The following is a 72,089-nucleotide window of genomic DNA, read 5'->3' as shown; positions in this document are numbered from 1 at the left end:
CTGGCCGCAGCTGGCAATTTAAGGTCTGGACATATTCTTCTGACCATCATCTTGTCCTTAACGCTCCTCACAAGAATACCAAACCCATCAGTCCCATGGAAAGATCTGGGGGGGAAAAAAAAAAAAACACGCCCTGTCCATCATGGCCAAACTGACCAAAAAATGACATTGCCTTCTGCAAAATAATGTTCCCCTACCATTCCTGCTATAAATCCTTAAAGAGGGACTGACTCCGATATATGGCAACAACATCAATATTAATGTGGGAGAAAGTTCCTCTAACACCAGTTCAGCCACAGTGCATCAATATTGATGGTGTTGTGCTCCATCCCTGCCGCCTTGTCAAGCTCCAAAATGGTAATTACTATAGGGCATTGGTTTCAAGCTTGCCACACCTCCGGTAAAACAGTAAATAATCTTATTACCACCCTAAACATAGCTTTTCTACATTGCTATGCATTAACTGCTTAACTGGGTGCAGCATATACTTTTGAGTTATTGTCTAATCTAGATAGAATGTGCATCTGGAAGGTGTTTGTTTTCGGCGGTGCTGTTTTCTTCCATTTTTTCAGTACATAATCAGCTTTCTTGTTATGCAGACTCAAAAAATGTATGGCACTATACAATTCCAATTCCTCAAGTTCCTCAAGTTATGTCCTTCAATTTATTTTATGAGATTTTGTACATCTGTACTTTTTTAAAAATAATCAGGGGGAGAGGCGCATGAGTTCAAGGCATCGTTATATATGTGCATTTGTAAGAGCATGAAGTACATATATTTTTGTTCTGCGAGCTCTGCACATCCATCGAATTGATATTTTATGATATTTTCTCTCAAGATTCTCTCCAGTTGTATAGGGGGCATTTAGCAATTAGATATGGTGGATTCATACGCTTTCTGTGGCTGTTTTGAACAGAAGACTATTTTAGATGAGTTTTGCTCCTTTTCATTATCGTTTCCATACTCCACACTAATGATAACATACTCTTAGCATTGCTATCTTCTCTGCTAGAGCACAAATATGATTATGCCGTAGCAGTTTCTGGGTCACTAAGTTAAATATTTCAGATGGTTTATTTTTAGAGCCGTCTGTTTCCACTTTGTGTGTGTTCCCCTCTTGTGTGTGCTTTGTCTCTCTCTCTCTCTCTCTCTCTCTCTCTCTCTCTCTCTCTCCCTCTCTCTCTCTCTCTCTCCTGCTGCCATGTCTTTAGGCATCATTTGACCCAGTAAGTTGTCTTTACATGGCCCTAAGGCATATCAATGACACATTGTACAGAAGGATGTTTTATCATTGATATTGAGCTGAAGAAAAACCTGTAAGAGCATAAATGTGTCGTTCATGAATTTAGTACTGTAATGCTAATCCTGTGGTCTCGTCTGAAGATGATTACTGGGTATCCTCTAGGAGTCAGTGTTTTTTAAGGCTCTGAACACATTCATCTAAACTTCATCAGCCCTCTGATTCAGGTTTGTGTACAGTTATGTGCCCATGTTGCACTGTCACATTGGAACTTTGCTGGGCTGATAATTGATTGCACAATCCAGCCTGACCGCAGCTGCCCTTTCATTGCGCTGATGGATCTGGTAAATTGGATCACCGCCATACTGTATTGAATTTTGTGGAATGGTTAGGCCAGTGTAATTGTTGCAAAATATTAGATGCCAATGAACTGTAAATACACAGTGAGAAAGTTGTTGAAAGGTTTAGAAAAAATTGGAATCATTCCTGGTGCCCTTCAGGCAAATGTCCCATGATGCATTTCACTCTGCCACATGTTGAATTGATGAACTCAGCTGCTGTAACAAATATAGTCCAGCGTGTCCTCATATCTCTATATATTGACACAGGCATGGGTCTGCTGAGCGTGATCATTGGATTCTTAGGATTATAGGATACACAGTTTTCATTCAGTTGCAAAATTTATTCAGGAGACAGGACATATTTAAGTTGCTTGATATTTTGAAAGCACAGAAAATTACATTGTCTTATATGGCTTTGTACAGTCTGTTACCATAATTATAACTACATGATTAGTTTGCAAATTTGTATAGCCTGAACATATACAAACGTATGTTTCTGCCTTGAAGTGGCCCAAAATGACTCGCAGGCAATGATAAAAAATCCTCACTGAGAGTGTTAAAAAGAAAAACAAGTCCTGTTCCCTCATCATCAGGTTTATTTTTCACCATAGACATGAATCTTTTCTAACTGATGCCATAGAGGTCTATTGTGTTCCTGCCAACCCATAACAGAAGCCCTGTCCAACTTCTCACCTGCATCATTGTTGCCTGTGGATCTCAGTGAAGAGTAATTGGGAACTCAAATTCTGGGACCAGCTTTTCCTTTGTTCCTTTAGTTGGATTCATTGACCCGGATGTGTGAGGTCAGAGCCTTGTTAATTGGCGCGGAGTGTTGCAGCTGCATGATTCTCAGTGTTTTTCCATGTGTACTTTGAGTCTGTGTGTGTATGCAAGCATTTTTCTGTCTAACCATATTCAATGGCCAAGTAATGCCTTTCTTGACAGGACTGTCAATTAAATGCAATCATAATCATTCTTTTTAAACACTACTGACTCATTAAAAAGGTTAGATCTCGATGATACAATTACTGATACATTTATCTATGTATGTAACTATGCATTTATGTATGTATGTGTATATTTACAGTGTGTATGTATAGGCTACATGCAGGTCAGGGTTTCCATCATCCAGTAATTACTGGTTTTTGCCTGGGAAAATTCACAAAAAAACTGATAAATTAAAACTTGCCGGCCAAAATGTCTGGAAATAATGCTTATACAAAACGCCACAAAGACACATTGGACACGTTTGATTTCAATTCGGCAGCAGAGGACTCTGCCACAATGAAAAAAAAGGAGAAAATAAAATGTTACCTGGTACCCTGTAGGCTACATTTGATGTTGGCCTAGCCTTTTTTTTAAACAGGCTACAGATGTTACAGGTTACAGATGTTTCGTAATAACCTAAATCTTTGAGGCTAACACTGAGGTTTTTCATCAATCGCTACTGTTCCTTTTGCTTAATCATTACTGTTCATTAAATAGTCAAACTGACTTGAGGTCGTTGTCATTCTTTCGTCAACCTAGGTGTACATTACATTTGCGTTTGTAGCATAGATTGTTACTGAAATTGTCTGGTAAAATAAATTCTTTCTGGACTCCAGACTGGCAAGAAAAAATCCTAGCAGAAACCCTAATGTGGGTATGTATGTGTGAATGTATGTATGTATGTATATATGTATTCATGTATGCATGTATGTATGTATGTATGTATGTATGTATCTATCTATCTATCTATCTATTGATCTATCTATCTATAGTATATATGTGTATGTAGGTAAGAGTTGTGTATGTCCATCAAAGAGAGAAAGACTGATAGACAGATACACAGACATGCAGATAGATAGATAGATAGATAGATAGATAGATAGATAGATAGATAGATAGATAGATAGACAGACAGATGGACAGATGGACAGACAGACAGACAGATAGATAGATAGATAGATAGATAGATAGATAGATAGATAGATAGATAGATAGACAGATAGATAGATAGATAGATAGATAGATAGATAGATAGATAGATAGATAGATAGATAGATAGATAGATAGATGGATACTGTCAACAATTTTACATGGGTCCAGAGAGACAGGTTACAGGTTAATCACTTTAACACTGAAGAGTTTGATTTATACCATTGTATCATTCCATTTAATGAAAACTCTTGTCAGATCTGAAAGGATGATGGCAAAATATAGAATGTGTTTATGAAGGTCACTCTGAAGGCAAGGAGCTGTTTCAGTCCCCCGGAGAGTATAACACTAACCAGTGGCGCATTCATGTACTCTACGGGTACAACACCAGTTAGACTGCCGTCAGGCTCTGAGCTTCCAGGCTGAGGGGCTCTGCCAGCACTTGTTTATACTTCAGAGACAACAAGCCCCAGTTGTCCCACCATTTGGTTTCCCAGGGCACAAAATGCATTGTTTCTTTGTCACCTTGGATTGTGGTGTGAACATAATGATTTAAAAAGAGAGTCGGAGAAAACACCATGCTTTCTGGCTCTGTTTGTTTCTACATCCAGATATGTTTATAACGTTAAACATGCAAACAAAATCAGTTATTAAGGTAATTTAGAATAAAAAAAAAACAGATTCCAGTAAACTGGACCCTTAAACACCTGCTGTCAAGGAGGACATATGTAAAGTAGAAAAAAGGAATATTGTCAGTTACCTTTTTTTAATTGCATTTGTAGATTGCAGTTGTTGTTGTTTAATTAATATGTCCAAAATTGGTTAACTAACCTTTTTTTTTTAATTATTACTTATCATCAAACAAGAGTGGGGACATCCTGATGTCACAAATTTTCATCTTTATATGAAATAACTGATATGTTTTTGTGTGGCATTTTCTGTCCCCAGAACAAGGTGGTTTAATACTTTACTAGTTCAACAGGATCATGATGGAGTCATAACTTGTGCAATACCTGGGAACAAAGTGTTACAACAAACACTGTTTTTATTTATTTATTTATCTATTTTGGCATCTCACTTTTATAAGAGATAGCCTCTCTTTCTTCCATTCTTTCCTTGTAAGTTTTATGGTGCTCTAATTGTAATAGATCAGAAAGTAATTGGAAATAAGATTTAAATCTGTGAGGTGTCTTGAAAAAGCCAAGTGTGTCTACAACTGAACATCTACAAATGAAAAAACTCAAACAGATTTGTAAGGCACACAAAATAGCAGTAGTAGAATTTAGTACATGCAAAGGCTAAAAAGGGCATTAGTACTTCAATCTACAGGTATTAGTTAAGGCACATGTAGGCAATATGGATGGATGAATTGGAATGGGGGGCAGTGAGAGGCAAGTGCAGTAATATTAAAAGACAGAGCAGACTAGTTAAAAAAGCAAAGGTGATAGTAATGTAATAATGTAGTAATGAAGGTGTAAGTGGTGGAGATGTAGAGGTATGGGGCAGTAGATACAATGGGATGGGATAAGTTTGAGGTAACAAATGAAAGAGTCATTTTTAAAGGACACCCCCCCCCCCTCCCACACACACACGCACACACGCACATACACACACACACACACAAACACACAAAACAACAATTTAAATGACACAGTGTGATATTATAAATTAGAATGGGTGGGTAGACTAATGAATGATTGGATAGATGGAGGGAGAGAGACTTGGAATGGAGAGATGGATGGAAGTAAGTTTTTCTAGTTATGTATGAGTAATTACAATGGTAACAACATTAGTGATCATTTTATCGGTGAATTGCGATTTTCCATCTAAATGATAATGTGGGGAGGAAACGGAAGGATATCGAAAACTAGGTAGCAATAAGCTGTGTGTTAATAATTAAACAAATATGTTATAACAATGCTGTAGTATATAAATGGATGGGGAGCTCCCTGAAAGAGTAAAGCATGCAGAGGGGGGAGGCACAGAGATACAGAAAATATCATATGGGGTAGCTTTGTCGCAATGAGAGGATTTGGTTCAAATCTGTCCGTCAGCAAGCAAGTTACCAGGCTCCGATGTTCAGTTGTACCAGTCCCACACTAGACAACAAATTATCAGAGGTTTGGAAGTTCGGATCCTATTTATCATAAACATAATGCTTTTTGTAGAGTATGACATGGATGTTCGCCAAAACTTGTGACATCCTCACTGCAGTTTGAATCTTTAGTCAATTAACTAGGTCGGATGACTCTCCGTATTTACATATAGCATGTAAACCCACTGAAAATAGTTGCTTTGCCAATAAATCAGTCATGCTTAAGCAACATTAAAACTTATTAAATACGAACACGCTAACAACTGTGTAATGGTTGATTAGGCTGTGGAGAACAGCTGCTACTTGAAACATTATAAGACATTTGCTCTAACCGGGCCGAGAAAAAGTACAAAATATCGTGTTCCGTAGTCAGATCAGTTAGTGCTGTGTTTGACTTATACGCTGGACATTTTCGTGAATTGTGTAGATACACAAGAACATTTCTTCATTTTTCTAACTAATTTGCCGTCGCATCCGGTGGTTTACCAGTCAAGTTTTGTATTAACTGCTGAAACATATGGAGATTCAAGAAGAAAATGAACATCATATAGGATTTGACCACAACATTATTGACAATACCCGCGACCCTAATCAGGATAAGCGGTTTAGATAATGAATGAATGAATGAATGAATTATTGACAATATATTTGTTACTTGCTCCCGAATGAGCTCAGCAGAGTGATTCGTCTGAATCGTTGATTAGTGCATGCAGGGTCTATTCCCAAACTGAAAAGGGAAGGATAAAGAATAAATATGAAGTGACAACAATGACCCACAATTTAACTTTTGTTGACTACGATGGTAGGATGTAAATTGAATAGAATTTATTCTGACTGTGTTTTTCTGCATTCGGTATGATTAAAGCATATATACAAGCCTAGAATAAATGAGGATGAAAGCGAAGACTTTATTGACTGAATTTGGCCTGCCCTGACTATGTTGATTCCTGAATATATGACACAGAATAAGAATTGTTTACATAAAAACTGAAAATGCATCGACACACACACCATCCCGGGTGATTACATGGGATACTTCTGAGGTGATGTCCTTTAAAAGAGAGAATGAAAAGAAAAACACGAGGAGACGGTCCATTAGGACCAGAGGAACATTTGACCACCCTGTGTCTGTCCTCCTGTGTTCTAACCCTTCTCGGAAAAGCACGCATATCGTTGGGGGAGCAGTGACAGACCACACTCAGTACACTCACTGAGCTTGCGCTTGTTACCCACTGATTCCTGCAGTGTGAAAGCAACAGTAAATTGAGAGGCTTCCGTTTCAGCAACGAGTGTGAACTGTGATGTCCTAGCCTGGAGAACAACCAATAATGTGATAAGAAAGGTCATCTAAGAGTTCAGAGTTTTCGGGCTCGATCGCTAAACCAGGAATATGGGAACACTGCGTAAAAGTTTGCACAAAAGAAATATATGCAATAACGAGGATTCTTGAATTTCCCATTATGTTGCTGTTAGGTAGTGGCATGTTTTCCAATATGGAATTCTGAATGATGGAAAAAATGTGACTTTATATTCCTGTCATAGCACATTTTCTCAGCCACGCACACCAAAAATTGATGATTGATTCTTTCTTTGTTCCATTAACCATTTGAGAGATTAATAAAACAGAGAGAATTCTCTCTGACTGGTGTTCAAACAGTATACTCAATTAATTATCTAGAGCTTTAGATGGAGAGATCATTACCTGTCAGTTCGTTTCAATTCAATTCCATTTTCTTTGCCTTGTGCTTTTTGCTGCACCTGATATGCCTTGTGAACGAGTCCAAGGCAACAGTGGCCAGGAAAAATTCCCTTAGACTGAGATTGGAAGAAACCTTGTGAGGAACCAAGACTCAGTGGGGGGGGGGGGGGGGGGGGGGGGAGGGGGGGGGGACCTGTCGTCCTTTGGCTGGCTGGACCAACGAATAGAACATTGCATAAAAACAACAGATGGCAAAAATATCAATGAAAGTTGGTATCCTTAGATACTAAAGACATTAGAAAACAGTTAATATAAAAGAAGTAATCTATCTTGGGTGGTGGGATTAACTGGCAGATTACTACATAAAGAGCAACAGAGCACAAAAAGATCTACGAGATCAGTCCAAGATTGTAGTCTGTCATCCTTCGACAGCATCTGCTGGAGTGCTTATCATCTGCAAGGAAGCCAGCTGTTACACAGGCAAAGCTGGCAGATCAACATTTAGGGTGACATGCAAGTAACAGGTATCATAGCTGTCAGAAATTATGGTTGTTCTCAACTAAGAATGCACAGAGGGGGGGAAGTGGGTCGGCTAGAGATCACGGTCGTACCTGTAAAATGGGTCAGGTCTTTTTGTACATATGGCATTGGAAGTATTTTTAAATTATTTCATAATATCGTCCTTAATAAAACAATGATTTTTTAAAAAGCTTTGTACTCAACTCAGGCGTGTTAATAGAAAGCCTACACCACACAAAGTCCGCTCAGCAAAGTTTTCTTCTTTCGTTGGGTCATCGATGGGTCAGTGGGTCAGCTTGTGAAACATTTAAAACAGAATGCTCTCGACGCCCCGCCCCTACTTATCCACACATTTAATCTCTGCATGCGGATTGTATTCCAGCATCATGACCAATCAAATATCAGTTTCATAAGTGAGGAAATAATTTTGAAGTAAATAACAAGACAACATGTCACACGTAAATGTATTTTTAATATATGTCGTGTCTATTTCTTTACCTGTTAATTAACACCCACAGATTTAAAGGTGAGGTTTGGCAAGCACGTCATTATATTGTAATTCCTCTCTATTTTGCCATCCGGTTTTCCCTTTTCTGTTTGGCTGTTGTTATGTTTTGGTGTGTATTCCCAGTCCATACTTAATGAGTATGTTCATTCTAACAGCTATTTAATTCTGCCATACACAAAATAAACTGCACACACCTGACGGTACAACCACACAATTTGCTACATGTCATTGCTGAATGCAAGCCTTGATTAAAACATACTGAAGTTCTTGTAATGCTGGTAAGTAAGCATTTTATGCATGTAATTATATTGTTCTCATTTGAAATAAATGATTTTTTCAGTGCAAGATTGTTTAAAAATAACCTTATGGCATCAGTCAAGGGCTCAATCTTATACAGTTCTGAGTGAATCTCTTCCGCTGCACATTTTTGTCCCTCTGATCTGTTGTACGGTGGCATATTTTCAAGCACAGTTTAATCAGCGTAATTCGGAGTAAGAGATTGTGTGCTGTGTGTGTGTGTGTGTGTGTGTGTGTGTCTAGCACGTTGTCAGAGTGCAAGCGGTTCCGTATGATCCATTGTTGGCTTTGCAGTGGTCTTGTGCATTAATCCTCTGATTGTCCTCCTTCCTCACCCCATGGCTCACATTTGGCCCACTTCACAGGGCAGCGTTGTTGTCTACTGGGACCCTAACAGTAATACAGCTTTCACCTCAAAACACCCAGCTTTCGTTGCAAACATCGCCAGGCTCCCCTCCCATGTGACATTTGCAGCTAAATGCCAAACAGGGACGGGAATGGTATGTTCGACACTGACCTGTCCATGACCCCCATTGGGCGTGTCAAAGTGAGATGGTTAAAGGGTTGTTGTCTGTTTGCCTGGTGACGTGTTATCTAGTGTGTGTGCATGAGTGCGTGTTTGTGTGTGTGTGTGTGTGTGTGCGTGCGTGCGTGCGTACGTGCATACATGTTTGTGTGTGTGTGTGCGTGTGTATATGGGTGTCTGCGTGCATGTGTGTGTGAGTTTGAGTGGCGTTTTGAGCGTGCCTTAACGCTACATTTTCCTTGCATGCTTTCCATAAATGTTCATTTGTACGCTTTCCATAAATATTAGCGTATTTAGTCATAGTCTACCCCTGCTACACCTCCACGCTATCCGACTGAATGCCAGTAACAGGGCAGGCAGGGTGGACCTGTATGTCTACAGAGAACTGCATTAGTGCATAAGAGTGTCTCGCTGTAACTGCAGGTTGTGTGTGAATGAGAGAGTAGGTGTGTATTTGTGTAGTCTGTGTACTGAATGTGTGGGAGTGTGTATTACGTGCCTGAGTGTCGGTCCCAGGGCTGGCTGCCCTGGCTTGTAGCTCCCAGGGAGATCTGTGACCAACGCTCCTCAAGTTGAGAGTTCATCCTCAGTTCACAGGGAGGTTCAACTGCCGGTCAGCAGGCTTTGCTGCTACCAGGGTACAGTCTCTCTCACTCTCTCTCTCCCTGTCTGTCTGTCTCCCTCCCTCTATTTCCTTCTAGTGTTAAGCAATCAGGCAGCACTAACAGAATGATGTATTAAAAGAAGAGCTGGGTTATTTTTATTGCTCTTGCAAATACAGCGGTCAGGTTGTCACTATTACCCGCATTGGATGTGGAAGGGAAATCGACTACAGTTATGTATACTTAAAATATTTTTTTACGCATAAGCTTGCGTTCAGTTTTGTACTACAATGTTGACAAAGCGCATTATCTTAAAGGGGACGTCGTTTTTACTGGTTATGTCACTTCAATGTATGTATTCATGCTGATGCTATAAACATACAACTGGCAGATTATTCCACCGCCGCGGAAAATGTCTGTGTGATATTTATACGTTTAGACGAATATTCCCTTCCATTGTTCTTCAGATATGGTTCACATTTACAATTTTATTGTGTATGAGAAAAAGATGCCTCCGTTCGTCAGTCCCGAAACTGAAATCACTCTCTCTCTCTCTCTTAAATAAAAAAAAAAAAAAAAAACCCACAATGACCTATTTTGAGGCTCTGTCGTCACTACTGAAAAACCTGAAAAACATATCTGTGCCGTTGAATCACGAGTTATACCACTGCTATTCCACCTTCCTTTCCAGTGGGTAATTAATGATAATGATGATAAACAAATAATAAAATAAATAATAAAAAAGTACACATAAATTCACCCACAATCAACATGACTTTTATGCTGAGAACTAAAAATCTGAGTAGTATATTTGGAATTGAAATTCCAATTTTAGTACTTCCATTTTGTCGGGTTGTAAATTATCCTTTTAAATATTGTGTTTGTATGATATGGAGAACTGAGCCAGACAATGCCATATATTTGTAATCAGTGTGAATCACTGTGAGGAATGCATTTCATTTCTAATATGAGTATGTGTCCTGCATCGTGAGCTGCTACATATTTATTGTGAATATATTTATTTAGTGTTTAATCCACTCATCACAAATTATTTATTTAGCATGGCGCGCAAAGGTCCATATTCACTTTATGGCTGTTTATGTTGCTGTATTTCAATATGTATTTAGATGTATTTTTAAAGTGTACACAATGTTAATTTTATTTATAACGTTTTGAAGCACCTACCTTACACAGCATCATTATTTAGAGAGAAAAAATATTGCTAACATTGAAAGATGCAGCCACACTGTGCCAGACATAACAGATAAAAGTGAGACAGCCAACACTCAGACGACATAATTCATGCATTGATTACAATTTACTGTTCGAGACATGACCGCTACATTTTCATCCATGTGAATTACCCCTGGCCAATGAGACGACTGATTTATGTTTTGTGGTGCTTAATGTAAAAGTTAACAGCACAACTGGTTGTCATGTATTTAAATGGTCTTATTTGAATAAGAGGTTGCAAACTCGGCTCTTTGCTTGGCTGCAATAGCGAACTGCTGAGTTTCATTTTGCATGAGAAATCGAAGTCGTTCTTTATGGCCACAGTCCGACCTTTGTCAACCCTCTGAATTAGCTAGAAGGGTATCAGCTACGCTGGCCCTTTTTTTTTGACTGTCCTATTAGCTGAGTAAAGCAAAGCAAGGGTCACCTTTAAGTAACCTTATCTTGTAATTGGGTTCAAGGTTAAGTGACCTGAGAGCAGGGAGGTCTAGGGTTAAGGTCGGGGTGACAGAGAGAGGGGCAACATTTAATGACAGATGGGGGAAGAAATCAAGGCCCTCACCTCTGCTGTCTGGGTTGTCGACGGCGGGATCTGACGGTGGGGTGGTGAAGGGGCTGTTGCCAAGCAACAAAGATTAAATCCAAGGTCCGCAAAGCTTTTAACCTTAGCACAAATCAATATGGACAGCAACGCGGCTAATATTCATCTCATAGATGGGAAAATGAAGCAAAGGCTGGGCCGGGGCAGGGCAGCTTTGGGCTGACCAGTAGCATCGCCGAGCTCTCTAATTGAAATGTATGCAGAAAAAAGGGACAATGAATGAAAAATAGCCCTGACAGCTTTGCACTCGAGTGGCTCCCTCACATTAGCTGCCCACTGGGAGATGAATGACCAGGAGTGATTTGGGTGCAGCCCGAGCGACCCATAGACCTGTCCATTGCCAAGGGCGAGGAAATTGTCCAGATTAAAGAGCTTGTAAATAATGGGCCATAAACATCTGCTTTATAGGACCATCCATCCATCCATCCATCTATGCCCCCATCTGGAGTCCCGCCTTTTATTTTCCATTCTGCTTCCATATAGATCTGAATACATCTGAAAAGGGATTGAAAAAAAAAATGTACATTTTTGTTTCGCATTTTTACACACCTATCTAAATTAATTTCATAAGAGAAATAAACACATTCTTTATATTTAGTCCCATGTAATAAACTGAAACGTTCCCTGTTACCATTTCTGCTCCAATGCAGAGATGAATTACATTTAGCTTGCTTTTATTGTCACACTTTCGCTTTGAAACGGTTTTGTTTAATCAGTACATGAACAGGGAATCTGGGAGAAATTGTGGAATTGCACTAACAGTTCAGTGTGAAATTAAACGAGTGCTGTAACTGGTAATGATCATCTGTATTTGGAGGGATTTTAGAGAATGCCTCTTAAAGCCTGCTCCTACACCATGTTGGCTGGCCTTCATTAGGACCCCTAATTAGTGATTAGTGCTCATTAATGGTGAGCTCCTGACACCTGGTTTGTGTTTTGTTCACTTGCACTCTTAGCCCTCCTCTGTGATGACACAATCTGGATCAGTGTGAACCAATCAACCCTCACATTCATTGTGAGTCCATTTGTATCCGAGTCATGAGAGGCTAACAAGAAACAATGGCAAAGGACAACTGAAGGGCCGTCAGGATCTCCATGAATGTCTGAAGCAGCGCGATGTCTTATCTCTTAGTAATCGTTTACGTAATTATGATCCTTCTGATTAAGATCTCGGAAATCCCATGAAGTCATGTTTTTGTAGTCACTTACTTTACTGGTTTCCAGTTACAAATATGAGGAAATGTACCAAAACCATATGCCTAAGAATGAAAGTCATAGTCATTTCAAATTCAAATAGGTGTGATTAAGATTTACTATGATAATCTTTCCGATAAGGAATCCTTTACAACAGTTAAAAAGGGAATCATCAGAATTTTATATCAAAAAGTGTAAAACAAAACTGTTTGTCTACAGAGGGCTCTGTTGAAGCAATTCACACTGTCCTTACTCTTAGCTTATCTCAGCTCACACTAACATTTGTCCCTAAATATCACTTATGCATGAGTTTGTTTTTACATCAGTGGAGAAAGTAGGAAAACTCCTTTTGGTCCTTCTGGGCAAAAGCAACTCTACAAATGATCAATTTTTTAAGGAGATCCGTGTGCTTAACTGGTGAGGCACCAGACTCCTGACGCTTTTTGAACCAATGATTATGCTTACCTTGTCAAAAAGTACCTCAGTGCTGTAGAGGGCAGGCTCTTTGATGTTTGTTGCAATGCATGCAAAACGGAAAATTAAAAAGTTGCCAGCTAAGATCTTTAAAAAAAGGTGTATTGATTGTATTGAAATTTGAACTATTGTAATGAATGATTTACTCCCATGCTACAACAGAAATCTGAACAGTTTTGTTATCCGGTTGCATCTTATTGATTGTGTTTTGTTACTTTTCAAAATGGCTGACACGAACTTTTTCAAATCATCAATATTATTTCTGATATTTAAATACAGTTCTTAAACTCATCTCCCCTGCACACGGACCCCAGCTCCTCCATCAAATTTATTAGCTGTCGTCTTTGACCTGAACAGTGACTCTCTTCTTAAACACATTTCAGTGAAGTCAACCAATTTATTGGTCAGGTAAATCACGGCCTGCCAACTTTATGAGGGAGAGAAGGTTGCATTCACAAGGGAAATACAAACAAAGTGATCTGAAATCTCAAATATAAAGACAAACTCTTTGAAAACTGTTTCTCAACCCTTTGAATATTAATTGTCTTACAAGTGTGAGATAAAGCTTTGGTCAAAATATATTCTAAAATTGCTGTGTTTTGTGAATGTGAGTGCTACTGAGGGATACATACGATTATGTAACCTGCATACTGTAAAGGTATTCCAAACATTAAATACTTTTACAAGAATGTGTTCTCCACTGAAATTCATACGTGAGGTGGAAAGCAGCGTGAAATATCCCTCTTGCCTTAGTAATGGGCTACCTCAGTTAAACGGGGCAGCTTGTGGTTGATCTGATTTGTCTAACAAATCGACCAATGGGGCAGCATTTCGATGGCCTCTGAACTCTGAGCTTTCCAGTTGGCTGATTGGGGATGCCACCTTCACTTGACCCCTTGCCCTGTATGGTAATACCATAGTCATGTGAGAGAGCAGGGGCCACACAGGATACACTCAAGGCCAGAGATTTTCCGTGCGGCCATCTCTGCTTCTCCTCCATCTGTATAATCAAATGATACCGTGAAATTCCTCCAGAATCAATGCTTCCGTTACATTATCCACAGGAGTTGTATTCAGCAACGTATTTTCAGTCTGATAAAATGTATGAAAAAAAAAATCCAATCAAAATCAAACAATTCCTGACTATTTTCAGCATCTCGTAGCTGTTTATGGTGGTAGAACTGCAAAAGTGTGACGTGGTCTTATTAGACAGGCCTTAAACAGGCTACCGTGTGGCTGGTGTGGGACCAGCCAGTGAAATCCTCTTCAATTTACAGCTCGTGGGGATTAAGGGGGCTTCCTGTCCTGCGGCTGACCTTAAAAGTCATTCCAGATGTCTTGTAACCCCTGAAGACAAAGGACTCAGGTGACACTTCTTATCCCCACTGCTTTCAGTCCCTCATCTTAAAGAGGGATATGTCAGGGTGTTGTCTTTTCTAAAATGTCATCAATTTGGGTCCATGCAAATGCTTTTGACAGTTTGCATAATATTTTCTTTATCTTTTAAGAGACATTGAATCCGAAATTGCGTTTTCCTGTTGTGGTATGTCATGCCAGAATATTTCCAGAAGTTTTTTCTGAGGTTCTTAAAGTAGCACAGCTCCTACTTGCACTTTACAGGGGAATGGCCACCCATAGTGAACCCATACTGATGACTTGAATAACACAGAGGGATTAGTTTCTATTCATGTCAGATTTTTTTACTCAGCCTCCAGTATAGTTCTCAAGCTTATACAGAGCCTTCAGGAAGATAGAAATGAGGACAAATACAGAGACATATATCCATCTTTTAGACAGTCAGCTTTGAAAATTCTCTGTGTATTGTGGCTGATATGACATTGCTGGTATTTTTGCTTCACTATTTGTGATATTCCTTGCGACTAAAACACCACAGCGTTTTTATCACACCCGGCATGTCTAATAAACTTGAATACGTATTTCTGCAAAGTAAACTACTGTCAATATTTTAACATTAGTTCTGTGTTTTTTGGGACATATTTTGCATTAAACTGAGAAAACGTTCATTTATAACCCCGCTTTCTGCTCTTCCTCTGAACTCTCTTGATTTCTTTAAGTTTCTCTTACTATGTACCTCTCAGAAATGTACTATTTTCACCTCTTGATCTATGTCCTCTGCTTCAATCCCTCCGTTTCCTGTTTCTCTCTCTCTCTCTCTCTCTCTCTCTCTCTCTCTCTTTCTCTCTCCCTCTCAGAGTTAGGCTGTCAGAGTTTTTTGGGAGCCAGCGAGCTGTGAAATCGCACAAATTGCTCTTGCCTTACGTCTGGCCAAGCGACAGAGGGATAGAAAGAGAAAGAGAGTGAGAGAAAGAAGAGAGAGAGATTTTCTGCTCCAACACTTCTGAAACCGCCCCCCCCCCCTTAATCACACACATAGACACACAAGCACACGCACAGCTGCAATGTTGCATACCCTCCCCATCTCTCTCACCCCCCCCCCCCCCCCAGTCCCCCCATCCCCCCCACATACCCACTCTCAACATACAAGTCAACCTCCACATATCTCTCCCCCTCCGCCACCTTCTCCCTCTCGACGACACCTCTACCACTTTGCTTTAGAATTCGGGTCACTTCACCGTACAACTTAGCAAAGCAGTCACAAGAGTGATAAAAACCCTCAGACGAAGGAGAGATTTTTCTGATAACAAAGAACATTTTTTACCAACCACTCCAAGCGTGTCACAAAGAACGCCGGAGATGCTGCTGTGCTGCAAAACACTTCATTGACGCAACATCTCATTTTCACTTGTCATCAAGAATTCATTACAATATATACTTTTGCCAGATATCTCTTTTAAGCTGAATCAAGTACAACTGTATGTGTACACCGTATCACATTTTCTTTTCATATGACAAGTGAATAAAGACAGAATTCATATACTCACAGCCATATCCATCCCATAATCTTCTCAATCCAGATCTTTGAACTCTTTTGATTAATAAAGTCTTATTGCTTGATTCCAAACGCCACACGATAGATATTGCTGTATACTACCCTCTTGTGGTATTACAGTGCTAATTTAACGCTACCCTTTGGGACACCTCCACAATGAAGAGAAGCTGACAGATTTAGTTCATAGTAATTATTATTATATTTCATGTTTTGAAAGAAGCAGCAGTTGTAACAGGATAGCAGATCATGTTGAATTTGTCAACAAACCAGTGAATAAGAATAAGAGTAAGAATAATGCAATTTATGTATCATACTTTCACAACAATGTAATCTCAAGGTATTTCACAGATAAAGAAACTAACATAGCAGACACTGAGAAGAGAAAACAACACCAGACACATGCATTTACATGTATTCATTTAGCAGATGCTTTTATCCAAAGCGATTTCCAAGACAGGTGGAAATACATATTTTGGAATAAATGTAACTTAAAAGTTAAAAAAAAAAAACTGCTCTATCGAGTCATACAGGTCTGACATAAAATAACATAAACAACACTCATAAGAAGACAACAGAACCTCCATTAACTGTATTCTTATATTAATTAATTTTCAGTGATTGGATATATTGTTTAAATTTAGTTGATCATTATAATTAAATATCTATTGTTCGATACGTATTACCAAATGTAAAATGGTTTAAGTAAGTAGTTCAGTTTCAACTATTTAGTCTAAGAACTTTAAAGTTTGGAGAATTCCTAATGGATTTAGGATGCCCCACCTTGTTCCAGATAGCATCTGACAGAGATGGAAAAACGTCTGTTGATGAGAAGGAGCTATTGCAAATGTGAAAAAAGCTGAAGACAAAGCAAGGCATGAGTTATGCTTCAAATCAATCTAACAAGGTGAGAACAGCCATTCCAGCAAAATAATCTCATCGTTAAATTCCCTAACTATTCAAATCTGAAAAGTTATGGAAACCGGGTGATGGTAGTTAGAATGGTCCACTAGCACACCCTAGTGGCAGACCGATAACCATAAATGAACCAAACGGTTTCATTTATGGTTACATTATTAGCTTTCTCACTTTGAAGGTTATGTATAAGCCAATATTATTAACCGGAGACGATGTTTCAAAGATAATTCTAGTTCAGGGTCAGAAAACAATCTGACTTGAAGAAATTCTTGCCAGCAATGACACCCAGTCAGTTAACACTGAAGGTGTATCAGTAAGAACAGTTATAAAGTCGTTCTGCTTTGCTATTTGAAAAAAAATGTTTTTTACTTAGACTATTTGCGTAACTTTTTTTGTCTGTTTATTCGTTTCTGCATTTACCCTCTAATCAGTCCATTAGTGTAACATAGTCCATTCTCTATTGTGAAAAAAAACAAGTTTTCAATGAACATCTTAACAATGAATTATACTGTTTTTTGTTTTGTTTTGTTTTGTTTTGTTTTGTTTTGTTTGACAGTGGCTTCTTTGGTTCTTTTACTTTTAAAATCACCACAGTACACTACACTTTTAAAATCTGACCTTACTGAAACTAGTATCTGTAGCGCAGAAGTATGTAAGCTATACATGAAACAACCAGCTTTTTCCTTTGTATCAGAACTAATTTCATTACCTAAATTCATTGTCTAGCTTTGTATGCAAAACACACACACACACACACACACACACACACACACACACAGGAAATGTGCAGGACAAAGACCAAAATTAAATAGCATCCTGATAAATCACACCAAAAGCACTTAATTTTGTTCCTGATATTTATTGGTCAGTAAAAAGTTGGGTGAAGATATTATGATGGATTGAAAACAGATGACCATGGTGGGAAGAGCAATCAATTGGCCAGGAACAAAGAAATATCTGAAAATGAGAAAAACAAATACACACAATCAATAAAAACAAATTACAGGCATTAAAAGATCAAGGAAATTGTCGTCCTAAAGGGTGAAACGCATAAAAAAAAAAAATTACTCGAGGGACCCTTGCTCACAAAAGGACAAGAAGACCTGAGGGAGACTTGTTGAGCAGAAGGGAAGGCAGGTGAGGGAGGACACATGGAGATCAAAATCCATTTCTAAAAAGGACGTCATGGACTTTCCACCAAACTGACTTTTACTCACACAGATTATTTAGATCATCTCAGTATGTACAAAACTCTTCAATGGGGTAAAAATGATAGAGAGGGAGGGAGGGGAAATGAACAATGAATGAGTGAGTAGAGCATTGTTAACCGCCTCTCCTCGAAATCAAAACAGCATGTCCTGGGACACGTCCGTTTAGCTTCCGTGGACTTCTCGAGCTCCCGAAAACCCTCAGTGGTCAGCGGGAAGACTCGTCGTGAAGAGAGAAGAGGCACATTAGCAGTAAAGATATGAATAGGTACAGCATTCAAACAGTGCCTTTAAAATGCTCTAAGCTCTGTTATACTCACTTTTGCTCTTCTCTGACATTGCCTGCTGCTACAGCCTTGGTTTTATTTCTTCTTTCCTGAAAGAAGAAGAAGCAAAAGTTTTTTTTTTCCGCTTGGGTTATTCAAAAAGCGCATGTGTTTATAACAAGTGTATGACAGAGAATGACATGATGTGATAATGTAACACACCTGACTCATGCCACCCTGAGGCAATCGGTCAATAGGACCTCAAAAGTAACAAGTATATGCAACTAGGGCTCAACAACCTTTACAAAGCCTTGGATGACAAGCTTACACACATCAACACATCAAGTTGATATTCAGACCATACCTTTGGAAGAAGATGACTGTTTGGCTGGCTGAGCATTCTGGGGGGTTGAGGCACATTTAGCCATAAAGATGGAGAAATCTGAGTTACAGTAAAGAAACGAGATATCAGTGATAATGAATTCTGTCTCATTCTAAAGGATGAATGCTAAATGACAGTTTGCTACAGTTTGTCCTCTTTTCTCTACATTACCTTTGCACTGAGCAGGTCCATCGACTTTTTTCTTGGGAGCTGCAGGGACCCCTTGAAGAAAGAAAGCATAACAAGGACGGTTAGGACAAGCAGGGATGAATTAAAAGGGACGTAGAGCTCCAAAGTACAGCTCGACAGACATGATCCGCTCGGCCTTTGGAAACTAGACATCCGCAAGTCAATCTTTTTATTGTCCATCATTGATGCTAACATAAACCGAATAATCTCCAACAGGTTAGACAAGTAAAGATGCAGTTATATGCTCAAACACTTTAAATTCTCTGTATATTTACCTTTTTGCTGAACTGTTTTCCCCTGTGCCTGAGAGGGGGGTGGGACTTTTTTATCAGCCGTTGTGCTGCCCTGTGCCCTTTTGGCCTGTGCTGCCGTCCCCTGTTTTGTTTCCTCTTTCGCTTTTTGTTCAGCTGCAGTTTCTCGTTCTTTCCTCTTTTTCTCCTCAATTTCTCTTAACTGCTTTTCCTGCAGGTCTTTAAGCTGCAGTGTCCATTTCATCGCCAGCTTCTGCATGTCTCTCTCTGCTTCTTTTCTTCTATTCTCTGCAGAACGCTGTCTCTCGGCTTCTCTTTGCCTCTCCTCTTCTCTCTGTTTTATCTGGAGCTCTTTCAGTCTTTGCGCCTCTTCTCTCTTTTTCGCTTCCTCAGCCCTCAGTTTCTCCTGCTGCCTCTGTCTCTCGGCTTCTCTTTGCCTCTCCTCTTCTCTCTGTTTTATCTGGAGCTCTTTCAGTCTTTGCGCCTCTTCTCTCTTTCTCGCTTCCTCAGCCCTCAGTTTCTCCTGCTCTCTCTGTCTCTCGGCTTCTCTTTGTCTCTCCTCTTCTCTCTGTTTTATCTGGAGCTCTTTCAGTCTTTGCGCCTCTTCTCTCTTTCTCGCTTCCTCAGCCCTCAGTTTCTCCTGCTGTCTCTGTCTCTCAACTTCTCTTTGACGCACCACTTCTCTCTGTTTGTTCTGGAGCTCTTTCAATCTTTGTTCCTGTTCTTTCTTTCTCGCTTCCTCAGCCCTCAGTTTCTCCTCCTCTCTCCGTCTCTCCTCTTCTCTCTGTTTGTTCTGGAGCTCTTTCAGTCTTTGCGCCTCTTCTCTCTTTCTCGCTTCCTCAGTCCTCAGTTTCTCCTGCTCTCTCAGTCTCTCGGCTTCTCTTTGCCTCTCCTCCTCTCTCTGTTTTATCTGGAGGTCTTTCAGTCTTTGTTCCTGTTCTCTCTTTCTCGCTTCCTCAGCCCTCAGTTTCTCCTCCTCTCTCTGTCTCTCGGCTTCTCTTTGCTGCTCCTCTTCTCTCTCTTTTGTTTCCCCTTTCACTTTTTGTTCAGCTGCAGTTTCTCGTTCTTTCCTCTTTTTCTCCTCAATTTCTCTTAACTGCTTTTCCTGCAGGTCTTTAAGCTGCAGTGTCCATTTCATCGCCAGCTTCTGCATGTCTCTCTCTGCTTCTTTTCTTCTATTCTCTGCAGAACGCTGTCTCTCGGCTTCTCTTTGTCTCTCCTCCTCTCTCTGTTTTATCTGGAGCTCTTTCAGTCTTTGTTCCTCTTCTCTCTTTTTCGCTTCCTCAGCCCTCAGTTTCTCCTGCTGCCTCTGTCTCTCGGCTTCTCTTTGTCTCTCCACTTCTCTCTGTTTGTTCTGGAGCTCTTTCAGTGTTTGCTCCTCTTCTCTCTTTCTCACTTCCTCAGCCCTCAGTTTCTTCTGCTCTCTCTGTCTCTCGGCTTCTCTTTGTCTCTCCTCTTCTCTCTGTTTGTTCTGGAGCTCTTTCAGTCTTTGAGCCTCTTCTCTCTTTCTCACTTCCTCAGCCCTCAGTTTCTCCTGCTCTATCTGTCTCTCAGCTTCTCTTTGTCTCTCCTCTTCTCTCTGTTTTATCTGGAGCTCTTTCAGTCTTTGTTCCTCTTCTCTCTTTCTCGCTTCCTCAGCCCTCAGTTTCTCCTGCTCTCTCAGTCTCTCCTCTTCTCTCTGTTTTATCTGGAGCTCTTTCAGTCTTTGAGCCTCTTCTCTCTTTCTCCCTTCCTCAGCCCTCAGTTTCTCCTGCTCTCTCTGTCTCTCAGCTTCTCTTTGCCTCTCCTCTTCTCTCTGTTTTATCTGGAGCTCTTTCAGTCTTTGTTCCTCTTCTCTCTTACTCGCTTCCTCAGCCCTTAGTTTCTCCTGCTCTCTCTGTCTCTCGGCTTCTCTTTGTCTCTCCACTTCTCTCTGTTTTTTCTGGTGCTTTTTCAGTCTTTGTTCCTGTTCTTTCTTTCTCCCTTCCTCAGCCCTCAGTTTCTCCTGCTCTCTCTGTCTCTCGACTTCTCTTTGTCTCGCCTCTTCTCTCTGTTTGTTCTGGAGCTCTTTCAGACTTTGCGCCTCTTCTCTCTTTCTCACTTCCTCAGTCCTCAGTTTCTCCTGCTCTCTCTGTCTCTCGGCTTCTCTTTGCCTCTCCTCTTCTCTCTGTTTTATCTGGAGCTCTTTCAGTCTTTGTTCCTGTTCTTTCTTTCTCCCTTCCTCAGCCCTCAGTTTCTCCTGCTCTCTCTGTCTCTCGACTTCTCTTTGTCTCTCCTCTTCTCTCTGTTTGTTCTGGAGCTCTTTCAGTCTTTGCTCCTCTTCTCTCTTTCTTGCTTCCTCAGCCCTCAGTTTCTCCTGCTGTCTCTGTCTCTCGACTTCTCTTTGTCTCTCCACTTCTCTCTGTTTGTTCTGGAGCTCTTTCAGACTTTGCGCCTCTTCTCTCTTTCTCGCTTCCTCAGCCCTCAGTTTCTCCTCCTCTCTCCGTCTCTCCTCTTCTCTCTGTTTTATCTGGAGCTCTTTCAGTCTTTGCGCCTCTTCTCTCTTTCTCACTTCCTCAGCCCTCAGTTTCTCCTGCTCTATCTGTCTCTCGGCTTCTCTTTGCCTCTCCTCTTCTCTCTGTTTTTTCTGGAGCTCTTTCAGTCTTTTTTCCTGTTCTTTCTTTCTCGCTTCCTCAGCCCTCAGTTTCTCCTGCTCTCTCTGTCTCTCGGCTTCTCTTTGTCTCTCCTCTTCTCTCTGTTTGTTCTGGAGCTCTTTCAGTGTTTGCTCCTCTTCTCTCTTTCTTGCTTCCTCAGCCCTCAGTTTCTCCTGCTCTCTCTGTCTCTCAGCTTCTCTTTGTCTCTCCACTTCTCTCTGTTTTATCTGGAGGTCTTTCAGTCTTTGCACCTGTTCTTTCTGTCTCGCTTCCTCAGCCCTCAGTTTCTCCTGCTGCCTCTGTCTCTCGGCTTCTCTTTGTCTCTCCTCTTCTCTCTGTTTGTTCTGGAGCTCTTTCAGTGTTTGCTCCTCTTCTCTCTTTTTCGCTTCCTCAGCCCTCAGTTTCTCCTCCTCTCTCCGTCTCTCCTCTTCTCTCTGTTTTATCTGGAGCTCTTTCAGTCTTTGCACCTCTTCTCTCTTTCTTGCTTCCTCAGCCCTCAGTTTCTCCTGCTCTCTTTGTCTCTCAGCTTCTCTTTGTCTCTCCACTTCTCTCTGTTTGTTCTGGAGCTCTTTCAGTCTTTGTTCCTCTTCTCTCTTTCTCGCTTCCTCAGCCCTCAGTTTCTCCTGCTCTCTCAGTCTCTCCTCTTCTCTCTGTTTTTTCTGGAGCTCTCTCAGTCTTTGTTCCTGTTCTTTCTTTCTCGCTTCCTCAGCCCTCAGTTTCTCCTGCTCTCTCTGTCTCTCGGCTTCTCTTTGCCTCTCCTCTTCTCTCTGTTTGTTCTGAAGCTCTTTCAGTCTTTGCTCCTCTTCTCTCTTTCTCGCTGGCTCAGCTCTCAGTTTCTCCTCCTCTCTCTGTCTCTCAGCCTTTTTTTGCCTCTCCTCCTCTCTAAGCTGGAGCTCTTTCATTCCTTCCTCCTCTGATCTCTTTCTCCGTTCCTCAGCCCTCAGTCTCTCTTCCTCTTTCAGTTTGTGCTCCAGTTCTTTTTTTCTTTCCTCCTCTCTTCTCTTTTGTTGTTCCTCTTTCTCTCTACGTTTGTGCTGCTCCTCAGCTCTATGTCTCTCTGCCTCCCTTTGTCTCTCTACCTCTCTGACTTCACGCTCCAGTTCTTTTTTTCTTTCCTCCTCTCCTCTCTCTCTCTGTTCCTTGGCTCGCTGTCTCTCTGCCTCTCTTTGACTCTCTACCTCTCTGACTTTACGCTCCAGTTCTTTTTTTCTTTCCTCCTCTCCTCTCTCTCTCTGTTCCTTGGCTCGCTGTCTCTCTGCCTCTCTTTGACTCTCTACCTCTCTGACTTTACGCTCCAGTTCTTTTTTTCTTTCCTCCTCTCCTCTCTCTCTCTGTTCCTTGGCTCGCTCACTCTCTGCCTCTCTTTGACTCTCTACCTCTCTGACTTTACGCTCCAGTTCTTTTTTTCTTTCCTCCTCTCCTCTCTCTCTCTGTTCCTTGGCTCGCTGTCTCTCTGCCTCTCTTTGACTCTCTACCTCTCTGACTTTACGCTCCAGTTCTTTTTTTCTTTCCTCCTCTCCTCTCTCTCTCTGTTCCTTGGCTCGCTGTCTCTCTGCCTCTCTTTGACTCTCTACCTCTCTGACTTTACGCTCCAGTTCTTTTTTTCTTTCCTCCTCTCCTCTCTCTCTCTGTTCCTTGGCTCGCTGTCTCTCTGCCTCTCTTTGACTCTCTACCTCTCTGACTTTACGCTCCAGTTCTTTTTTTCTTTCCTCCTCTCCTCTCTCTCTCTGTTCCTTGGCTCGCTGTCTCTCTGCCTCTCTTTGTCTCTCTCGCTCTTTCAGAAGGAGCACCAGCTCCTTCATCCTTCTCTCTTCTTCTCTCATGTTCTTTTCCTCAGCTCTCTCTCTCTCTGCCATTTTCTGTTCGTGCTCTTGGTATTTATGATGCATCCCTCGCATCATTTCCTCCACTTCCTCTCTATTTTTTCTCTCTGTCATTTTTCTCTGTTCCTGTCTCAGTTTAAATTCTTCAATCTGTCTCCTTTGTAGTTCTCCAAGCTGTCTAAATGTCCTTAGTCTGTCCTTGAAATCGTGCTCTTTGTCTCTCGGTGCCTCTCGATCCATCGTTGTCCGTCTCACGGACAAGTTTTCCAGTTCTGCCTCTAGATCCATTTTCGTTAGTTGCACTTCTTCCCACACATTCTCCTTCCTGATATTTTCGGTGTCCATCCAAACTCTCCCCTCCATCATGCCTCTCTTCTCCTTTCCTGACATCCCTTCAAACCGAAATTTGTCCTTCTGTTGTCGCAGGACTTCTCTCTCATCTAGGGACGACTGAATGAATCTGGTTACGTCACTCCATAACCTTTCATACTGTTCATTTAATCTGGTCTCAATCCAAGCTCTCTCAATAGCAAGGCTTCTGTGCAGATACGTATACAGTGCCTGTGAAACACTTGTGCTTGCCATCATGGTAACACGTGGTCATTCGCTGAAAAAGAACGGTTATGTCTTAGTGTGCAAGTCAACAACTGTCCCTTCATAAGGCACTTTGTGAGAGGCAATGAAATAAAACTCTGAAGAATTACTCTCTACACAGAAACACTTAAGCAACAAGCATGACTGAAAACTTGAGCCTTTCTACGGACAGATATGTCTCACAAACTGTGCATTCTCTTGAGGAGTGATGATAATAATAATAATAATAATAATAATAATAATAATAATAATGAGCATTTACCGAATTTCAAGTTAATTGTGCACAATTCTTTATGCGTAACACACATGTACTCACCAAAAGGTACTTCCCAAAATTACCCTGGGTCGTCTCGCGGCGAAATGATGAAAATTTGGAATCTCGGTTTAAATACTGTAACACTGTAACACGTCATGACGTCAACTGTCTGTAATTATGACGCCTCACCGGTAGCAACCAGAGCCAGCAACTTGTTCACTGAACTTTTAGAAGCGATGGCCAGCCAATCAACAAACGGGCTGGCAGAAAAATATTAATAATTGAGATATGTGTTAAAACAGCGCAGGATTTGTTTGTACCTTTTCAACGGCTTAATCATACATTCAAGCCTATGCGCGTTATCTCTTACATTTAATATCAAAATGGGTAAATCACTGGAGCTCACGAGCTCTTGCGTTTGAAGGCGCTACCTCAGTCAGTAGATAGTCAGACCAGCGTCGATAAACTCGCCAAAACATCGTTACATTGATTTGATCGCCTCCGTAATGTTCTAATGTTTAAACAAAAACGACTGAAGCAAAGAGACCAAACAGTTACCAAGACCGCAGGGAATGATGACGTTTTTCTACCGTCACATTCCAAGTGTGTGTCTACTGCAGTATCAGCATTTATGCAAAAAAGTAAACACAAAACATATAGTGTGAATTTTCCAATTAAAAGTGAGTTATGGAAAAGAGAAGTGGAAGAATTAAAATCTCAACTAGCCGCGGACGAGAACGGCCTAGTGTCGACACTAGGCTAAGACACATTTTCTACCTGGTTTTCAAGGTTTCTTTCCGCGATGGTTAAACATAGCCAGAGAATTAAACAGACGGGCTCTGACATAGAACATTACTAGTCTAAGCATTCCTGGTCTGGCACTAAAATAAAATGATAGGCCTTTTAAAGACTTTTGGACTTTCCCATTTTTATTTTCGGCTATTCTTTTCAGTCAGAAGTCTTTGTTGTGAGCTTTAAAAGAGATGGTTGGTTTTGTTTTTAAGGAACTATACCCATGTGTTCCTCAAATAAAAAGATTTTGGTATACAATCCTTTGGCCTTTTCTTAAGTGGTTTTCAAAATTTGTGTCCAGTGACTCTGCATTTGTAAATTTGTGTTCCCTTTAGAGCTTTTCAAACATCTCTCCAAATATGGAAAGCTGCTAGTATTTCATATCTCATTCCTACCGATTCAGATTGAATCGAATTGTTAATTTGTGGATTGTAATCAAATCAAATCAAATCCGGGCATCTGTATCAATACCCAGTCCTAACTGATATACTGATCTAATGTCTAATTAGGATTAAGTATTTTTCCCCCTACCTGAACCATCTGTTTTGATGCCTACCACTGAGCTTCACAACAGGTAGTAGTAATTATCATCTACATTGTTAAATAGCATAAGGCACACCTGCTAATGCAGAATAAAGGGGGAAATGGGAAAATCCTCTGAAGACTGAATAGTGGACTTTGAAAATATTGTAGCAACCAAGCTAACAGCTGACCTACCTAGCAATGAGTTCCCAGCAAAGCGATGTAGAGATAGCGTTGATACCAATTGTGCTTTGCTGGAGTGCCTTTGTGTTTTATTGTTTGCTCATTGTGATATTGTTGTTGTTGTTGTTGTTGTTGTTGTTGTTGTTGTTGTTGTTTTAGCAGTGTGGTGTATTCAAAAATGTTTGTATGTTCATGCTCGTTGCAAATTCCCTTGTAGAGTCATAGTGATAGCGCTACCCTTATGGTGAAGTGTGTCTATCAAGATGAAACATCTATATTGTAAACACTAAATGAAGTGCTTGCGTACATATGTGACTAATTGAAATGTAAGGTTTTCTCTTCAGAAGTGTTTTACGCCAGTATAATATAACGTGATACAGGTATGAAGCGTAAATGATACAGTGGTGGCTTACGGTGTCTTGAATCTAAATGTTCGCACGTTTTCAGTACTAGAATAGAGGAAATGCTGTGGATTTCATGTTAACATGGACACAGTTTTGAACCTGTAGGATTTTAATTTTAGATGTAATCATATTTACTTTTAAAAGTTTGTCATTAGATGCGGATTTAACATTTTTTTTCTGGTACAGAAAACCTTCATTTCAACACAAGCAATACCAAACTAACCCCCTAGATGTGCTGGAGCCTGCAAGTCGCTGGACGGCGCTGTAATTATATTGAAACACTATCGCTCAACCTCTGTGTTACGGAAATGAAAACTCTCAGCTGTCCAAAATGGTCGCTGGTTGTGGATGCACAAGGATTTTGTGAATAAAAGAAACTAGAGCAACAAACTTCACATTTGAAAGTATCGTTTCCTTTGCTGAGCAGCGAACATGGAAAGCACGAATTCATTAAAAAGTGATCAGGTTCGCTCTGTTTTTCAAAATGAAGAAGAAGCACTTGCTATTGAGACTGCAGTGAGGACAGCTGTTCTTGCTGTCATGGAAATTGTTCATAACATAACCGGTAACAAATTGCGCACGTATCAAAGGAGGGTTTTCGAAAAGAGCAAAGAAAACGAAACGCTAAAACTTAAATTGGCTATAGCTGAAAGAGAACTACAAGTCTTGCGACAGCACAGGTTCAGTGACCACCAGTGGGCTGCGAATAGCAACTTATTCTCATCAGCAACTAGCACACACGGAGAAACAACTGTGGAGAATGAGGGGCTTTCTTCAAATTTAAATGGGCTCAAAACAGATCCGGACAGTGAGTTAATCTTATACCTATTGTGTGGTTTTATTAGTGATAGCAGGTCACTTCAATACGAGCTTTGTTACCGTGGTGCGAAGCACACACATATAAATGTCATTACGAACACTAGCGCAGTAAGCCATAGTCCGTTGTTTTCTGCTCCTACTGTATTGCTATGTACAGCTATATTGTTTACATAGCAGGCGACCTTTGCAACATTGTTTAGGCCATGCGCAGGATATTAGTTATGATCTTGGTGGTTTCCGCGTGATAAGGACAGAGCTGCTGTCCAAAAAAGATCAGGGACATTGGATGACATGATATGGGCTGTGCTGAACAAGACAAACAAATCTACAATTAATTTTGGACTTATACACACTTAATTTTAAGTGTTTGGCTTTATGCTTTTGACAGTAAAGGTATCCCAGTGTTGCATGTCATAGATCATTAGAGCTGGCATTAGATTGTTAGTACTAAATTGTAAGTGACTAAATTATAATTTAAAATGTTAGTTCCTACCTGCTAGGCTAATCGGTACTAGTGGCTTTATTTATTTTTCTGTTAATAATGAAACCTCTTTCAAATAATGTGTGATAATCACTGCAAGAAAGATTTCATTTGTTCAGTCCTTTTTGGTGAGTGGGTTTGCATGGAAAGATATTTAAAACTGCAGATTTTGTGTTTTGGCATGTAACAATCCAACAAGACTTCTTCAACCTATCCTATTAGCTTAGTTTACTTATTGCAGACAAGCTACATGCAAGAGATAATTCCAAATTGTTTTATAAATTTTGATCTTAAACAGGTCCTTGTGCAAGCACACGTGTCTCCTGCAGAGAAGCCACTGTATCCTCTGCTGTAAATCCAGATGGACCCAGAATTCACGCAACTGCTCTAGAAATTCCAAGCAGTGGTACTGAATCAGTACCATCCATGGAGAGTCTAGACGTGAAAAAAGAGCTCTCTGACACCAGCTCATTTTACATCAAGTGTGAGATGTCTGATGATGGACTATTGACTAATGCTGAAGACCATTCTCTTCTGCATGTCCATGGGGATGCCACCAACCCGGAAGCACAACAACATGACTTCTTGACCTTCCATACAGACTACGCAGAGGGAACATTTAACAGTAACTACAGCTGTTCTACTCAGCAATGGCCAAGGGCACCCACAATAGCTGGTCAGAAAAGTATGTATGTTAGTCAGGAATGCAGTGCTGAGGCCCTTGAGCTTGGAGGTCCTACTGGTTTTTGTATCTTCTAGGCAATATATGTCTCTCGTTGTTTGAAGGACACACACACCTGTCTCCCAGGTAAAAATCAGCCCTGCATTATGAGGTGACAGCAAAAAGCAGCAGGACACCCGGCCACTAAAGAGCAAACCTTAGAATCCCATTTGGGTTTTTTTTTACATCCCTGAAATGGGATCTCATATGTGTTTTGGTGTTTATAATTCGCAGTTGTTGCTTAGTAACATCCTGTTATGGTTAGTTGTAATATTTATGATTTTCTGTCATCAGGGAAACTGTCGGGAAAAGAGCGGCAGAGGTTGTACAGAGAGAGGATCCGAGCTGATCCTGAGAGGCACCGTGCCTATCTGGAAAGAGACAGACGAAGGTAATGGAGCACAGTAGGGCTTTTGTCAGCATCTTACAAAAAGTGCTGTATTAGGACACTGCATAAGGTACAGTTACAGTTTCACACTCATGATATACCTACATGAGACATGCTGATTTTTCCAGGCACATGAATAAGAAGAGGTTGATCAACGATCTCCCGGAACATATCCAAAAACTCCAGAGGAAGGCATGGAGAGAGGCTGCAAGGAGGTGTCGTGCCAGGAAGAAGTCTCGTCTCCAGATCGCGCAAACACAACCGTGTCATCTCCCCCCAATGACAGATATTATGGAGGGTTTTGAATACCTCAGTGAACGGCAGCGTAACATACATGACTGTAACTGATGAGGTGGCATGCCTAATCAAACAGATTTTCAGCAGATTTATGTCAATAGCGTCCTGTAGGGTGTTGCGACGCGTTTATTTACCAACACATTCTGCAAAAGTAAGAAATTTATTTCCAGTGCAGAATGCCTCTTGGTAGACAAGATGATGTATATAAAAGAAGATGATGGTCAAAATAAAGATAGTGGGAATGGTTGCTGGGATGCTCTATTGCCTTGCACTTATAGCACGTTGATAAACACGCCCAGTCTTATTTGCTGTTTCATAATAAATTTGTCATATTTCGTTTTGAAACATTGTGAGAGTTTGTCCTAAGTTTTTTCACATCCAAAATAAAACAACACATTTAGTGTGAACAAGTTCAGTTTGAAATATGTTATGAAGGCTTAATTTATGTTTAGTTCGGTGGACACCTACCTGTGTTCTTAACAGAACAGAAGATGGTTTATCCAGTAAAAACACCTTCTGATGATGATAGATTACACTTTTATTGCAAAACAGTCTAACTGCTGTATTTGTTGTAATTTAGTGTGTAAAACAGACTTATTTCCTCTGTTTAGTTTCTGGAGGTTTCTTGAATTCTGTCTGGAAGTGACAAATGTTTCCTCTTTTTTTCCATTGAAACAGAGCCCTCAATACAGTTATGAAAATGAACACTGTATATGAATACAATAAATCACAGTTAACATTCTTTTTATTTCAGGTAGTGGTGAATTGTTCCATACAATCATATGTAGCTAATAAAACGCAATTTTAAGTGAGCCATCAAAAGACGTGATTAAAGGCAGCAAAATATTTATAACTAAATGACTATATGTAGGCAGACATACAAAAGTAAGAACAAACATGTTTAGAGCCCTAATGCAAGTAGATTTCTCAAATGAAGACAAAGCATTATTTTGGCCTCAATGAGCCAGTTAATGCACCATATGTCTCCAGAGTCTTTCCCTCTGCTCTGTACTGGCATTCACTCTTTGACCTATGGGTGAAGATAGACAGTTTGTGTTCATTCATGATATTCTTTCAAATTAACCATAAAACAGATAACCTGGTTATCTTTAAAGGTATGTATAGTCTACTCTGTCACTGCACCTGTCATTATTAAAGGAGACTATTGGCTTTGCTGACCTTAACTGATGTTTGACTGCTTTACGGCTGTAGCACTGATGGTTGAGGAACTATCTTGTGAATTACATGCTTGTTTCTTTCTCTGGTTTTGAACTACTTTTCTTAATTATCATGATATTTATTGCTCAACTCTCAACATCAAGAATTAAAGATAAAACTACCACAGTTTAGCAGTGTAACGATGTGAAGGTTTGACACCTCACACAGCATTTACGTCAACTAGCAGACAGTAGATTTTATACTATGCAAGCAGCAAGCCTAAATCTTGGAAAAACTGTTTGCTTTTTCTGACTTACTTTGATACCCCCCCCCCCCCCCCCCCCCAAAAAAAACCCCCATATTTTATGCAGAGGAGAAAGGATCAAGTTGATCAGGTTCAAGCTGGTGAATCTTAAACTGGATACACAATTTCACACCAATGTATTTTTGCAAACATATCACTTTTTTCATAAATATGATATATTCATTATGAACTTGACTTGCTTTAAAATGTCATCTGTATTTTAAAATAAAAGAAGTGATGTTTTCACTTCTGTGATTATGTTCAACAGCTTCATACTATAATACTTTTCTCTCTCCCATCTAAATATTCAATGCACAACTTTCCATGTTTTTGTTTTGTTTTGTTATCATAGCATTTCTCTCTTTGCTCCTACATTTGACATCACTGTGTAAGTATAATTTCTGTTACTATAAGTAAAGGATTTGTGAACCTGGATATAATCAAAGTGTTTTTCTTATTCTAAATTCCATTAATTTATCTGACTCTGGAAGGGGCAGAGGAAACTTGGATTCACCTTCCTTCAATTTCAGGAATACCTCAGGTGCTCAGATTAAAGGTCAAAACACACTTAGCAATCACAGAAGTCTTTTATTTGCCGTTGTACAAGTTGTACAAAAACCCCAGCATTGAGAATGAATGGCAATATAGATTTTACAGCTACTCAGTTTAGCATTCCTTTTATTCTTGTGGAATATTATAGACGTATTATCAATTTTTGATGTGGATGTCATGGATCATCATTTTCAAGTCTTCCAGTTACAAGCATAACATTAGTTAACATCCACTGTACCATCGCCTCATGCTTTAACAAATCGCTGCGCGGGTGGTGGGGGCTTCCATGCTAACCATATGAGCTGCGTCTAGTATATTTCTGCTGGGGACTGAACAATAGAATGCTCGGAAATTACATGTTGTACAAACAACATACCAGCTTTTGCTCTCATAACCCTTCTGTGCGCGTTTGGCTATTTCCTTTTAAAGCTTGTTCAAAAGCTTATTTGAGATAAGGACAGCTAGTATGTAGTATGCATGCACAAATAGCCTACTTGAATATGTTCGCATTTTGTTAGGCAGATGAATTGTGTTGTTGTGGACTATTTTGACACCACTTGATGAAGTCATTGATAAAAATCTGGTTTAATATGTGTAATCAATAATTGAACCGTCTTTTGTATTTTTCCTCTTTTTTCCCCAAAAGGATGTTCTTTTAACAGTGCCCATGCGCACAATCCCTTTGAACGCTAAGACTGTTCGTGCGCGTGCCATTTGTACTCTAGTTGGAACTGTTAACAAACACAGGACGCATCCTTCACAACCCATTGTTTTCATGTAAATACTAAGCAACCATCCAGGACCTTGGGCGTTATAGTTCATCCGAAGGAGTTTTGTGTTTTGTGTTGCCAGTAAACCTCGCACTACCTGCAGTCTCTCTTTTCGATGACAAAAACAGCTACTGAGGATCAGAATAAACGAGTTACCTGGAATCGTAGTAAGGTTTAATACCAAATTCAGGCCCTGGTAAGTACACGAATTCGTGTGTGTCGTGCGTTACGTCCAGCTTTATTGTTTTTATACCTCAGATTTAAAAAGAAACATGCATATATATGTCTTACGTTTTTCTCTTGATGGAACTACTTCACTGAGTTGTTAGGTGGGGAAATTCATAGCAATTATTGTATGATTCTACAAACGGGCTGGCTGTAAGCTTTTCAAAAAAAAAAAATCAGTGAGGTTTGAAGTACCTTAATGGGCGTTGTTATGCTAGATTACACTCAAGAGGCTTCAGCACCCCTCAGTGCATCATTAGGGCAGCCGTCAAATCATGACATGCATGCACTAAACAGCTGTAAGCTATTCCTCCCTACTGTTTTCTTCTTGAGTTTCAGATTCCAAAAACAAAAAATAATCTGGTAATTGAGGCTTGTATCACACTTTAATTAAGTCAGGAGCCCTGTAGACGTATCTGAAATTCCGACTGCGTAAAGGACAAAAGTAGCTTACAATTATTGTGCGTCTCTAAATTTACTCAGATAATTTAAGTCAGTAAGTCCGACATTGTACATAAGCTAATTTAGATTTCATAAAATATTTAGAAATTTGCTTACTCTAAGCTTCTTTGAACACAGAGAAACTCCTTTTCAGCAACATGTTAAATTCGTCGTGTGCAACATGACCAAAGAGACGAATAGCTGATTGTGCAAATCTGTACTGAATGAATGTATCTAAGCTATACAAACTTTTTATCGTCTGTATCAGTGCATGACATTTACACATGAACTTTCATTTAAAACTATTAAATTTTTTATTTAATATCTAATGACTCACTTGGGATAAAGCTGTGTGTCCTACCAAGCACTCCACCTTGGAAACATCACCTGTCAAAAGACAAAAGAGTTATCCAAAAATTTGAAAACAAATAATTTTGCCACTTGTCAGAGGTGAATACTATTTATTTATATTTACTTATTTGAGAATGTAAAACAAACATTGTCTTCTGTAGTTAGATCCTCTTCTGCATCCTGTTTACTCAGATACTGGGTTGCCTTAAGTGGATATACACCTGCACCTTTGGAGAGGCACTGTTAATGTGCTTCCTGTGTTTTCATCAGATGCTTCCTTTTTTTCAGCGCTTTTTTCAGATTCAGTTAGTTGATTCTTTTTAAAATTTCATCTTTTTAAGTGCATAATACCCTCCATTGTTGAATTTTGAATGTCCCAAAGCAGTAGAATACTGTGACAGCTGCCAAAATGCCTTTGGAGGCTCTGTGGTTCCTCAGCTGTTTCCAAAGTGACAGTTGACTCTGTGTATAGGCTATTTGACTGGCAAATGGGCTGATACATTGGATGTCCTTGGGGGAGGACATGTGTAGATGTAGGAGAGGGCTGTTCAATGGAGGGCATTGAACATACCATTTTGGAGCAGCATGTGGGGCCATATGTCTTTGTAGGGACTACAAGGCCCTTACTGAGGTTCCAGGGCCCTTTTTATTGAAAAATTATGGAGTAGTCCAATATTAGCACCCCTACACACAGAGCTTACATGGAAGTTCCCCTTTGCAGGGATTGCTGGGAAGAAGAAGTGCTATACGAGATAGGGAATTTGGAGAGGGTGGTTGCAGGCAGAAGAGGTAAGAGGACCAAATATGCTCCATTGCCAGGTCTACCAATGGATGGATAGGGATGTTGACATGTTTAAAGGCTCCTATCCATGCTCATTACTGAGTTTTGTTGGTGTTATGTTGTATTTATGAAAGCTTTAAACTAGGGAGGGTGAGGACATTATGCTATGCCTTGCCAGGAAACATGGAGAGACTGCTAGGGGGAGCCATAGCTAGAAAGGAGAAGGAGTCTTAGGGCTGTTAACTGGTTGAGAGGGGATGTGGACCCTTGAAAGTACTTACATTGTTAGAAAATGTCAGGAAGAAGACGTTTTGTAGATTTAAACTTTGATTAGGAAGCTTTGTAGCTCCTCTTTCTTGGTCTCATGGCTGCTTTCCAAGGGAAGTGTTCAAACTCTCTGTACACTGTAAAAGAAAGACAGGAAACTGACAAGTGACAGCACTGAATGAAAGAGAGGCATTCAAATGAGTTATGTGAATGCAAATGATTCTCTTAAATACGTTTTTTCTTTTTTCCTTTTGAGACTATATGGAAATTTTGATCAGATTTGCTCTCTTGTGTGAAAAGATAGAGAGCTTGCAAGATGGCCGCTCCTCATTAAAGCTAGTACTGTTAGCAAATGCTTACTTCCTGACTCTGCGTAGGCTACTGTTTTGTTTACACCCTTGGTCTAGCAAGTAGTTTCTGTTCTATTGTGTATAGGTAAAATAGTGTTTAATCTATTTATATATTTTTTTTTATTTAACTGATTCTTGTTAATATAGTATGGAAGATGCAAGAGGTTGGCCTAAACTAACAGTTTTAAGATTTGTAGAGCCTGTACCCACGAGGCTCTGCTGCAGTTAAGATCAGTTACAACAGTTGAACAGACGTTAGGCTTTCTTTAGAGTCAGTTAGACAGACTTATTTACATCAGGTTTGAATTGGTCAAAAAGGGTATTTATTCATGGGTTGTGAACATGCTTTGGAATTACAAAATTGCACTGTGCTAAAGATAATCATAGAAATGGCCTGAAAAACTAGACTTAATAAGAATGATCGATTCTGAATATTAACCAGTTGAGATGAGTGAGACAACAGGCTGTGAAGTAGAAAGGGTTAATGTTACAATGAACTCTAAGCAATAAGACTTAAGAACTGATGTATTGTACTGCAATGCTGATTGTCTATCTTTATGAAGGGTACTTAATATCTAAAAACATTTTATATAATACATTATGTTTTGGAGGTTCCGTGTGATTTGTTAACCCCTTCAGTGCCTGATGTTAATGAGAGGAATAAAGTGACTGCTTCAGCAAATCAGCTCTAGATTTTGAAAGAATGAGTAAAACAGAAGAAAATAGATAGAAAAATATTCCACAGCAAGCCAATATGACACTATAATGTCATTATAAATGCACAAATTAATCCTAGTTGAATGAAATGAATTCACATATTGGATAAATAAAATGATTTGGAATGGACAAAGTTGCGGGGTTTTCAGTAAAGGGTTAAAAAGAGTACATCATTACAAATATTGTGAGCAAGGCCTGAAGTATTGCTTCATAATACCCATATTAATTAATTTTGATATTTTGTTTTCAGAAATTTGTTAAAAACCTTTTTTTCAGTCATACATGCCAAATCCTAATAATAAACAACATTATATTAGAGCAGAAATAACATCAACACAGGCTATTTAAAACTCTCTGGGATGTAAAGGGTTAAATTAGCAATGAGCATCTGTCTGACCCTGACAGTCACTTAAAATCTCAGCCTTCCACATCCGATTGAGAAATTCAGGCTACAAATAAAAAAAGTGATAATCAGTGCCCCCTCTGGTTGGTTCAGGAACAAGGTTCAGCACCTTTTCATGGTTAAACTGGCTTATGGAGCTGTCCCTCTTATTACACAGGCATAGGCAAACTAAAGTGGCATTGCCTTCTAGCCTCAGTGGAGATAACCAAGTGCTTGAGGTCTGATGCTGTTGTTGTGGTTACAAACATGCCAGAACCGCTTTTGCGTGTGTGGGTTAGTATAACTCCAAACCACTTCATGTTCTCACACTCGGTTGTGACAATCAGTGTTATCTCTTTTTGACTCTTGTGTTGGTATATAGTCTTGCACTGCCTGTGGGATGTGTCTGTCAGTGCAGCTTTGAGACCTTAGACATATAACATGACCTTCATGATCAGGTTTCCCTTGAACGTATAAGATGGCTTTACCATCTTTTTCAAATCCTCAAATTACAGTGTGTTAATAATGTAGCATAATGTATAATAGTGCTCCTCCTGTAGAATTAGAGTTTGTGACATTACACTTTTTTCACTTAGTGCTAATTCTACTTGTACTTAAATCAAAACTCTTGTTTATTAAAAATATATGGTGGTTTGCTGCTTGGCTGTATGTTTATGGTCGCCTCTGTCTCTTGATATTCCTGTAGGCTAATCAACAAGGAATCTCCTGCACTTAAGAGCCTAGACCAAGCTTCCTGCCTCCGTAACTCAAGGCGACCACAACGTAAGATCTCAAATTTCCTCTTGTATAGAATTAAAAAAAAGAACAAAATTGGGTCATGTCTTTATCATGACTCTCAATCAATACAGATTGAAATTTTAACATAGTGAATATTTAAAACATGTAATGCTATCATTACAATACTAAATTCTAAAGTTCACATGGATCTCCTCCAGCCCAGACACACAGAGACGTTCACACATACACACAGCCGTTGTCAAGCAGCTAAAAAAAAAAAAAAGAACAGTTGCATGACAGCTGTTCATCTGTTAACATATCCCTAGTGGAAATTCCAGTTGAAAATCCCAGTAAAAATCCCGTAGAAAACCATTTAAAAACCAGTAGCAATTTTAACTGGTTTCTATTGGTTTTTATAGGGAAACTGAAACACATTCAACTGGTTTCATAACTGGTTTCTACTGGAATGCCCAGTAGAAAAACCAATACAAATTTCTACTGGAATGTATTGGTCTGGTTTCAGTTGAAAAACAGCTGATAGAAACTGCTGGTCTCAGATGGTCTGTACTGGTTGAACTGGTCTCAAATGGTCTGTATCGGTTGGACTGGTCTCAGATGGTCTGTATTGGTTGAACTGGTCTCAAACGGTCTGTATTGGTTTTAGCTGGAGACAACTGGGTTATTGAGTTCACGTGAACTCACGTGGTGTGTGAAATGTTACAGCTGGTATTTAAATGGATTAAACTAATTTCAATTGGTGGAACCTGGAATTATATTGAATACATCACTGCATGTAATATATGTTTTAACAGTTTGTTTTAACAGTTTACTTCCACCACCTCCACACAGGCCCAGAACACACACACCTTTGTATACTGCAATCTATATATACACGTTATCACCTGTCTTCAACTATAGTTATAACTATCAATATAACTCAACTAACATACAAGCCCACGAAGTGAGTACTTGTTTTTGTCATATGTAAAAGCTAAAGTAAGTTAAGTAAGATATGTTAAACACTTAATGCAATGAGTAGCTTACCAGTAGCAAAACCTGGCCTTGGTAATATGCTCTGTCGTCCAAACACCCAGTACTTGGTAGTTTTGTCGAAATCGAAATTTTTTATACGAGAAATGGGAACAACAGCCCAATAATTATCTAAGTACCTTACCAGAGCAAACTTTTTTTTTACTGTGAATTTAGGCTAACCGTAGGCTGTAACTGTAAAGCTGCGTTTAACCCATGCGAAATTTGCGGGTTTTGATTGCTTGCCTTCGTGCGATGTTATAGCAAGGATTTTTGAATTCACCAATCAGATTACTCAAGAAGGGCTATGAGCCACGCCCCCTTCCCAGGCATCTCTTCAGTCAAGACAGAGGACAAGCTGATCGTGTAATCAAAATGCTTGCTCTGATGTAATATAATTTCAGTAAGTAGTGATCATGTCCAAATAAACAGTGTGTGCACTTCTTTGGTCAGTTTATAGCTGGCAAAATATAATTAATAAAAATTGACCAGTAGGAAGGCAGAAAACTTTCTTTAAGCAACACACAACTTTAAAAAATTGTGTTTTTAAATTGAATATGAATTCATGTTCAATTTAAAAACACTTATTTTTAAAAGAAACACTAACGGTTAAAACGTTTTACAAATGACTTGACATTTTCAAAAAAACAATGTATTCTCTTTAGGCACTTTGTACGTTGTTAACTGATGAATCAAACAATTCATTTCATTATATTTCATTATTTTTGAGTGCATTCTCAATGTACAGCACTTTTTCACCAATAGCAGGTATTGGGTTTGTTAGAGCAGTTGAGACCAATTGTTTCCATTTGAAATGAATAGCATACAACATCAGTTACATCCTATTGGTTTTGACTGGGTGGAACTGGTGAAGCAGCCACTGCCCATGGCTCTGTTGGTCTAAATGGGTTTTAAATGGTTTCAACTGGTATTCTTAACTGGGCAAACCATTAGAATCTGAAAACCCAGTTGTAACCAATACATTGGAACCAGTACAGACCATTTGAGACCAGTTCATCCCAATATACTAGCTACTGGATTTTCAACTGGAATTTCCACTAGGGATGTCTTAAAACAACACTCATTTTGTCATAACTGTTCTTGGCAGAACTGTTCTTTGTTCTCTAGTCTTGGTGCAATTGCTCTCTTTATTTCCAACAGCAGTCAGGAATCTTGATTTTTTTTTTTTTTTTCCCAGCTTGATCAGGAATTTTAGAAAATCAAGAATTTCTAGTCAGACACAAATGTCACGCACATTCTTATTGTTGTGAAAATTAAGACAGTCTAGAATTTCAAGTCTGTCTTTTCTCTACTTGAAGAACTTGAAGTTCTTGGTGTGGACATTTAGTTTAACTCGGTTTCTGGTGAACAGCAGCCATTTTCTGCACAGCAATCTGGGTGTGTATCAAGTAGTGGACTGCGGAACAGCAGCATTACTGTAACAGTCTAACCCAATCAGCATTGTTCTTGTATGAGTCACGCCCACGCCCTACCCTTATATAGCGTAGAGGCTGGGTCTGCCTCACAGGCTGAAGAGTGAAACGGTGACTGCTTGTACAAAACAGCAGCACCATTAGGACGTGAACAGCTGCAGACTTAAAACAGGTAAGATATCGAATTTAGCTCTGCTTGTTTCATTCTGTTTTGATCCGAGGTCTTATGACAAAACTATTTACCATGAATCTAGCCGATTAGCCTACTTTTGACAGCTTGTTTTGTTCCAGTCTCCTTTAAGCTAATCATGTTAGCATGAAAAATCGGCTACACTTCCTTTTGGCTTTAGCTCTTAACAAAATGAGAGAAGCCAGTAGCATAAGACTCGTCATTATTAATGTTGAACGAAAACATGTTTTAAGCATTCTAACTGCAATAGCACCTCTTTTATGATTTTTTTTCCTTATGTTTGAAATGTGCAGTACATTCGGGATGTCAGAAGTATGAATGCCCCGAATCCTTAAAACACTGTAATCCATCTGTCACATAATATTTGTAGAGTAACAGTAACAGCCCTCTGGTTGTGTGAAACTTGCATGAAAACTGATCTGTTCTCACAGCTACTGTAACAGGATCATCTCTGTGTTAATGAAATTAAGAGTCCTTTTCTATGTTGTGGACTTGACATTTGATAAACAAAAGCTCTTCCCTGGTCTGTCAAATATATTTAAAATAAATGTTTGGAAATAGGTTGGATTTTATGACTGTAAAGCCTTTTGTAAACTTTTTTGTGTCCTTTTACGAACTCTCTATGCTCCAAAAGTTTCAGAACTGGACAGCAACCTACTAGCAAGGAATGCTGAACTATGCTGCTTAAGGCAAATGTTGAACAGGTCTTTCTATGCTCGATATATATCTGCCAGAAATATGCAACAGCAAACAGGGATGTACTTAACGGATCCAAATCAAAAGCTAAATCAGTCATAGTCTGTAATGAGGGACTGCTTGTCACTCATGAAATATGCATTACTTAAATGCCTCTAACCTTTTTTTTTATGTCAGCATACCAGGCAAAGGAGCTTCACAAACAAATTTGTGGCTGTGATTACACCATTAATCTCATTTCCTCCTTTTTCACTTCTCAGGGTCTCGGGGATCAAGAGAAACACAAAACTGTAAGTTAGGAACCATCAGCATTCATGGCGGACAAAGAACAAATCAAAATGACTTTGGCTAAGTTTCTGGGCTGCGTGGAGAAAGTCTCCTCCTTCGCCTCCTCGATAGACCCTCTCTTCGGCATCGTCACGTCCGTGGTGGGAGTGGTGCGGAAAGGCCTGGTTGAAGAAGAAGAGAGCGAAGTGGATAAGGAGTTTAAACAGGTCCACGAAAAGCTGGAGGGCATCTCGGAGAAGAACAAGCAGACATTACGACAGATCCGCATCGACGAGATCAACGAGACCTTTGGGAAATACGAGGAGTACATCAAGCACCAGTACGGAGCCTTCACCAACATGGTGGAAAGGGCCAGGATAGACCCTCAGAACGCAAGGCGGTACATGGACGATTTTGAGAAGATATATGAGAAAGACAAAAGCGACATGAGCTTGGACGTGTACTATCGTGGCGTGATGGGGACAGGTGCTGTGTTTGGGAGGCCTTTGCTTAAAGTTTACCTGGATCATTGTAATAAAAACAGAAGGGTAATGGAAGCCAGGTGCTCCCACCTGGCCCACCTTTTCCACATCGGGCTGATGGCGCTGATGGCCTACACTGCTGTAACTGAAGATGACCAAGATGAAGTCAGGGAAAAGTGGGCCCAGAGAGTAGCTGAAGTTCAAGCCAAAATGCAGGAGGTCCTTGACCAGTGTGATGAGAAGTGATGAAGGAACATTGCTCTTGATGGTGGTCTTGCGAAAATAGGAAAACACTCTCTTTTACGTCAGCCTATTGGAATCTGCTATGGAAGCCTAAGCGTTCAGCTTAAGTGTCAGGGAATTTCTTTCCTTTGCCCTTAAGATAATCATGCTTGTACTATTTCATTTTTCTGAACACTCTCGCGATGTATAATGTATCTCGACCTATGTTTTCTGTTTCTGTCACATGCTGTTACTGGTCCTCATAGAGGGACTTTTATTCACAAATTATATTCATTATATTATGAATGTGTTATTATGAACATTCCCTGCCTGTGCATTTGTAATGTATGTTTTGTATAGTATGTTTGACGGTTGCTGTGAAATGATATATTTTGCCTTCTCTGACTACTTTTAATTACATGTTGCACATGAATAAAATGCTCCATATCCAATCAAATTATGTTTTTTTGTTTGTTTGTTTGTTTGTTTGTTTATTTACTTACTGTTTTTAATCATGACCTCAGACATTTGTTCTGCTGTATGAGTGTATCCTTCATTAGCATTCATCAGCCCCAGGCTTAAAAGTCTATTTAGAGCTCTGGAAGAGAAACTAATTACTCTGTATCTGCATTCAGCATCAGTTAGGCATTCTCTGCTCTGATATGATGGTGCACATGCATGACATTATCTTCCTTTTTTCTGTCTAAAAGCCAAATGGAAGCTTGCTGGGTAATGTTTATATCATGATCATCAGGAGAATTGAACCAGTGCTCTGTTAACTGGTTTACAGTGTGATATTACAGTGTAATGTGGAATGCTTGGCTGTCAAGTTCACCTGTCTTCTCCTTCTGTCTATTATAAAAACAGTTAAGAGTGGATCGGTTAATAACTTGCCACTTACTGTACTAATCAGTTAATTAGTTTCATTGCATAGTGTGAAGCATTGTTCTTTAATACCAGCAGATATGCTACAGTACATTGAGGCATGAACATTTAATGTTTAAAGGACAAATGGAAGATTATTGTATTCATTATGTTTCAGTTACGTCATTTTCCTCTCCACCTTAAATTCAAATGTCTATAGAGCAGGCAAACCTGACTGCCACTACTCTGATTTGTTTAAAACAAGAAAAAAAACTAGCCTCTGTACAGAAAGGATATTTCTAATTCATCAGGTGACCACAGTCTGTAACCAATTTGCAAAAGTTATAATTAAGAATTTTTTCAAGGGCCAGGTGACTAAGAGTAATTTTAAACTGAAGTCAATTGTTTGTCTTCGTGGTATTTACAATAGTGATAATGATGCTTTGGTGTTTGTGATGTCAGCTTTAATTTAAATGAGTCTCTCTGTTTTCCCATTTCAGGCTATTGTCAGTTTTAAAGGGGTCTCTGTCTGGTTGCCATGGCTGATATGGAGATCTTGGAGGACCGTGACAAGGTGAAGAAAGGTCTGATAAAGGTTATGCAGTGCGTGGCCACTATCTCTTCGGCGGCTGCCGTGGTGAACCCAATTTTCGGTGTTGCTGGTTCTCTGATCCGTGTTGTGCTACACCACGTGGACGATGAAGAAATCCAGACTCTCAAACGTGAGTTCGGTAGTGTCAATCGGTCACTCAATGAAATCTCCCAGCAGAACCACAACGCTCTGATGCAGATTAAGAAAGAGACGGTGGATGGCCAGTACTGCAAGGTGGAGGAGAACATTCGCCATCAGTTCCGTAAGTTCATGGAGATTGTGGAGGCGCGACCGGAGCAACAGCAACGCAAGAAAGATGATTTTGAGGAGAACTACTCCAATGACCTGGGAGACCAGAACCTACATACCCTGTACGACGGTGTGATGGGCAAGCCCAAGCTTTTCAGTAAACCGATCCTGGAAGTGTACCTGAAGCACTCCAACGGCGACAGACGCGTCATGGAAAACCTGTGCACGCGCCTCACCTACCTTTTCTGTATCGGCCTGATCGCCCTCATGGGATACGCTGCGGTCATCGGGGATGATGAAGAGTCTCTGCATGAGGAGTGGGCAGAGAGGATGGTGAACGTGCAGGAGAAAATGCAGGAGGTCCTGAGGAGGTGCAAGTGATTCTCTTTCTCCCGCATGCAGAAGACCTCTTTCCACATTCCCCACAAGTCTCAACCCTCACTTTATCCTCTCTTTATAATCCTTCCCCCTCATTGGTCTTTCATGCTGTATCCCAGGGCATCCTCAAGCCACTACAAATCTCATCTAACTTTCTCCCTTCCCTGGCTTCTTCGTTATGGTTTAATGGATTGTTCTGCAAATTTAAACATTTTATGAGAATGACAAGTGCTGTACAGTGCTCACACTACGTTGCTATATTATATGAAAGTTCATTGAGAACACTAGAAAGACCAAGTAGGATGCATTGAGGAATTTGATTTACTCTGACCCGTTATTTGCAGTTAACACTCAATGAACAGCCCACACCTAAGCCATACAAATTCACTTGACTCCATTTTACATGACAGCCTCATACAAATCTAATGGAATAATGGCAGAATAGCTGTGCAGTAGCTAGGAAAGTATTCTGTCATAGCATGTGCATCTAATCAGCCTGTATAACTACCAGAAAATGACATGTACATTGTGATTATGCACCAAAGAAGGAGTGTAACAGATGAAGTGGTAGATTTGATTATATAACGACAACATGCTGGTATTGTGGCCTTGCTAAATGATATATATATATATATTATCTCTTACGATACGATTGATAGTAATGCTCTTGTCATATTTACAGGACAGTTTATCCAAAATTACAACAAAGAGACTTCAAATCTAAACAACGACTTAGCAAAAAGTTTCCACAAATTCCTTGGGCTAATTAGTACTACCCTAGCATTGAGGTGGTCAGTTATTTCAGTTGGATAAAACTGACATTTGTATAGTCAATAAATAACCTCTTAACCGTTATGAAGCACTACTGACATTCTGCAGTTGTTACTGAATTTTTTTTCTCAGAAGCCCCACTTTTAAAGTGACCCTGAAGATACTGACATGATCACACAGACTAACACTACTGCCGTGAATGGATAGCACGTCCCTAAACTGACACGACAATACTTTTTACATTCTTTTTTTTTTTTTCCTTGAAAATCACTACACTAGACGGCTCTGTCTCACTAAACGTCTTGTAATGACTGGCAGAGACAAATCGTGGGAAACACTCAATTCAAACTAATATCAGTTTAAAGAGGAACAATATGGATTGTGTCATACAAACAATATTTTAAGGTTTTGAGCTTTCACCAGATGAATGTGAAATGTGCCGTTGTCTTATGAGATTTGCGATGATGACAAAGATCAACATATTCTTTATTCTAATCTGACAAATTAGTCAACATATGTCTAGCTCAAATGTGTCTTTTGATCCAGGAGGGTGACAGTGCTGGACGAAGCAAGTTAATATACAGGATGTATTTTGATAATGTCAGTTTTTCTGCTGTTCTTTTCCTGTTTTTGTATATGTGTCTGAAGCAGCTAACATGTGACCTCCATTTGGCTATTTTACACGTGGGTTTTTTTTTTTGTTTGTTGTTGTATTATTATTATTTTATCTTAGCTGTTCTGTTCTTGTAATTGGTAATCTCTAATGAGCTCATAATTGGTGATGACAAATATGAATTTGATTGTTAAGATATATCTCAACATTTTCAATATATTTATATTATTTTCTGTATTGACCATCTCTGAGGGCTATTTGGTATCTCTTATTAATACTACAATCTCCAAAAGGCACCTCTGGTGCCTCTATGGTTTCTTCCCACTATATCGTTAACATTCTAATGATCATGACTTCTGAGACATGAGGCTCCATGGTTCATTCTTTTCTCTGTCTGTGCATGATTAGATTGATATCGATGCCATCTTTGTATTCACTAAGTGCTTGCCATGCAGCTGTATAACGTATACTGTATAATCCATTTAAAGCAACAAAGCCTGTATAATCCAACAGAATTACACTAACTGGATGTCAATTGTTACAAACCACTGCAGTGTATAAACTTAGTATCTGTGATAATGCACTTTGAAACGATATATTTGCAGAGTGGCTTTCCTGAAATATATGTTTTGGAAATCGTTTGTTTCTATGTTTATTGTTGCCTAATTTACTATGCAGAAACACCAATAAAGGTCCATGAAGATACTATAGTGGGTTTTTTTTTTAATTACTTCTGAAGAAACATGCCACTGACTAAAATTGTGGTTATAAGTTTACATACATGGTATTTGTGCTTTAAAACGACCATTTTTTCCATCGTATATCATATAACATTATTATGTTATTATATTATATTGCATTCAATTGCAGGCAGATGGATACATTTAGGATGCAGTCCTCCATAGCTATGACATTCATCACTCTGCACATGAAGTTTCAATGCACACAGTCCTTAAATCCATAAACGTCTGTTCCCTCCTTGTTCAATCTACACTTCATATTCACAGCAGACAAAAAAGAGAGGAAAAAACAATGAAGATGAGCATCACATTACCTCTGTGTAATGGGTGTCTCTGCAGTTAGTCTCACACTGCTATTCTCTGCTGTTGACGCTAGGTGTCAGACAAACCCCTCTGCAAAGCTCTGCCAAACACTAAAAAATCCATACAAGATACGTTAATAATAACATTCCATTCCAAAACTGCAAGTTAAGAAAACCAGTGCCAAGTGTTCACTGCCATTTAACCAATCACAGACTTTAGACTGTGAACTAAACAGTTTGCTATCCTTTTCTGGATATCACCTACAAATTTATATGGACTGGAGAGATATAGAGATAAACTATGTTGGTCCCTTGTTGTCCCCACTGTGCGGATTCTCCCCACAGCAGTCTGATTGTTTGAAAGAAATGTTTCCAGCATAGACTATAGTTAGACTGAGAATAATACTAAGGCACACTCTCTCTGTTTCTTCACAAAAAAAGATGTCAGAATTACTAGACATGTCTCAGAGAGCACAATCAAATTTTCAAACAAATATTTCTTATTCTAATCACCATACCACACTATTCGCGCTTTTATTTCTCTTTAAATGTAATGCCTAATATATCTCATTATACAGAGGGAAAATATAAGATCATCGCAAATTAAATCATAGCTTTCTGAGTAACAGTAGTTCTATTATATTCTACAGGCTCCATGGCCTACAATGAGATTCATAATAAACTAAAGAGGACGGGACAGTCCTCCACAGGAAGAACGAAGAGAGGGAGCTGGCGAATCGAGAAGTGCAGTACTCTCATAAATCCACAAGAGGGAGCATTGTCTCACAGTGAAAAAGCCACGATGTTAAAAATAAAAGTGATTTTTCACTTCCCTCACACTGACCACTGGGTTTTCAAGTGGCTTAAATGTTGTTCCATTATACCATGCTGTCTGTTTCTTTGGCTCTCGGTGTGTAATGTCAGAAATGGATAACTCATGAATTTGACCCATTTTAATTCCTGGTCCTGTCTTGAAATTTTAAATTGCCCCCTTCCCTTGATTCCTCACCTGACAAAAGATCTGAATATACTGCATGATTTCTTCATTCTTTAAGAAACAGGAAGACTGAATCAGATCACTGAAAAGTTTACCTTAAAAATAAATCAAAGATAGGTGTGCCAGTTGGACAAGCTCAGTTGGAATCAGTGACTATCGGTGTGATGCAGTATTTAGTATTCAGCATTACAGAGATTACTCTGTTGCTTTCTGACAGTGTTTCACGAGCTCCAAAATCAGAAATGAAAAGACTTATTAAGTAGCCTTGCTTTCACTGGAGCGGGCCATAAGACTGTTATGTTTTAGAAAATAAATGAGTGAATGAATTAATGAATGAATGACTCCGGAAATTGTACTCCTCTTGTACTGAGGTTGGATTGAATGTAAACATGTTTATAAATAAAGGCTGCAGATTGAGGTATGATGCCATATCAGCCTCATCCTCATATTTCAATCCTCCGAGATTATAATGTTTTTGTAAGCACTAGACAATCCAGTGAAGAAAGACTGAGCTTCTGTCCTGATGATCTGCGAGGAAACTTAAACCAACGGAATATGTCCAAGTTATCCAGAAAAACAGGTTTCTGGACCGAAGCCCGACGCACGAGTTTTACACAGACACCGAAATTCGAGATCTTTACCTTACCTTTAAATCTCGTCTATTGTCTGGTACTCTGCGCGTTATCTCTGTGATCGTCTCTCGTCATCACACTTCAGTGGGGTGGGTATTCATGCGACAGGTCAGCTGGGAGTGCCCAAAAGGATTCTCCTGTACAACGCGACAGTGTAAAAAGGCAGCGAATTAAAATAACTCAAACATCGAGTTGCTTAATAATGTTGGTCTAAGTAATTCGTGGAAACAGATTATGTTGACATACAATCCCCAGTAAAAGGAAGAACAACTGTCATTACAGCTAGGCCAAACAGTTTACTGTGATTACAATAAATATAGGCTATTTAGACGTCTTCCATTTGCCAAAAATTTGGTCGGCTATAGTGTCCCGGGATGTTTTACGAAACGTTTGTCACATCGGCAAAAACCTCTAACGTCTGGCCTATGATGAGGGATGGATTGTAGCCTGTACTATTAATACTAAGGTTTCTTTTAGCAATTTGATTATTGTCGCCGCGAACAAACAAGACAATTAAATCTAACAGTCGTGTTTTATTCTCTTAAGAATTCGTCATTTCAGTTTAACCAGTTTAATCTAATTTTCCATCACATAAGTACTGGATGCGAGGCAAGGGTCCTACTGATGTGAGGGTGAGCCATGATCATCTTAATGATATGCATAAGAAAGCTTGTGTAACATCAGCATTAATTATAAAATAAAGCCCCCTCGGCATAAATTTGCAGGCAATACTGTTGATACTTTTGACATGAAAAAACGACAAGAGGCACTGCACGACAGGATCGGTCAAGTCCTGGATCTAAGAATCAATTTCAAATAGTCAGATAAATGTTATTGATTTTCTCCTGGGGTTTTTTTATACCACATATAATCACAATAATATTTATACTCATATTTGTTAAGCAATATTGGTTAAGAACTTACCATAGCCTTACAGATTCTAACACGATTAGCTGAGTCCAGTTCGGCTGAAAATGCTGCGCAACGTGCGTAATATTCTCACATAACCAACAATTGCTAGAGAAGCATTTTTATACTCCAAAACGTCAAAAATACAGGCTGACATACCGCAGCAATTATGTACAAAATTGTCTGTATAATAATTATTGTTAGATATTACACAGATTTGCGCTCTTCTCTGTTGCCAGGGTGAGCTTTCCAAAAATGTCTTTCCGCACAGTGTGCGCACTTGTGTTAGCCTCTCTCTCTCTCTCTCTCTCTCTCTCTCACTCTCTCTCTCTCTCCAGATGATTCATTCTACAGTCGGTCAAACCACATCACGGGCATCTTCTCAGCTCGGGAAAACTGTGGGAAAATCTGTGGGTTAAGAGGTTCGACAGCTGTTGGCTCTTCCAGGCGTGAAGGACTCGTTATCATTTCCAGGTACACACTGTCATTTTTGAGAGGATTAGAGCACACGATTGAGGATGACATTGCCTCAGACTTAAACAACGAATTTCAAGGTGTGTCCAATGCGGGGTCGTGGGAAATGCACAGTTTTAAAAGGGTACCTGCGAATCAGCTCTTCACAACAGAAAATCTTCCTCTGTTTATCAAACTGTACAGTCAAAAATCTCATTTTGACGGTGATTTGATTACAATGTTGGCATCTGTGAGGGAGAAAGAAAGTAATTTGCCGGGAATAAAATACCAGACAAAAATAAACATATTTTCAGTTAATACGAAAAGATATATAATCTGATCATAATAAGTTGTTTTTGGAACAGTCGCATTCGGGATGTGCAATGTAACCGACAGTCCAGGCTATAATATGTGACCGCTGCGGACGCAATAATTTATGGCAGATCATAGGCCTGGATGAGAGGGGATTTTCAAGTGCGTCTGGGGTTTGAAAAGAAACCTGTAACAAGAACATTGGATCATAATGACATCGCTTGAAGATGTACACTTCAGACATGCAACCTTGCTATACATTTAGTATTTTGTGGTATCTGACTTTATCTTGCCTGGGTGATAAAGTACGTGATGCTTGACTTTATCTGTTTATCCTGTTATTACAGTCATAGTCATAACAGTTTTATTTTTTAAAAAAGGCAAACCAGCACAATGAATACTTATTGCATTAAAAATCAAGGGAATTTATCATACTGAAGTACTGATCATCCACATTTTAATATTTTACTTGGTTATCCCCTTGCTTGATTTTCTTTAGCACTTTTTAAATGATGAGCCGAATTATATTTATACACCATTTTCCGATGTTTAATCATTCAGAGTTGTTTATTTTCAATCTTTTTTGCTGTATTTTGCAGTAGACCATGTCCAGTTCCCTAGAAAAAGTAGTGGCCCAAAAGAAGCGGGCCATTGAAGAAGTGATGGAGATGTTTGAGAGGGGGTCAGAAGTGTTAGCTACTGCAGTTGGCGAGTTCTTTCCCCTTTGTGAGGTTGCTGCCCCGGTCCTAAGACTTGCTCTAGACAGTGTCCAGAGTAAGGAAGTGATCTATGTCAAAGACCAGTTTCTTGCTGTACGAAACAAACTGGACATCCTCTCTGCTCAGTTGGACGACATTGATTGTGAGATCAAGAAAGGCCGTCTGGACACCCAGTACTTTGTAGCAGAGGAGAACCTGCGTAATCAATTTCGTAAATATGTCGAAATCCTGGAAGCCAAACCACAGTACAGAGAGGTCAAAACTCGACTTTTCTTGGAACATTTCTCCACTACAGGAGGTGATAAGAACCTATATGTGCTTTATGATGCTTTGATGGGGAACAATACTTTCAGTGAGCCCATTTTAGAGGTGGTGGAAAGGTATGAGGCCAGGAATAGGAGGGTTCTTGAGGACTTCTGTGCCAGACTAAAGGAACTTTTCTGCTTGGGACTCATTGCTTTGCTGGGTCACTGTGCCCTCACCCATGGGGATGAGTTAGAACAGGAAAAGATCCAGGAATGGAGTGAGAAAATTCAAGAAGTTGAGATTAAAATGAAAACTGTCATAGAGGAATGTGTGAGGGCTTTTCCCGAACAGGCTCGCCTAGATGCCAAGAGACTTGTTCAGGAGAGAGAGGTCAAAACCCTCCAGGACGTGGCTCAGGAACTACTGGAGTTCCTGGCCAAGAAGTATGATTGGGTGAAATGGTCCGTTCGTGTGATCAACCACTCAGGGAGCAGCTATCGCAACTGGCGTGCTGGAGAGAATTTCCAGTATGTGGCGGGACAAAACTGGTTTGAGTTGTCTCAGGTGAATGACACCAATGTTGTGGTCTCCTACAGCAGTGCCCCCGAATCCATACCTAGGGATTGCATCCGCCAGCTGATGGAGGGCCCTGTTAAGAAGGGAGATCCCAAGACAGTGGTGGAGACCTTGGAGAAGCAGCGAGCTGGGCTTGTGGTTCATGCTGTCAGTCACCACAAGGAGAGCTATGCGGCATGGAACTTTCCAGAGGACTACCATTACTGGGAGAGGCACAAGAATGTGGCTCTTTGTGTGCATTCAGAGTAATTGGGAAAGGAAGTTGTGAATACTTGAGGACCATTATTGCATATGAGATGTTTTTATTTTAATCTAAAATATATAAATATAGCATTTTGAAGTGGCACTTTAAATATGGAGATGTTATTCTGACACATGAAACGTGTTGTTTACTACAAGCTGTTTTCATCATAAATTATTTTAAAAAACTTACCTACTGATTTTGAACTAAAACCATAATTGCATCATAAACAACTAACAAATCACAGTCATGTCTCACATGGTGGCATATCCCAAAAATGCCATCTTAAAATACCATTACTCCCAAAGATTAACCACTTGTGATGTTTGGAACTCCAGTTATACTGCATCTTAATCTCGACATATACCAGAGTAATCGAATATTCATAGAATTTGTAGTCTTCATATTTTATGCTTAATCTTTTATATGCTCAAAAAGAAAATAAAAAGTTGGGACAGGCTGTTTTGATGGAAGCCACGCTAATGAAAGTGTTGTCCTATTTTCTCCCTTTAAGACAGTCTCTCTCTGACTGTCCTACATCATGCTGAAACCTGCTTCATCAACCGTGAAAGGCATTGGTGCCAGCTGCCTAGGAGAGGATCCCAGATGCCTTGTCCGAAACCAACTCAAAACCTCCTAAGCTCAGTTACAAAGCTGCGTGCTACTGTAGCTAAATATATATTCAGTACTCTAATTCTTTTACTAAATCATTCTTACTGCAGCATGGAAAACTGCTTTGTAATAAGCAGAGACTTCAATTTCCGCAATTAAACGATGCATTGTATATAATATGCGTTGTTTGGTGTGCTGCATGTTTTGTGTATATATAATTTACAAATAGTTGTTGACATCTATTGCTATTAAATCTATTCTGCTGACACATACACCTTTCAAAGCCACCTCTAATTTAATTGCATCTTAGTCTTTACACATAAGTCAGCATTTTCTGACTGTGGGTCTGTTGAAATATATTGCGAGTAACCTTTGGCTTTGTTAATACAAAGAAGACGAGCTCCAGAGTGCTGTGCTCAGCTCTAAGGGACCAGTCATTAAACTCAGCAAGGGAGAGAGCAGAGGGGGAATATCCATCATTTCTCTCCGTGTTGAGAGCGGTTGTGTCAGGACCTCAGCCAGCCCATTGCTATATTGTAAATCAATGGCGGTGGAATTCATGAACCTTCATCTTCTCGTGATGTATGAGGAATGGTGGTCATGGACACATCCTCTTGCCTAAAGCAGCCAGAATCATAAATGGCTGGCAGGGGTTCATGTCTTATAAAGCAGAAGAGATCGATGTTAATACAAATGTGAAATGCCGTGTTCGAAAAACAACAAGGACGATTATCTTCCTTACATGATGTAAGTTAAATGGAGACAGATGCAAAATTTCAGAAAGAAAACATAAATAGCCTATTAAGAGTGATTTTTTTTTTAGCCTAATTTAGTTTATTCTCCATTCTGTAGTTTTAGAGACTGCGTGAAATGCCATGACTGGGCTGATGGAAACTATTGTATTCATTAGTGGTTGAGTGGCTTCTGCCCTAGTGCAGACTATTGATCTTCAAGGCTCTTGCCTCTGATAAAGGTTTTCCTGTGGTCTAGCAATATATTTCGACAGAGCCTGGCGGTCACTATGGTACGAGTACTGTGTTTGTTTTGCAGTCTAATAAAATGGAAGCCTTTTTTGTGGCAATAAGGGATTGCACCCCACTTCTGATATTTTACCGTAAAATAATATGTAGACGTGTGAAGGCTGGCAACAGGGGGCGCTACTAACACACTAATCGGATGTAATTCTCTTGATCTCAGTTTTCATTGTAGTGATAAAGTATCAACATGCCGGGTAAAAAAAAAAAAAAAAAAAGCTTTTATCTGTCAGTCTCAATTGAGCTTCTTGGGACACAGAGTCCTCTCTCTTGATAAATAATGTTGTCAACATGACAGTGTAACAAACCTCTTCCTTTGATTATTCTGCATGTGTAAGGGGTGGGTGTAGGATTCACAAGGAAGATTTTTTTATATATATATATGAGTGCATCAAAATAAGTACACATCAAAGATAAAGGCTGTCAAACAATATGAGATGAAAATGCTAATTTCTCATTGTGTTGCCTGTTGAAGAATTCTGAACATCTCGTGGTAGTCTCCTTTTTTCAAAGACCAACCTACTCCAGGAAGAGATAACAGCCAATATCAATATTTAATACACAAATGAGTGATTTTTTATGAAACCCAGCATTAGAACAGCCCGGAAGGCGGCCGATCAATCCTGGGATGGTTCAAGCCGGCTCAATCTGCCAATCGTAGCCAGGGCTAATAACATTACCCATCCGTCAGAGTGGACCATCGACCGGCCTGCTGCTCCTTAAGTGGGCTAATCTGATCAAAAGCATTAAAACATTTGTTCAATGACACACAGCAACATAACCCTGAGCAACTGTGCAGATTCGCTCACAAAGCTTTCCTTCTCCTGGGCAGTTCCACCTTTTGGGTCATGACTGCCCCTCAGTGGTTTAATTTCAAAGGACCAATTTTTTTTTTTTTTAAAGAATATTCCATTCACCTGTAAAACTGCGGTTTTCACCAATGCATCACTTTCCTATATATGTATGTGGACATGATTTATACACACACACATATATATGCGGGTGTGTGTGGGTGTGTGTGTGTGAACATAAAATATCCAGTGCTCTTGGATGTTTGTTGTAGTCACAGTCAGGGAGCTCAGAGATGTGTTTCTTGTCTACCCCCATCTTCTGTTTACATACACGTCAGCACTCTAGAATCTCTCCCCCCCCCCCCCCCCCCCCCCCCCCCTCCTTCAGCTGATAAGTGAAGCACTCCCCCAATGTTGACTTTAGTGCTGCTCAGTGCTGCATGCTATCAGCTTGTCAGTTACAGGCGTTTCACCTCCTCCCACCCCGGAGTGCGTGCTGCTATCTCATTGCTCAATTTGGGTACAGCACTCAGCTCTGCATCACTATTGACCACAGACACACGAGGGCAAAACAGATTTCATTGTTCATGACACAAAACTTGTGTTTTATTTGTTGAGATAAAATACTTTGATCTATGCCCATGGAAAGTTATTATAACCCCACATGCTTAAATAATAAGCCGAAACTGGAGACAAATAAGACAAGTTTCAAAGGGAGCAAGTTCACACATGTTGTGCTCACGGGGACTGGCTGTGTAGGGTGTAGGGTTTCTTGTGTGTATGAGGGTAAAAACTGGTAGAGAGAGGGCGTGAGAAAGAAGAAGAGGGAAAAGAAAACCAGGAAACACCACGCCACAGGGCTTTGGGCTCTCCCACACAGGAAGCATTACTAACAAATAGTGAGGATTACATTCCATGATGTACATTCCCTAAGTCATCATGTCAAAACAGATTTTGTATTTTATGGGGTTTTGACTGAAATGTTTTCACATGATCACAGTCATTTAAAGGTAGGTATGATGTAAAGTAGCTTCAATTTCTGTATGCGGAAGCAAGACAGAGTTTTAAAAACAGAATGAGCGCTCCCCCAGGCTTAGACTTATTTGCCTGTCCACAGAACCATTAGCAAATTAAAGTTGTAATCGGTATATCGATCTTGCTCTGGCTTTTTTATCTAGTGTGCCCTCTGTTTTTCCCACAGTGCATACAAGACACATACACTCTCTCTCTCTCTCTCTCTCTTTCTCTCTCTCTCTCTCTCTCTCTCTGTATGCATGGTATGTCCCCTAGTGCCAGAATCTCAGATCTCAAAGTCAAAATGTGTGTGTGTGTGTGTGTGTGTGTGTGTGTGTGTGTGTGTGTGTGTGTGTGTGTGCGCACGCGCGCGTACATACGTGTAAGTGAAGGCTTGTAATGCTTTCAAGGCCATTTTGTGTTCTGTTTTGTAATCTATCTGACCCTGAAACAGAGATTCAACTCATTATCTGTTATATGGTTCACGAAAAACACACATAATATGATAGGAAAATAAGAGCCATAACAACATCTGGTATTTATGCAATAGCTCATAAATTTCTATGGTGCCATAGAGTGTGGTCCTCCACCCTTGTACTTGCTGTAGTTTGCAGACCTTGTACAAAGTCTAAACCTGTCTGAGAGGAACCAGCTGGACGTAATGGGGTCAGCTGTGGAACCGTCCGAAATAGCAGAAAAATTCATCATTTCACTCACACAGAAAAAGAATCGTGGTTCCCAGCATTAACCATCTATGTGGCAGTCTTGTTCAATCATTATGCACAGACCTTCCCGTGAACATTTTAGTGATATAATGCGGTATAACAATACAGTATGTCATGGGTGTTGAAATATGTATGAAACATGTCTTAAAAACAAGGCAGAGAGATATTTAAATGGTTGCTAATGGCTTAATGTAACATTTATTGACCAGCAATACATGAAAAACAAACTGGCATGGATATTAGACACATTGCATTTTGCTCATATGAATGTTCCTTATATTGATTCCAAACTGTCTCAGGTGCCTAACACAGTCAGGTCTGGCGTAGGCACTGCGTTACAATCAGCCTTGTCTGTGGAAACACAAGGCCAGCTTTATTTGAACAACGAGGTGTGTAAGAGTTCCAGGTGATGCCAGGCTGACATTAAACTCAAACAGAATTGAAGACAGATGTCCATTCCTTTTATTTGCCCAGCGTGTTCCTTACCAAAGAGAAACCACAGAGATCAAACATTTGACACAACCAAAGGACGGCATATTGTAAAAACGGTGGATTTTTTTTTTTTTTTTTTGTCAGGGTTTATGTGGAGCGCTAGACCTGGATGGGTAGGTGTTTGTAAGCAGAAAAAAGATGCTGAGGTTTATGTGAGCAGGGAAACGTGCTGAAGTCAACCTCTTTGCAATCAATATATTGCGCGCTTCCACTATCTGTGTATTTGCGGGCATCTGTCCATGCCCTGCGATACTCCTTTACGCTCGTATCGATTCTGCCGTCCTGATGGATGATCACAGTCTGTAGGTAACGGCTGGGGGCCCAGAGTCTCACGCCAATGAAGATGCTCGAAGCAATGCCGAGGAAAGCCAACCAAAAGCCCAAGACAACCAAAGTGCCACCGCTCCTGTCACTGTGGAGCAATCGTTAATGATTACCAACAAAGAAATAAAAAAAAAAAAAACATTAAAAGTGATGATGATGATGCTGAAATCAGTTGTTCTTATCTTCAGTATCTGGGCAAAGTCTCCATTATAGTAATTCCCGTCTTATGATTTTTTTAATTACACATGGTTGAAAGGTTTGCAGAATTATCGCTGTGATAAAGTGTTTAATTGCACATCTGAGAAGTAAACGCAAGTTTATTATTATTTCAGAAGTTCTCCTCTTCAGCCTATTTTACTTCTGCATTTTTGTGGTGTTCTCAACTAAATACGTGACATGCAAAATGTGTACTCAATATTTAGCATTCAAAAACGTACCTAGTTAATAATACTTTCATTTCTCTGTAAAAAAGTGGATGGAAAGTCTTTGTTTCTCAGACTCTGCCTCCATACAGGGTGGGGTGAACTTCTGCCTCTATACAGTGAATCTGACTTAGTGTGGACACTTGCGTGACAGTTCATTTCCTGCTGTGCCTCTGTACTCCAAAGGAAGGAGAGAAATTCTGTCCTGTTGGTGATGCATTATTTAGTTTCTTATGGATGTGGTGACTTTCATTTCCCAAGTCCCAACACATTGCTAGGGTCCTATATCCGGGAAGCATCTGGTCGCTCAGACATAGGCTGATTGCCAATGATACTACTAACACTGTCTGTGAAATCATGTTGGCCTTACAGCAGGGTGAGGACAGAGGAGGACAGAGGAGCAAACCAATTCTGTAAATTGAATGAGTCCATTAATTCTTAAACACTACCATCAAAACTGTCTTGTATTTAATGGAAACAACAGCCTATCAGCTGTCAGGATCTTTCGACCATACTTCACTTATTAACTTATTACAGAGTGCAGATTTCATTCTTCAATACTAAATGTTCAGTTTTCCACTTAACCAACAGGGAGGTATATCACGTCATGTCAAATCAAAGAGTTTAATGTCAAATGCACAGTTAAAACAAGTTTCCCTGTACAATGAAATTCTTACTTTGCTTTCCACACAGAGCACCGTTTATCAAAGAAACACAACGTATAAGAAAGTAAAGACAAATTAAAGTAATGAATATCCAGGGAACACTATATACAATACACACACAGTAGTATTAGGTGATGAGATGTCTGTGCAAAAAAGTCCTGTGCAAATGCCTGTGCAGAATGTCTGTGCAAAAAGGTAGTCGGGGCAGAATGAAGCTTCCTGTGTGGTGTTGGATTTTCTTGTGATTTTACAAGTAAACGAACCGGAGCAAAAGCGCACTTGGAGAAAAGCTTTACTTGGTGGTGGTGGAATTCAGCAGCAAGTCAGCTTGCGCCACAGCTTAACTCAGAGAACTGTCACCGTGATCAGCCTTTTAAACAATGAAGCAAACAGACAATAGGTGTACAACGTTGCTCTATGCAAATCAGAGTCTAGGTGTTAATGCTAAAGTCCCCTTTTGTCTGTGATGGCTGCCATTTGCCCATTACCAGTTGTATTTTGCCTTAATCAATTGCTCTTGGCTCCAACTGTAAGGTGGTGCCAAAGGTGTGAAGCTTTCTTTGTGTCTATGGTAATCCAATCATCAGGTTAAACAGTTCTCTCATCCTGAACCATATCTGTTCTGATGTCACTATAATCTTACATTGGTGAGGTGGGTTAGGACGGGGGGTAGGGGCAGTGGATTGGATCTGTTGATCAGTCTGATGACCTGAGGACAAAGGTGAGGTGGGTTAGGGTGGGGGGTAGGGGCAGTGGATTGGATCTGTTGATCAGTCTGATGACCTGAGGACAAAGGTGAGGTGGGTTAGGATGGGGGCAGGGGGGTTGGATCTGTTGATCAGTCTGATGACCTGAGGATAGAAGTTGTCCCTAAGCCTAGAGGTCCTGCATTTCACACACTTGTACCTCCTGCCAGAGGGCGTCAGTGTGAAAAACCTGTGTTGGGGATGGGTGGAATCTTTGAAGATGCTGCAGGTATATGATATGTGGTTTGAGTAGGTCTTGTCTCAGCATGAATTAGTGGCAAAAGGTTAAAATCCTCTCCCAGATTAATTTGTCTCATATAATATGGTGCAGATGAACCGGACTAGTCTGTTACACCACACCACTGTACTAATTATCATTTGGAAGAGGTGGAGACAGTAATTGTTGAAATCATAACCTCCAAAGCTATAGTTTAGTCACTGTGGTGAGCCCTCTGTGGTAGTACTGTCTTTTGATAATGACAGTATAACCCTTTGTTTTAAATGAGGAAGTTTTTGAATAAGATTCAGGGCTGGGCAAATTGCCTCCAGAGAACCGCACCAAATTTAGAAGTTAATTTGCAAAAACTGACAAAGTCAAAGTCAGTCTTTGTTATTAATGTGTCTTACCAACAATACAGTTAATCTTGTAAAGAGTGAAAGATCATGGATATTTGAACATAAATAGGTAAACTTGGCATATTAATGAGCACTAGGCAGCTAGTGTCTTAACAGCTTCTTAAGGAAGTATGTATACTGTCAGGGAATAACTAATTAAGTGGTATGACTTGTGTATATTTTCCTTTCTTTAACAGCCTGCTGAAATAACACACTGTGTCTGCGATACAGGTGAACCTGTCTGCATCTCCCTGACATAGCACTGAGTTGGCAAAGGCCTCTGGCTAATTCCCACATCTTTGAGCAACTTGACTTATACTACTTACACTGTTATTTCTGTGGACTAGCCTGTGCTTGCATACTATTGGAGGTTCTCCAAGACGAAATTAGAATGAAACCGTGAGAATACTTCCCCACCTGAAGGCAGCACTACCTTTATCTTAACCGTCCAAGCATTTTTAAAATATTGTCATTTTATAGACACAAGAGAAGAGAAAAAAAAGGGAAGTAAAGAAGAAAGGGGAAATTAAGATGTGAGCAACCAGAAAAAGTCCGTTTGAAACCTGGCCGTTCAGAAATAACCTAATCAAGCAAACACTAGTGATACTGAGAGCTATACACATCATCCGGTATCTGATGGTTCATCTTCCCTCGGAAATAAAACTTGGGGCTTTTGCACTGAACTAAAGTGACATCTTGTGGTTACGGCAATACAAATACTAAAGATATCCAAAAGTGCTTAACTATAATTTTTGACATAATAAAAAAGTGGTAGCATTACTATGTGGTAATGTGAGGCATATGAGGTAATGTAAGCATAAACAGCATTTCTTTGCTTGATGACGATGAAGGCCTTTATTGAGACTGTGTATTGGATTACGAGGGAACAGTTTAAACATGGACATACCACATGTGGAAAACCAGCTGCCTTGTCTGGCACACCTTGCCCTTCTGGATGTCATTAGGATATTTCCCTTTTTTTTTCCATTAGAAACTTTATGGTAAAACAGGGCACAATCTCCTCTACATATTTTTTTTTTCTTTCCGCGTCTCCTTCAATCTAATTTACCCCTGCAAAAGTTTTGAATATTAAATTGAGGTTTAAACACTCTTACATTGGTTCAAAAACCCACTGTGTCATCCTGATATGCTTAGGATGCATGGACTGTTTGTTAATGCTTCAAAGCTTGCTGAGTCTCTAAAGACAATTCTGGCAAGTTCCCCTCTTCTGTCTGTTTTACCTAGTTACTTCACTTTACTGCATTGTTCTCAAGAGCGATCTCAAACTAAATACATGACACATGCAATGTTTACTCAGTATTTAGCATTTATCAACATGTCTAGATGAGAACATTTTCATTATTCTGTAAAAAGTGGATGGGAAAGTCCTTGTTTCTCAGACTCTGCCCACATACAGAGTCTGGAAAAGGTTTAGTCAAAACAAAACTTTCTGCGATTTGCATGATGTGTAACATGTCCAAAAATGTTATAGCCAATTCTTTACAGTTATATGTCCATACCAACACTCACCAACACTCTGCACTCAACACGGCTGTGCTATTGTGAAAGTACATTCATGCTTCTGACTGTAGCTAGTTAAACATAGTGCAAAATCTAGCAGTGACATGAAAAAATCAAAATGCAAATGTACCAGCTTGTCCTCACCAGAGCTTCTCTGGACCAATGGCCACTATCCACCTCAGCCCTTCTCTGTTTCTTTCTAACTAGAGTGATTAGTCATAGCAGCCAATGTGTCACACTAAATGCTCCAGCACAATGGGTCTGGGTCAACCTCCCTGCAACAGCCTGGATACAAAAACAGTGGACTCTTTCAGAACCCTGCTGAATACTGTGACGGAAGTGAACTAAAAGCTCATAGAGCTAAAGGGTACTTTTCACATCAGTTTCACTTGTTTGGTATTGCCAGGCGTTCTGTGTTTCATGGTTAAACTGTTTCATGGTTGATGGATATGAAGTGAAATTACATTTGTTTATTCAGAATGCTTTAAAACGGATCCGTTGTAAATTATATTTAAAAGACAACGAGGAACATAAGAAAAAAAAAAAAAAAAAAAAAGACGAACACTTCAGAAATGATATCCAAGCATAAAAATTCATTATAAGCTTTCTGTCACAAGTTATGCTCTTTCACTTGAACAGTGATTGGGCATGAAATATTTTTTGCACCAACTGAACTGCTAAAAGTACTCGTAACCATAGCAACCTCTACTGAGAGACGGAACAAGTTGGGATCTATGCGACAAAGACGTCACGTCTTCTCTTTCTGTGGACTAGTTATGGTGGTATCCCTAACTCATTCTCTGGTTGAACGTGCAAGCCTTTCAAAAAGAGTGTTTACAGGATGTTATCTGTCTCTGTGCCTGCCCCTCATCTCGAGAGTGGGCTCAAAGGAATGCTTGCAGGGGATGGAGGCAATCCAAAGGGGGAGTGCCACTGGGGGAGAGTCTATATATATATGCGGACCCTGTGAGGCTGCAGCTCTTAGGCACAGTGAGGCTCTGTTTGAACATTAGAGTGCACCTCTGGACACATTGCCAATCTAACGGTGAGTTTCATCATTTTTTATCCCCATTATTCATTTTATGGACTTTTTTTTATTCCCCCCCCCCCCCCCCCCATATTCCATTTTATCTTCCTTATTTGCATAGCTTTTATATTGTGTGTGTAAAACAAGAGATCTACCAGGGATCAGAGGGCAAATATGTTTTTCCAAAAGACAAAAAAAAGTTTAAAAAGTATTTTTAAAAGAGATGTATAGTTACTGATGGTCTGTTATTGTCACTGAAACATCAATAAGGAAATAATGAGAAATATGAGATAACAGGATGTTGGTTGTTAAGTCAATATTGACTGCAATAGAATTGTGCTTCACATACAAATGTATTTGGCTTGGTAGTCAGGGATTCGGTTTTTCTGCTCTAAGCTGGTTACTATCTTACAATATTTTTGGTAACAGGACTTATAAATTATACTGTATATGTGATCTTTGGTTAGAGCTAGCCATAATCTTAAAGCTCAGTTAGTACTTTAATCAGCTGAATCATCTGTAGCTGAACAGCTTCATTTTACTTCAATCAAATATATATATATCCTGAAATTTTCATTAAAAAGTCATCCGTTTTTACAAGTGAAGACTTTAAATATCAGTTATCCAACAAAGATTATTGCTAGGAAGTATTGCTATACCCTAATTTTTCTGAGATTGGAATGCTTTCACAGAAATTTCTTGTTGCGTCACAAGTGAGTTCTAAATTAGAATTCCAGACACGTCACAAGTATCATATCACTGTCATTGTATTTACAGCTCTTTTCATGTAATATAATAAGATCTGGATGACTTGATATAAAATATTATTCCATCATGTTTGACTGGTAAGTCTAATATACAAGAAGGTCAAGGTAGAAATGGCAAATTTAGGGTTTTTTGTTCTTTGCTCTCACTCTGTGCTGGTTTTGTTGAGTGGCGAGGGGCATTTTTTTTCTCTTAGACAAAAGAGTGTGGTTTTCATTATGAAACAAGTGCAGTGCTTTTTCTCAGATCTGGGTGTGCCTTTTTTCTGTAGTGTGTGGTGTCCTAGGAAATGAGATATGTTTGTGAGCTCATCTCCCCTGTGTAATCAAACTTCTCAGCAACATCCACAAATGTTCAGACGGTCTTAAATGTACGCTTCCTCTCCATTAACTCGTACCGAGTACATCTGTAAGACATACAGCGTCTAGAAATTGTTGAATTATTTTCCAGATGTTCAGAATTACAGCAAAACTCCTCACATCATGATGATAAAGTGGTAACTTCACTTTTGAGGATGAATGTGTACTTTCGTAAACTAGAAGTGTGTTTGTTTTAATACATGGGTACACAGAAACTGAATCCCACTAAAGCCTTTATTGAGCCCTCTCAGTTGCCCAGTCTCAAAGGGTGTGGCACATTAACTGCCTAGGCATGCTCCAACAGGACCTGCATTTCTTTCTTCATTTTACCTACCACATCCACTGATGTGTCTACATCTCCATACTTGGATGGTCTAATTTGTATAAAGTTACTCCAAGCTACACTTCGTGCAACCAAATATGACCTGCATTGATTCTGGTATTGACCTTTGGATATTCATGTCACCATGAATTTAGATTGAAAAGCGGTTACATGATCTTTTGTGTCTTGCCTCTGTTACAGACAGAGCACAACTGAACTCTTTGTCAACGAAGTGGATCGCTCTCACCTTTGACCCAAAATGAGTCGTGTGGAAGAATGGGTTCTAGAAAACAAAGGCAAGATTGAAAAGGGAGTAGAAATCATGGGGAAAGGCTGTGAGATTCTGGCAGCCACTGTAGGCCAATTTCACCCCATTCTGGAGGCTGTGTTTGTTGCATCTGCTGAGTTACTCACCAACCCTGAGGGAAAAGAGGCCAAGTACCTGGCTGAGCAATTTGAAAGGGTTAACCAGAAGCTGGAGGGCATCCAAGATGAGATTGAAAAAATAGCCCTGGAGCTGCAGCGGACTTCCATGAACAAGCAGAATTTTGACCGTGAAGCCCAGATGATCAGTCAGTACGAGAAGTTCCAAGACTTTGTTAATGCTAAGCCCACGTTCAAAGAAAAGAAGAAGGAGAAATTCCTAAGCCACTATGAGAACACAGATGGGGATATGAATCTCGATGCTTTGTACAATGCTGTGACTGGAGAGAACATTTCTGGAGATGCAATGCTGGAGACTGTAGTTGCTACAGAGCAGAGAAGCAGGAGGGCTGTGGAGGAGTTCTGTGCCCATCTGAAGAAGCTGTTTGTAGTGGGCATAATAGCAGTCATGGGTTATGCTGCTCTGAAAGATGGAGAAGTGGGTAAGGTTATGGTGAAGAAATGGCAGGATCGCATGGAGAATATAGAGAAACGCATGAAGGCAGCAGTGGACGAGTGCACTCAGAACTTTGCTGTCCAGGCCAAGATGGATATTGAGAGCCATCTTCTGCAGAGGCAAGCCAGCATTGACCCAGAATTTACAAAATTTCTTCTGGATCATCTTGCGAAGAAATATGACTGGGTTTCCTGGTCCATTAGAGTCTTTAGTCATGGTGGCATATTTTTCTGGAATTGGCTTGCTGGAAAGAAATATCATGGCAGTGGGGGCGGAGATAATTTTTTTGACCTTTTGACCAATAACAACATCCGAATTGTGGTGTCTTTCAGTGCAGACCCAAAGCCAATCAACAAGAGTCAACTACAAGACCAGATTGAGACGCAAAAGTTGAAAGGCAATATGGTGTCTGTTGCACAATCTTTGTGTAACAGTCTACCAAACTGTTTGGTGCACGCTGTCAGTCGGTATAAAAAAATGGAAGAAATGAACAATTTCCAACCTGAATGTTACTATTATGGGATACACAAAAGGGCATACCTCTGCATTCATTCTGAGTAACTATGTATGAAGCAGAAGATACAATGAAAAGACAATCAGTCTGAATGATTTAATTCCAAAAGAAAACTTCAACAATTTATCCTACTCACTGGTAATGCAAATGCTAGTGGAAATATTAGTCTCACTAGTTATTATCTAGCAATGTGCCCACGGGGCTCTTGATGTATGAGTCTCTCTTGTAAACAATGTCTTCTATTTCTGTTTTCATGTCTGTTAATCCCATATGACAATGTATAAACCAAATCTCAAAAATATAATAGTCCACAATTCATAAGGCTTAGGTATGTGTCTGAACCTATATATATTTCTAGCTGTGCCGTATCACTCAAAGCATTCCTTCATCGTGAACCATACATCGGTGAATTTTCATAATGTCAGCAATCACCTTTTTGTTGCATCACTTCTGAATAATTACCACGGCAGCTCTTAGAATTAAAAACATGGAGTTATTGTTAAAAAATATTTCCCTTTTCATTCAGAAATATTAATTACGAAATCGTACGAGGCGATATTTTGTCCATGAGTGTAAATCAACAACTTGGTAAATTCAGGAAATATTTGTACTGATCGATTTTAGCCTGGTAATTGAACATAAATTGCAACAGTATGTATGTTGTTTGTTGCCTTTTTGTTGTCCTCAGCATAGAAGTATCTCAAATAAAGATAAAATAAACATGTTACTAAAAGTGACTTGTCACCGAAATAACTTTTGGGGAAGGAAACGTCAATAGTCTTACTCAGATTCAAACTGACAACCAGTAATTAAAAGTTGTAAACTGTAGTTTACTAACAACAGTGCAAAATTCAAAACGAAAACAGAGTGCCCACATTCCTCAACAACCTAGATTAAAAGAGTGTGACGAGCGCAACAAAATCACCGACACTCTCGTCGTAATATGGGTGTGCCAAAATTTCGCCTGTAACCGGAGAAGCACATGACATGATCTTGGGCGAAACCAAAGCAAACGGGGTAATCTCTCGATATTCGTGTTTCTTGTGACGAACGACTGGAAGGTGAGTTAGTTTATGAGGTCTGGGGTCTTTTATTCACATTATTTAAATCGTAGGCACAATCTACCGATACAGTCATATCTGGCCGAGTGATACAGTCATATCTGTTCTTTTGCTAGGGGTGTTTTAATGTAGAACGCGTTGGAGTATTTTGATGGGCGTTGTTCCGCATAACTTTCCACCCAAGTTTGCACAAACATGACAGTCTGATGCACAGTTAAGTGACTGGTCGACTTTACACTCTGTTCTTTCGACGTTAAACTGCTGTACCATCAGTGGAATAGCCCTCAAAAAGTTTGAATTTGTCTGGCAAAAGTTTAATCGAAAGTCACCTTTGGTTATTTAGTTATAGCCTAATGCATTCGAACTGTCCGACGTAACAGCCAGTTCAAAGGTTACTGTAAAAACAAACAAACAAACAAACAAAACACACACACACACTCACACACACTCCTTCTGCTCTTTTGCATTTTCAGTGAAGCACCGTGACCACGCAGATCTTAATGCGTCATCGACATTTGGGTGGCGTAGAATACCATACTTAGCATTTCGACTGTAATATCTATACTAAACTTTTCAATACAGAAAATATAGCCTGAAAATATAGTGTGAACATTAAGTCTTCTCCGTAGGTGAATTCTTTGGCGACAGGCTGTACTTTGTAAGCCCCCTACTCATTTGAAGAGAGTTGAACTTAAGTATTTCTTTTGTCTTCTGTGTTGTACTAGGAGAAGAATGAGTCCTGCTGCATTTATGCATCCACAGTGGCAGTAAACGGATGTGATGCTCAGAGAGGGCAGCATTTCGTTTCCTTGAAGGTTATTTTTAGATGTGAAAGCTCACTTGTGATAGCCCCTCTCATCTGCCGTACACTTACTTCATTAGTGAATTTCTGGACTTGAATTAAAATTTATTTGTGACACCTCCTATACTATTCTTAACTAGGCCAAATGAACATCTGTAAGATTTTGTTCTGAGCAGACTGTTTTTTTTTTAATTTGTGTGTTCCTTTTTTACACTTTGAATTTGAATTTAGATCACATTCTGTGTCTAATGTTTGCAGTCCTGAGGAAAATGCTTCTCTCTTTCAATGACTATGAAATATATTAGAAAGCTCATGAACTGAGTCATTTTACATTTAACATGCAAAAGTTATTGCTGAAGATAACAGAGGTGAGGTATATCTACCTGAGCCTTTTATAAAAATTAAATCAAGTTCCTCAGTAACCTTTGAGTTCCTCAGAAAAAGACAGGCTGACAAAGAAAAGCTGACCTAATAGATTCCATTGTCTTGTTTCCATGGTTACTGCCTGAGTTGCTTTGGAAAATGTCTTGCTTAGCTGGTTGAACTACCTTGTTAATCATTCCCTCCGCCCACAGTGGCACTCACAGAAGCAGCCAGAAAAAAATATGTCTGTTATTCTTTAAAAAGATATGTACATATCATGCAGTTATTATGTCAAGTTTTTTTAGTATTAAACTTTCCATTGTTGCTAGTTTATGAAATTTGTTAAATATTCAACCTTCTATACAACTAGCAGAAGCATTCCTTTTGAAGTATGGTGGGTTTGTCAAGTTTTACAGTATCAATGCAAAGACTCTGATAGACTTTTTCACTTTTAACTGTCATGGTATACTAAGTGAGAATATCAAGTATTTCTTGGTAAAACTGTCTCTTATAAAGTCATTTTATGTCTTGATGGTACTTTGCATTACGTAATGGTGTTATTGTTAGGACGTGGGGAAACTACTGGCAAGCCCTTGGAATTACCCAGGAACTCTGTCACACACAGTGATTGAACAATGATTTACATGCAGTCCAAAAGCTTGAAACACTTCTACTATCCTTTATGTGTGTTGTCAGTTTGTGTACTCTCAATATCATTATTTTGATTCTGGACATGTTTGTCTAGAACTGTATTTCTGCAGTTTTCTGACTTAATGTGAATTCCTCTTCCACTGTTGCTTTACTGCTTGCAGGATTCACTGGGTGTGTCCCACAGAACTGGTCTTACAGTGCTTTGGTTGTTCAGCTAACCCTACTTTCTTCTCCTTTATCATTCCTTTAGTGAACTTGTCCTAGTCCATTCATACAGAGCTTGGGGACACAGCAATACAAGGACATTCTGAAATGTAAGCTACTTTTCAGGTGTTAATTCTCACTTTGAAATCACTTTGAAGAAAATAATTAAGAAAATAATTTATTACTGTGCATTGCTGCGAAGTAATGATTAACTTACAGAACAACTAAATATTTCCTTCTAATGTAGAGTTGAACCCAAAAGCTCTGTTGTCTTGAGCAAACACTGACTCAACAACTCAACATTCTCAGCAATGGCCAACCAACTACAGAAACTTGTGGCAGATAAGAAGGATGTTGTTGAGACTGTAATGGAGGTATTCGAACAGGGGGCAGAGGTGGTTGCTAGTATTGCAGGGGACCTCTTCCCTGTCTTCTCAATTGCTGCTCCTGTTATAAAATTGGCTCTGGATAATGTTGAGAGCAAGGAGGCAGAATACATGAAGGAGCAGTTCCAGAGAGTGCGAGAGCGCCTTGAAGTTGTATCCGAGGAGATTCAGCGAATAAATGAGGAGATCAAGAAGAGCAGTGCAGATGCAGCCTATTTCTCGGTAGAGGAGAATCTGACCAACCAGTTCCGTAAATATATGGATGTTCTAAATGCCAAACCTAAGTTCAGAGAGGTCAAGAAGAAGCTCTTCCTGGAGCATTTCAGCAAGACCGGAGGTGACAAAAACCTGGAAACCCTTTACAATGCTGTCACAGGGGATAATTTCTCTGGAGAGTCTGTGCTGGAGATCACACTAAACTATGAGCAAAAGAGCCGTAGGCCCATGGAGGACTTTTGTGCCAGGTTGAAGAAGTTGTTCTGCATTGGCCTCATTGCTTTGATGGGATATACTGCACTGAAAGGTGGTGATGATGAGGAGGAGCTTCTCAGAGACTGGGGGGAGAGGATGAAGGCAGTCCAGGCCAAAATGAATGCCGTCATCGAAGACTGCATTAACAGCTTCCCAAGCCAGGCAGAAATAGATGTCAAGCGAATGGTCAGAGATCACAGGGACATGAACAACCAACAGTTGGCTGAAACCATTGTACAGAGCTTGAAGCAGAAGTACGACTGGGTGTGTTGGTCCGTTCGAATCTTTAACTCCCCGACGGGCCTGTTTACCAACAAGAAGGAGTTTCATTGCTCTACAGGAAAGAGTCGCTTTCAAGTACAGCCCTCTGTTGAAAAGCTGAACGTAGTGGTCTCCTACAGTGCCTCTCCTGAGCCAGTTGATAAAGAAAAAGTACAAAAGCTGATCTCAGAACAGAAGAAGGCTACAGTTACATCACTAGCAGAACTGCTGTTTGAGAACCTACCTGTTTCCGTGGTCCATGCAGTCAAGACCTCATGCAAAGAAATGGGCTATTCCTGGACCTTCAGTGATGAGCTACACTTTTTTGTAGAGAATAAGAACTTCTATGTTTTTGTTCACTCAGCATGAGATAATTGTCTGGTATAGCTGAGAGGCCAATATATTTACAGCCAAATGCCATCAGAAACACTTTCTTTACTCCTATGCAATACTTAACATTTTATTTTAAATATTTCTAAGAATTTTCTAAGATCTGTTCATATTAGTATTCTTCAGTGAAATGCAAAATTTTGTTAAAAGGCTACATGTTAGTGATACATTAACTCATGTCAACAACAGAAATTAACCAGTGGTCTTATAATTGCACATATGTACCTTCTTTGAAATGTTGCTCAGATGTTAATTCCCCAATATTCCAGCAAACACTATGTTTAACCACTGCTGTCTGTACTTATTACTTGAAGCATTGTTGTGGTACATTTGAAAACATGATAAATACATCTTTTTGTCTCAGTACTTTGACACCTCTTTTATCCCTCTGTAACATATTTATGCTGTGTTATGTTTCACTGGACCGGCAGGTATTTATGGGGTTTAAGTAAGACTCCTTCAATACACATATTAAAACAACCCTGAAATCAAGAATTTGTTTCAGGGCAGCACTGTTGTGTCAGAAGAGTCAAAGAGTAATGTCATGCTAAAGTTGGTGGTTCCGACAGTAAACAGATGCTTTTGCTTAATGTAAAAATTGTACCTCTTTGTCTTCCATAAACCAACAGCACATTTCAGATAGGTTTGATTTATGAACAACTTCAGCTGGAGCCACTTGTAAGTTTAAAACTTGGTGCACAAGTTTTCATCAGAGAATTTTGTCTGGTATGTCTCGTTGGTACAGTTTTTGATATTTTGAGATTAACAATTGGGGTGTGCCCAGAATCCTTCATGCTCAAAGACAAAGAGGACTGATAAATGGTAACATCTCTTTGTAATGCTTCAGTGGATTTGAGCAATTTAAAGCTGACATCCCTAAGACATAATCGGTTCAACTAATTATGGCACGAAATTAAATCACTCGGGAGTTTTACATTTCCTGGAATACTGCTCTGAATACTGTTTCAGACTGGGAAATGAATTAATGCACATTTTCTATAGTAGTACTTTTTCTCTCTAAATAAATAAAATATATATTGGTCATTCCATGTCAAATCAGGTAGGGTCGTTGCAGCACCGTCTCAGATATTGTTCAGACCGTGTCTATATAATGAATGGGTCCCAAAACTAAATCCTGTGAAATATCTCTGTTCAAATTTTATGTTTTCATATTTTTTTCAGCCCTTGATATTATTTCATTTTTATAGCCTCATCTGGGAAACCACATTTGGGCATTAGTATCTTGACTAGTATTGTTCTTAGCCTCACCAAACTTTGTAGGATGGAAGCCAAACATGTTTTCTGTATGCTAAAACCATTAAAAGCTTGTACTGCATGCCATTTTATTTTTATAAGGACCTAGATTTGGAAAAAAGTGCAAAATTCCTCAATGAGAGTGACATTGAGGGTACTTCAAACCCACATTTATTGCTCCAATATGATATCAATCATTATTTTTTCTGCAAATACAATCTTTTGTTAATTTTGTGCTAATATTTGAGATCTCTACCACCAGTGGAAATGAAGATTATTATGAATAAAACAAGGTGTGGTACTATATTTGGTCATTTTCATAGGACCAAAATGATATGTTGGGTGGCAAGTAGGAACATAAAAATGTACATGGAAATTGCTTGATGTATGGTTATTACGGCTACAAAGTGCCAATGCCCTTCCGTTTTTCCTTCACATTGTATTTGAAGAACAATTAATGATTGATATTATCACCTTCATTTAGGAATTTTGCACTTTTTTCCAAATCTAGAGTCATACAGAAAATCAGTAGGCACATAATACAAAGTTTTAATGGTTCATACTGAGAACATCTTTGTCTTCCATCCTACAAAGTTTGGTGAGGCTAGGGATAATACCTTTCAAGATATTAATGCCCAAACACGGCTTCCCAGATAAGGTGTTTTTGAGAGTGTAAAAATGAAAAAAAAAAATATCAAGGGCCAAAAAAAATTGGAATTGAGCAAAAATATTTCACAGGCCTTAGTTTTGCGACCCAAACATTACACAGACAAACTATGAACAAAATCTGAGACAGTGCTGCAACAACTTTCCTGGATTCTGTCTGATTTGACACGGAGTGATCCATACATATCAGCACCTGTTTTGTATTTTTGTCTTTTATGGGCATTTTGCATAATCAATCTTTCATTTACAACACCACAAATGTGTCTTTTTTATATTAAAGCCATATTTTTTAGATATAAAGAAAAGTTAGCAAGTCAATACTACAATGTCACTGTTTTATTCAACTTAATACCACAACATAATGCTGAATGATGTTGTCTCAAGTGCTTTTAAAAATGATGATTAGTCTAGCAATGAGACTGGAAGTAGTAGCTTCACTGGCTGGAAAAAGGATATATATGGCTTCGCCTTAAGTGAACCACCCATCATACTCTGTAATTACGCTGTGAAACCACTGAATGTTTTGTTTCTATATTGGGCTCAGACTCACACCACACCACATGTTTGTCAAAAAAAAAAGGCCATGCATAAATACACCACCACAGTTATGGATATGTGGATTCTGATTTGTCAGGCAGAAATAACAAGAAAACTCTATGAACACCTTAACCCATCTGAGGCCTAGGTGGTCAGAGGATTGTACAGTGTTAAACGGGAAAGGTAAAGTAATACTATCAAAGTGATTACTGAAAAGCCAGTAAACTTAAAAATCATAATAATGATTAATTTTGGAAAATTTGCTCCCCCCAGCAAAACTGTGCAACGAGTGAAACAGGGCAGCAAATGCGTTCACGTCATTCTAACTTAAACATGAATATTTCCAAAGAAAACAAAACTAATGCAAACAGGAGAGCATCAAGTACTAGGTAGAAAGTCATTAAGTCTACAGGAGGGTTAGAGTATGCATCTACTTCTGAACCCCTTCAGATTTGTTAATGTTTGAAGAATCTACCACTCTGACAACATAGACTTCATCATAGAATAAATATAATCTCACCAGCCACGTTGACATTTGTTAAAAGGCAATGTAAACTTGCAGCTGACTTAAGAGGGTAATTGTATCTGCTTATGTTTTAAGGAGATTTACGTTCTCTCCTGACACAAGAGGGTAACAGTTTCTGTTTTTGTCACTAAGTCAGTTGATTTATACCCATCCTAGGATCTGAGACATCATTTATGACTGCCATGGATTTGTTTATTGTTGTTCCCAAATAACTGAGGTCCAATACACTCAGAAAGTAATTTGCGTAATTAACAGCAGTCGCTGAAAGCTGACATTCCGGTTAAGCACTTGGTTTCAGTTAAGATCAAGATACTGTAGAGCCTCCTAGCTCTGGGTCTCAATACAGGCACAATGTCCATGGGATGTTCCTGTGGAGCCTCCAAATACTAGGAGAGTCTTCAAGGATGAGCAAAAATATCATTTTAAAAGTTAAAACTCCCATAGTTGGTTTGGATCAGAATCCACTTCATTCTTGCTTAAGAGGAAATGTTTATCCCCAAGAAGCCATCTGCTTCTGACAGAACAAAGTTCACTTTAAAATAAATATGATGTCACGAGCCAAGTTTACATTTGTTATTGGGTGACTGGTTCAGATAAACATCAAAAATGGGAGACACCTTTAATGTACCTCTGGAGTGTTTGCATTTGAACACAACCATGTTGAAACAACAATCATAATATATATATAAATAAACAATCACTCTCATATGATTGCAAGATATTTCATTTATGTTTATATTGTGTTATAGTACTACATTTAAACTGATAATAAAGCTACTTAAAAATCCAGTTTTTATATCCAAGACCGAATGATTTAGTCTTTTGTAGCTTTGGCAAACAACTGTGAACCTGTGCTCATATTTTATGTTCTTCCATTTGTTGTTTGTTGTGCTTGTGTAAGGTGTAACTCTCCCTCTGCATCTCAGTTTTTTCCACTTGGCCTTTTTTCCTAATTAGGATCCCAGCGCTCACTGGGCAAAAGGCAGGGAAACACCCTGGACAGATCACCAGTTCATCACGGGCAGAAACACTGGCAAACACATTCACACCTGGGGCAATTTAGTATCCCCAATTTGCCTGATTTTCATGTCTTTGGTCTGTTGGAAGAGCCCAGCCCCCATGCAGACATGGGGAGAACACGCAGACAGAAAGGACCCCGGCCGCCCAGCCCGGACTCAAAACCAGGGCCCTCTTGCTGTGAGGCAAGAGCGCTACCCACTGCATCACCATGCTGCCACTTTCATATGATATGGTACAGATCTCAAATCTAGAGTTAAAGCACATGTATAGCCGAATTTAACGTGAAGAGCAAGTTGTATGAAAGGTTCTGTTTACACCTCTGGGCTTTATGGCCTTGCATTCTTTTCTTTTGTTCATTCTGGGATGGGCTTGACAATCCAGTGGCAATGAATGACCAAGAAACATGCACCAGAAATTTGATGTCCATGTACTGTTTTGTTTCATTTTGTTCTTTATTTC

The 72,089-nt window shown here is 39.5% G+C and overlaps 4 protein-coding genes across 7 annotated transcripts; all 4 read left to right on the top strand.

The window, feature by feature from the left end:
* Positions 1-33,814: 33,814 nt before the first annotated feature.
* Positions 33,815-43,292, top strand: rpz (rapunzel). Of its 3 annotated transcripts, none has more exons than XM_030782363.1 (3): positions 33,815-33,851; positions 36,266-36,342; positions 41,981-43,292. In XM_030782363.1, the coding sequence occupies exon 3, from the start codon at positions 42,019-42,021 to the stop codon at positions 42,700-42,702; it is 684 nt and encodes a 227-aa protein (XP_030638223.1). In that variant the 5' UTR covers positions 33,815-33,851; positions 36,266-36,342; positions 41,981-42,018; the 3' UTR covers positions 42,703-43,292. The 3 variants fall into 3 exon arrangements, with proteins under 3 accessions (XP_030638223.1, XP_030638224.1, XP_030638225.1); XM_030782364.1 differs by lacking the exon at positions 41,981-43,292 and adding an exon at positions 39,906-41,006; XM_030782365.1 differs by lacking the exons at positions 33,815-33,851; positions 36,266-36,342; positions 41,981-43,292 and adding exons at positions 38,887-38,931; positions 39,906-41,006.
* A 5,741-nt stretch (positions 43,293-49,033) lies between these two features.
* Positions 49,034-50,218, top strand: rpz6 (rapunzel 6). Its single transcript, XM_030780981.1, has one exon. It carries the CDS (start codon positions 49,034-49,036, stop codon positions 50,216-50,218), a length of 1,185 nt encoding a protein of 394 aa, XP_030636841.1.
* Positions 50,219-60,156: 9,938 nt separating this feature from the next.
* Positions 60,157-63,229, top strand: rpz5 (rapunzel 5). Its single transcript, XM_030783321.1, has 2 exons — positions 60,157-60,216; positions 61,846-63,229. Exon 2 carries the CDS (start codon positions 61,904-61,906, stop codon positions 63,083-63,085), a length of 1,182 nt encoding a protein of 393 aa, XP_030639181.1. The 5' UTR covers positions 60,157-60,216; positions 61,846-61,903; the 3' UTR covers positions 63,086-63,229.
* A 790-nt stretch (positions 63,230-64,019) lies between these two features.
* Positions 64,020-67,956, top strand: rpz4 (rapunzel 4). Of its 2 annotated transcripts, XM_030782146.1 has the most exons (3): positions 64,020-64,099; positions 66,166-66,229; positions 66,367-67,956. In XM_030782146.1, the coding sequence occupies exon 3, from the start codon at positions 66,431-66,433 to the stop codon at positions 67,604-67,606; it is 1,176 nt and encodes a 391-aa protein (XP_030638006.1). In that variant the 5' UTR covers positions 64,020-64,099; positions 66,166-66,229; positions 66,367-66,430; the 3' UTR covers positions 67,607-67,956. The 2 variants fall into 2 exon arrangements, with proteins under 2 accessions (XP_030638006.1, XP_030638007.1); XM_030782147.1 differs by lacking the exon at positions 64,020-64,099 and having other exon boundaries at positions 66,015-66,229.
* The last annotated feature ends 4,133 nt before the right edge of the window (positions 67,957-72,089 follow it).

This window comes from Chanos chanos, chromosome 8 (assembly GCF_902362185.1).
Source record: "Chanos chanos chromosome 8, fChaCha1.1, whole genome shotgun sequence".
Classification (NCBI taxonomy): Eukaryota; Metazoa; Chordata; class Actinopteri; order Gonorynchiformes; family Chanidae; genus Chanos; species Chanos chanos.
Note: the sequence above shows the minus strand (reverse complement) of the source record. Positions and strands in the feature narration are given on the sequence as shown.

What these genes read in the sequence shown, in the direction of transcription:
- rpz (XM_030782363.1), top strand. Translation starts at nt 42,019, where the DNA reads ATGGCTGATATGGAGATCTTGGAGGACCGTGACAAGGTGAAGAAAGGT.
- rpz6 (XM_030780981.1), top strand. Translation starts at nt 49,034, where the DNA reads ATGTCCAGTTCCCTAGAAAAAGTAGTGGCCCAAAAGAAGCGGGCCATT.
- rpz5 (XM_030783321.1), top strand. Translation starts at nt 61,904, where the DNA reads ATGAGTCGTGTGGAAGAATGGGTTCTAGAAAACAAAGGCAAGATTGAA.
- rpz4 (XM_030782146.1), top strand. Translation starts at nt 66,431, where the DNA reads ATGGCCAACCAACTACAGAAACTTGTGGCAGATAAGAAGGATGTTGTT.